The following is a 60,723-nucleotide window of genomic DNA, read 5'->3' as shown; positions in this document are numbered from 1 at the left end:
ACTCTTGAGTACCTGCCCGGCCATCTTTCTGATGATCCTGAACATCTTGTCTAAACCTCACTGATATGACCTCTGAACAGTAATAATGCAAGAGGAACTTGAAAAGATTAGTCTTGAAGTTATGGTTGAACATGGTCAAAGGGGCCAAACAGTAATTGTAAAGCAACTAGCTCATTAATAGAAGGTGAGTTGTGTTGATTAGTGTTAAGAGCAAATGAGGTTTGAAAATGACGAGCTTGAAAAGAAAAGTTAAAAACAGCCGCAAAAAGTTGTTTTCTCAGAAAACCACCAACAAAAAACTATGCCTGATAACTAGGCTGGAGAGGAATCTGTCCAATAAACAGAATGCTGGCTGTGGTATGTCTGAGCAGAGCCAGCCACACAACCTGATGACCCAGGCCTTTCTCTCCTCTGCGCAAGCTGAATTAAATGACTGAGTGGAGAAAGTGGGATACAAGACTGAATGAAGAAGCATTCACACATTGTTGATTCTTATGTAAAAGAAGCCGAACAGAAGAGTGAAGGTGGATGAGGCTTCTCCCACTGACCTTAAAGCACTGATTACTTTGAATTAAATTTCATAGTAATCTTTGCATTGGATTTTGTCAATAGTATCACTCTCTTTGAATCTGTGCTTCACAACCTTTTTGCACTTTACATTTAAAATGAAACATTTCCGACTGCTAACCACTATTTCCATAATTTTCATGTTTGTTGCTGTTAGAAGTGAAAAGGTGCTGTAATAAATACTTTTATATCAACCAGAGTTCAGTTCATGTAAAAGGTGTCACTTAGGCTAACAAACACACAGATAACTATCACCAGATTTTTCAGTTCCCACCAGCACTGTGGAGCTATTCTGCATCTTTGAATTGAAAATGCACTGTTTGCCACCTGCCGAGCATCATGCAGCAGACAGGCAATGTTAGCAACTTGCTAGGGAACATTTGGAAACTGAATGATATTTTCTTCATAACTAAAAGGAGTGTTAAACTCAACTTCAAATAAAGGCTAAAGTTTCTTGTCCTGTGCTCAATGTGTTAATAAACCACATTGTTTGTTAACAAGTTCACTATGAAAACTTGAACATGATCAAATGTTTCTGTTACAGCATCAGTAAGTGCAAGCTTAACTAGGCAACTGTTCTCCCTTCTCTTTTCATATAAATCTGCTGAATAGAATTAAGAAAGGAAACAAGGGACAGAAATAAGTTACATCATGAATACAGCATTTTTTTTTCATCTTAACTTTCCTAGGAATCGTCTTACAGTCCTCAGACTTATGTTGCAACCCCTTTGCAGGACCTGACCCACCAGCTGGGAACCATTGCTTTAAATACAGTCCAACTTTTGAAATAACGAACACTGAACAAAGTTAGTAGTAACAAGATCAAGCAGATCAAGATCAAGAGTTTTTTTTATGATTTACTGAAAGACGATTTTTGTTATTATATTTTGGTATTTCTTGATGTATGGTAGTTGTTACATCTGACAAACCAGCAGCCATTATCTACAAACCAACAGCCTTTCATCTTTGTCTGTATTTACAGTTCAGGTGCAGAGAAAGATCACAGCCTGTGGTATTTAGGGATGTTGTGAAGCTCCAGCATTTATCCAGGGAGTCTTTAAACATAATGATCATCCACTTCTCATGACTTTGTGCTGCAGGAAACGGAGCCAAACAGCTTTTTAACAAGCCTTGTAAGAATCCCTCAGAACAATAGCAATCAAAGGCAATTAAAAGCCTGATTACTTGAGCACTTTGTCAATTCCCAGATACTTAATGTGTCTCTAAATTACAGCATTTTTGTCTGGGGATTAAATGCAAAACAGGCCGCGTGTGTGGTTTTAACCACTATATTTGATTGAGAAAAACATTGCATTTCACACCTAATGAATCCCACTGTGTCTTAATGAGGAATCGGGAGTTCTCAGTGTGGGTGGTATCTCTCTCTCTCTCTCTCTCTCCTTCTCCGTCACTCTCTCTCTCTCTCTTTCCCACCTTCCCACCTTGATTGCTACTTATCTAGGTCATCTCAGTGTGTTTTAATCACCGCTGGGTTGAGAGAGACCCAGTTAGGTGATGAAGCCCACTTTTCTCTCATCAAGGTGGGAAATCTGCTTAATTTTCAGCACATCGGCAGTCCTGCTGTAATTATCAATGTTCGTGCTCAGCTGCATCTGGGATCGCAGCCAATTCAATATTCACAAGATGTTTTTAACCTAGATCATTTTTAGCCCTTAATATCTTCGGCACCTTTATTTTATACAGGATAGAGAGGTGCTTGACCTTTTAAGTGTGTGCCCTTCAGTGAATCCATAAGACAGGATTGATCTCCATCCCTGTTGATTTCCCATATTAGTGAAGTTGGACATTTGACACCAAGCTGGCACAAATAAGATTGTCTATACTCTGATTTCTGGCAATCCTAGTGGGTGTAGGACTTTGCTGTTGCTGGTGTACTAAAAATGGCCACACATTGAGAAAACCATGCAAGCATCCAAATGTAATTGTCTCTTTGTTTCCTGAGCTCATGCTGCTGTCTGTTTACAAAAAAAGGGACAAGCAGCAGATTTCTCTCAGCGGGATATGCCAGTATCATACATTCTAATTATTCATTTAATTACACAAAACTTCTTCTTAAACACAGATAAATTGTATTGAATCCACCTTAAACTTCACAATACGAAACACGTGCAATAAAGTAAAATGCCTTAGCTCCACAACAAAGCACCTGTGGAGGTCTGTAACTGTCACCTTATTCCTCAGGCTCTGATGTTTATGTTGTGTGTTTTTTTCCATTTAATAATACACATATAATGTTATACAATATATACAGTATACTGGTTACCTCTCCCACAAACATGTACAGTAAATGTAGTGTCTTAAATATCCTTTATATCAAATACCATATCATATTTTTTAATATAAAGTGGATCATATGACTCGAATGGGAAAGTGGCTTGTTAAGACAAAGCTACATATAATTACTACCTGACTCTCAAGTTCCCCTCAGGTCTTCCGACCCTAGGTCATAATATAGCTCATTGTTTGGTGCCCTGCTCTGATAAACCCACTGAAACCTACCACTTATTAAGAAACACCATTTTAAAACAATGTTACTTAGTGTTACGAGAATGACTGGGAGTTTGGCTCCTGGCGTGTCTAGGGCAAGTTCATTCTCTAACACAAAGTGCATATAGAAGAGAATAGGCCGGCTGGCAGTCGGTGGTGTCGGGCTAACCTCTGGTCCCCAACAGTGGCTAACTCAAACCGTGAGCGCCCCACGAGCAGCCAGCCCAGGCTGAGTTGATAGACGTTTCTTGTTTAAGTTTTATCGTTGGTGGTTGGCCCAAAAGAAATAACAAACTGGAGGTAGAAGGCTTCTAGTCTTTAATGTTATCAAGGCACAAAAAAAGGTGCTCTGGTGTCGGGTCTCAATCGTCATGGTGGTTGAGCGCCAAACTTCTCCCTGTACGCTGTTACCCAGCAAACTTAGTACACCTGAGGAACCAGGTTAATTGATAAGCCCCGTCCACTACCACAGGCAAAAGAAAGAAGGATCTAACAATGTGACTACTAAAGAGCATACTGCTCAACCTAACACTTAGCGCCTGCTGGATGTGTAAATGGACAACAGCTAACACGTCACGTAAATTGATAAGCTGATGCTATATCAGTGGCCAAAATCCACTCCTATAATTATTCAGTAACTCTATCTGCATTTGTAAATAGTGCACTGTCTTGGCAGTTAACAGCTCATATAAGTAATTTTCTGATTGGGAAATGTACAAAAAGTGAACTAAAGGACGGTCATTTGCAATGTTGCTGCCTAATTAAAATTTGGAAACTCACCGCATGAAGAATCCAAAATATCAGTTCAGAGATTTAACTCTTTTTTTAATTTAATTTCCAACTTAGAAAATAAGATAAATAATAGCTTTTTTTTTACAGGCCTAAATTCCTCTCACAGCTTAAAGAAAATTATATTCTTACCAAGTACCTCGGACACAGCAGTAGAGACATCAGACATCCATCTTAACCTTCACATTAGTATTCACCATCTATTAGGGATCATTTGCATGCGCAGTATTTCCTACAACTCATGAAGGCAGCGTCTCCATCTGTTTGTGTTTCCTCATCTTCCGTCCTGACACTGTGCTTCTGTCTCTATGTGGGAGGGTGTCGATGCAGCATTAGTATAAGGCCACTTTTCTCAATGTGCTCTCATTCTGTCACCGCCTTTAGCCTTGGGTGTGTGTGTGTGTGTGTGTGTGTGTGTGTGTGTGTGTCCTCGGAGTGGGTAGCAGGTGGTCAGCTAAACCACACCTGTTGTTAATGTGATAAGATCTTATATAGAATACCCCATTTATAGCACAAAGAACAATGCATGCATGATGAATGAAATGTAGTCTGACAACATGATAAAAAACAGGCCTCAGAGTACATCGTCAACAGCTGTGAGTCTTGTATACACACATGCTCATATCACACTTTGGTTTGTGTATGTTTGTGTAACGGACTTAATATTTGGGTTGTTTCCTCAAGTTTCCCTTCGTCTTGTTCCTCCCTTCCCAGTTTAAATTACACTCTAAGTATTAATTCTGCCACTTTGGGAAGTTTTTCTCTCTCTCTCTCTCTCTATCTCTGTGTGTGTCTGTTATGGTGCTAAAGCGTGTGTTTCCCCTAATTTGACTTACTTTTCTCAAGGGCTCATGAAAAACAACATTTATCCCACTGATGGACGAGTTGAATAAAGGGAAACATCTCACAGTTCAAGTTATCTCTCAGTTGAACTGTTATTCACACACACTCACACAAGACACATGCATCTTAAGCTGTCCTGAGGGATATTTGTGTGTGTGTGTGTGTGTGTGTGTGTGTGTGTATGTGTGTGTGTTTGCCCGCGAAGATCTCAGCTCATTAATCTTGTCTTTGTTATGTCAAAGCAGACCTAATTAGATTACATTACACACGCTTATTCAAGGCAGCCAAGTGGGAAGCCTATAATATGTTATACGGTATGAGCACACACACATAAGTGCAGGGATAAAACACTGCACATGAAGTCCTTCTCACATGTTTGTCAAATGCCTCTTTAATCACAGAGTTACAGTGATACACAGATTTACACCAATTTCCATGGGGTCAAAAGGCGAGGTGTCGCAGCAGAGTTTCAGTCACAAGAGACCGAAAGAGCAACAGTGAGTGGCTGTAAATGCATCACACTTCGTGTCAAACAGCTATCAGCTTGTCAGGCGGAATCTGGGTTATTACCAAGCGTGACTCCTGGTGTCATTCATCCCCTCTATCTCGCTGCTGTCTTTCCTGTTACTAAAATAAATATTTGGGTTTCTGATGCTCCAGAAGCAGTGCCCTGCACTACATTCAGAAGGTTATTGACACTGAGAACTGGATCCTCCTCTGATCACCCACTGGAGCAGTTGGCTTTAGAGGTTCAGGTTTGGTAGCCAAGTGGTTACAGCACATGCCGCATAATCATGTCCTTTGGTGCATGTCATACTTTTACTCCCTGTTCTCTGTTTGTCTCTATACTTATGAACTGTCCAATAAATGCAGAAAGAAATCATATATAATAAAAGAAGTCATTTTTGTGACTGAAATGTAGTGCAGGATATGAAAACCTTACGTATTGTACCTGAGAACCTTCAGACATACCTTTCAGAGAGTTAGGCTACTTTTTAACTTTTATGTTTTGTTATCTGAATGATACTACTAGGTAAATAATACTATGTTGAAGAATTCTACCCTTTGTTGAATTGATCAAGTTACTTCCTACCTGGAGTGGTTTTTTGGTGTTGTGTGTGTAAGAGGGACTGTAGTTTTAATATAAAAAGGGCAACATTTAATGTGTTTTACTGTTTTGTCACTGAATGACAATGTTGTTATTGAAATAGAATTGTAGGCCAGCCCAGAGTAACTGAAACACATCAAATAGTCTATAAACAACTCAGGGTTATAGTGTTGAAAAGGAAAAATAACCTGAACATCGCAACAACTTTAAGCTCCTGTAAGAAACTTTTAGTTTGTGTTGATTTTGGCGACCCCTGTGGACATAGCCATACCTCTTATCTCTTTGCTGATTTTATCCTGTACATGCTTAAGTGGTGGTTTATAACAAAAGATCTCATCCTGCTTTCTCTAACAGTCATATGTATCACTCACTTTAAATTTTTGCCCTGGAAAATGTAAACAAAGACAGCGTGCAGTTAACCACTTCGTCTGACACATACCCCTACCATTAAAAATATCTATATAAAAATAATCAATCTTGTTGCTGTTGGTCGGTGTAGAGTAAACCATTAGGTGATATTTTTCAATCAACAATCAACTTCAATAAGCCTAAACCACAAAGGAAGAACTCCCTACTTTGAAGCTCAGTTTTAAAGTTGAGTCTAACAGCTCTCATCATCTCCTCAAATAAAATGGGCGGTGGTCATGTTGTCATGTCAACATGTCTGCCATCCTGCTAGCAAATAAACAGAGAGCAGGAGTAAGGTGGGTGAGGAGAATTGGACAGCTAGCAAGATAAAGAACAAGACATTTTTCTTCGAAATTGGTTGAGACCAAACAGCTAAAAGGTGAGTATTACTCTTTAGTGGGAGCTTTAAACCTAGCTCAAGATGAATGCTAATTGTGCTGCTGGTTAGCTGTTTGTGTGAGTAGCAACTGTAGAAAGAAAAAAAGTACCCACTCAATGTTATTCTTATAAAAGACAGACTAACTCTTGCAGTATACTGTTTTGGCTGTTAAAGGTATAATCTCGAAGATTTTCATTATAATGAATTTCTGTTAAGCCACTATCTGAATGATAGCTGATTGCTGAATGAGGTAACACAATGGTGATTGAGCCTATGGCCCACTGATGAAAGCCTTTGCATGTACAGTATATTGTAATATTATGGACTAGGTGTCTGTGGCGATTTTCGCGGAAAAAATGACAAGCGGCGCCCAGTTAGTGACGTGTTTTCCATCACCCAGCAGTAGGCGGGGCTAAGCTGCTGCTTTTCTGGTCTCTGCGAGTGGTGCGAGTAAACGGTAATCTACTATGGCTGAGCAAACAAAGAAAAGATTTATGACTACAGATACAACTTCAAATAAAGTGAAAATCCAAATAAAAAGAAACAAATTCAACGCTCAGATGAAGGCAAACAGTCTAAAAAGGAAAGCCACCGTCAGGGAAGAAAATCAAGGGCCAACCGTAGACGTCTGGTTAAATTAAAAGTGTCCTCCTTCAATTACCATTTATCGTCATGAGGTGCCACAGAAGAGAATGCAATTGAAATCTTCGAGTTAAGACCTTTAACATCAAAAGTATAAAAATACAAAACGTCCAAAAAGAGATATAGAGAAAATATACTACACTGTTATGCTAACATTACTGTCAAAGACAAATTTCAAAGACTAATAAGGATGAAAGCAATGTCTACCATTACATTTTACTAATCTTACAAAGTAGGAAAGACACAATTGTAACAAATGATTGCTAATTAGGCATGCCTCCATGGTTATAAATAATGTGTATAGGACCCAGCTGTGCTGTTCCTGCTGTGGCTGTCAAAACGTCTGCCTTGAAAAAGCTCAACAGCATCCATCAATTGCACACTGGCAATACTGAAGTCTGTAGTTATGATTAATATTGACGTTTTCCCTATGTAACCCACATTTCATTCACACTCCTGCACTTAAGTCACTTTTGACAAAAGCATCTTAACAAATGTAATGTTGTGTAATTTATACATTATCAAAACCCACAAAGAATCAATATGTGAATCAGTATGTATGTTATAATTTGTGTACAAAGTGACTTAAACATCTATATTTTTCTTTAAAGAGGTCACATTTGACAAAAGTGTTGCTGAAAAATATCCTGGGAGCTTGATGGTTAATGTGCAGCGGGACATGATGATGTGAGTATCATTATCATTATTACTATAATTTTCTGCATTACGTTAGCCACTATTGATTCGCAGTGAATATCTCACTGAGTCACTTTCTTTACAGTCATTGATTTCCCTGCTTCCACACTTTGAGAGCAATTCTAAATAACCATGCAGCCATGAATAGACACAGGAGCTTTGTGCTTTGCACTCCTGAGTTACTGGAAGTTTGTGTCGCTTTTCGATCCAAGAACTCGAGGAATAAGAATTGATGAAACCCAGGTGAGATCATTACTATGTTTAGCCATTCTTTACATGTGATTTCAGACAGATTTGTTATGTCATTTGTACAAAACATCTTTGTAACCATTGCATTCTGGGATTTTCATAAACAGCGTGTATTTAGTGGCAGAGGTGGAATGAGACAGTTGGAATGAGATTGAATATGGTGAACCCCAGAAGTCCTCATAGGTTTTTACCTATAACTTTTGATTTTGTACAAAATCTCTCAACAACGATTAGATGGATTGTCATGACATTTGGTGCAGACATTCAAGGACCCAAGAGAATGAATCCTGATGACTTTGGTAAATGCCCGACTTTCCATTAAGCCCCAACAGCAATTTTCCCCCTTAAGATATCTAATTCAATTTAAAGAAAAATGCTCTACATACATTTTCTCTGCAGAATTAATTGTAATAACTTTGGTGAATCCCTGACCAATTTGTTTGTTTTTGGCCCAATCCCTGTAAATTCAGCTAAACTATGATTGCATCCCTTGTTAAATGTATGGTTTGTAGTCAAACTAGTATTACCAATTGTGGTCGAGTGATTTGTTGTATGCAAGAAAATAATATGTGTATAGAGCAAAAGAGGGAAAACAATTGCCCATCATTGGACAACAATTTAGATTGTTAATTTAGTCTGTCACCTCCTTCTCCAGGGGCTGCACGGTGGTGCATTGGTTAGCGCTGTTGCCTCACAGCTCGAAGGTTCCTAGTTCAAACAAAGTGGGCCTTTCTGTGTGAAGTTTGCATATCCCATGCATGCGTGGGTTCCCTCCGTGTACTCCGGCTTCCTCCCACAGTCCGAAGACATGCTTGTTTGGCTAATTGATGACTCTAAATTGACCATAGTGATATGTGAAAGATTATCTGTCTCGAATGCTGCGTACCAGACATAGAAATTTTCACTTCCGATGGTGAAGTCGGGGTAGATGAATCTGCTCCAATTTCAAAAGTAGGAACTCTGAATTTGAATGGTATTCCATAGCAATTTTTGTAGTCGGAGGTCAGAAAAATGCTACATTGCAGACTTCACAGTTTGGAAGTCGGAAATTTCTACTGGGAAGTTCTCAGTTGATGGAACGCAGCACATGTGTCAGCCCTGTGATTGACTGGCGATCAGTCAAGGGTGTACCTTGCCTCTCGCCCGGTGACAGCTGGCATAGACAGCCCCCCTGCGACCCTGAACAGGATAAGCGGCACAGATGATGGACGGATGGCCCCCCTTCTCCACTGTCCTGTCTCAAGTTGCTAGTCAGATTGTAAACCATTAGCAGTGGACAGAGGAAGAAATCTTGGCCCTGATGTCTGATATCAGCTATCAGCTGGCTGCACTCAAAATATTAGCCATCTGCACCAGGCTACATCGCCATCAGACAAAAAATGATGGGTTCTCAGGGTGCCTGCTAAATAACAGGATTTTAGCAACGTTATTCTGAGCATTCAGCATAATGATGTTAGAATTAACATCAGACCATCGCTGTGTCCACGTACAGCCTATCTGAGGTTGTCAGTGGCTGCACAGTCTGTTCATTTTGTTGTTACCAGTTTGTGCACCGTCTGGGTGCATCATTCACTGGGGATGGTATGTCTGGTACTTTGCTTATGACAGCTTGTAATTTTTGGTGTTCTGGGACCAGAAGCTGATTCTGTTGCCTTCACTGTCCTTTAGATCAGATCAACACTCAGATATTATCAGGAAATATAAAACCAATAACTTACTAAAAATGACATTTAGTTCTATGGAGAGTATTTGTCATTATCAAATAAGCTGTACTGGTGGTTTAGCATAAACAAACTCGTTCTCTCTCTGTGTCTGGTTAGCGCGCAGAAAGGACACTTTGTGGATTTGACACACTGACGTCGCCTGGCCATTTTCACACTTGACAGAGCATCCCATGTAGCATGGCATGGAGGGGAGAGAGGGAGCCTGCTGTGGAATCACTGGAGTCGAAATGAAGGAGAGGGAAATGAAAGCTCGGAGGAAGAGAGGAATATTGAGATTCTGGTCCGTCAGATCTTATTTTACTCCCACCACCAACTCACACAGACGCACACTGTCTCTCTCAAACTTTTACTCATTACCAGCTTTCTTCCCTCTCCCACCCTCCTGTTTGAAGCACCAATCTCTCTTCCTCCCACACTCTCTCTGTCTCCTGAGGTTATTCCTTCCTGACTTTGTTTCTTCCTCCTCTTCCTCCCTTTCCTTCCGTCCTCTCTGTGTTGTTTTTCTTGCCTGTCTTTTTATCTCGTCAGCGGCTGCTTGATGGCATTTTATTCTCTTTCCCTCCACACTCTGCCGCTTTCCTTTGGTTTTAGCACAGCTGTTACAACCCTTCTCACTCACTCGCTTTCACTCTGCTATTCACACACACACACGCAGACTTCTTCTTTCTCCCTTTACTTCTGCCAACTTCACACTGTCTTCTATTTCTCTCTTATGTAAATTTCTCTTCTTCTTTCTGTACCTTGCAAACGCACACACGCACACATGCACGCACACACACACAGAGACTTGAGTCATACCAGTTCTCTCCACATTAGCTAATCACACATCACCATTCTCACATTTCCACCCGCCCTGATAGCCACACACACAAACGCACACTTTTACCCACAAGCTCTCCCCACCACACAGATTGGTACACACCCTCTCTCCTCTCTCTCTGTTTTCTCCCTCCCAGTCATACACGTTCTCTCTCTCCCTCAGTTCTCAGCTGCACCTCAGCACAGTAACATGTTGCCTTGCTGCAGCTCCAGCACAGAGCGGTGAGCAGAGGCAGACTGCTCTCTGTCTCACTGACCAAACATAAAGAGCAAACAACACGAGAAGAGGAAGAAGAAGGGAGCTGAAGTGTCATCTCTCCTCTTTGGTGTCCTGCCACCTTCTCTGAGAGAAAGAGGAGGAGGTGAAGGAGAAGGTGGAAGATCGGTTTTTCGCCCTCCTGGCTCAGTTTGCTGAAGGAGGAAGGAGGAGGAAGGAGTGGCTGAGGATGCAAGGGAGACCGGAGGAGCAGAAAAGTTGGCTCTCTTTTGCTCTGCTCTCAAACCATCCCAAACAGCTGACCAAACTTCTAAACAAGGAGGAGGAGGAGGAGGAGGAGGTGGACCTTTGTGGGTGAGGAGTCCGGGGAGCAAAAGCATCCCTCACCCCGGTCACTTTTGTATGCACGTGTTTGGTCAGTTTGAACGCCAGAGGCAGCTCCCCATGTGGCAGGAAGCTCTGTGGACACGCGGACGCTACCTGCTGGAGAAGAACGATGGCGCCGAGGGCGCCGAGGGCCCCGAGAGCCTGGCAGATGGGTTCCCGGGGTTCCAGGGCGAGGTGTACGTGGAAGTCGAGAAGCCGCAGGACTGGCTGTATGAGTCCTACTACAGAATGAGCCAGCAGCATCCGCTCATCGTGTTCCTGCTGCTGATTGTCATGGGAACCTGCCTCGCACTGCTGGCTGTTTTCTTCGCCTCAGGACTGGTAAGTTTGTGTGTGTGTGTGTGTGTGTGTGCATAGAAAAGTGTTTAAACTAATTTTTAGAGGTGTGAGGTAAATTTATTTCACCAGAAAGAAAAGGTTGGTGTAGTTTAAAGGCAGCATTTTATGCTACCGATAAAACAATAAACAATCACCATCTCACAGTAACAAAAACATCTCAATATCTTTTATCATATTTGAATGTTTTGCTCTCCTGCCATCAGAAATAACTTGCGCTATTTTGAGCATAAACAGAAAAAGAACTTATTGGGACGGTTAAACATTATGGGACATTTGCTTATTTGCTTTCTTTTAGAGAGTTAGATCGTTAGAAGATGGATACAACTCAATAATTATGAGGCTGGAGCTGGCAGATGGTTAGTGTAGCATAAAGGCAGGAAACAAGTAGAGCATCTGGGAAAACCTCTAAAGCTCGCTAATAACCATTTTTCATCACACTGAAGTTTGAAGTTATACGCGGCACTACTTTCTCTATCTTTTTGCTCACCTAAGATAACCAGCCGCTAACTCCAGCTTCATATTTATTGAGGATCTTCTCATCTCTCAGCGAGAAAGTGAAGAGGTAGCCTTTCAAAAATGTTCAACTGGGGCGGCTGTGGGTCAGTGGTAGAGTCGGTCATCTCTCAATCAGAAGGTTGGTGGTTTAATCCCTGACTGCTACAGTCACATGTTGAAGTGTCCTTGGGCAAGACACTGAACCCCGAATTGCTCCCAAAGGCATAGCCATCGGATCTAAATGGGCATAGATCTGATTGGAGATTGGTTAGGCCATTGCCATCGGTGTGTGAATGTGAGTGTGAAAGGATGAATGTGACATGAAGTGTAAAAGCGCTTTGAGTGGTCGGAAGACTAGAAAAGCGCTCTATAAGTACAGCCCATTTACAGTCCATTTACTTTAACATTAGCTGAAAAAGCCATCACAAACAAACAAGTGCAACCAACTGAACTTCAAAAAAGAACAAATAACACTATTGCAACCATTGAGTAAAACTAGATACCTTGAAAATTGAACCCTCCAATAACAATCAATTTTCGCCACTTTCCTTTCATGCTTCACCCTAGAACAGTTTATAACCACAACAATCATAGAGCAAGACCAAAGTACATTTCGTTATATAGAGAACTTTATTGGTCAAAACTAAAATGCTTTTCCAAAATGTTAAACGTTTAGAATAAAAGCCACAGTGTGTTTTCAGTGCTGTGGAATGCTACCCATTTTGTCACAGCACTGTAATTGATTTGAGCGGCCACAGGCTCTATATTCGATTTTCAAGCATCAGATAGAAGCCTTGTTAGGATCACAGAGGAGAGTTCAAATAAAACAAGAGTTTCATTTTTTAGCATACGACTGAACGAGACGGGGAGACCCATGTGTATGTGTGCGAATACTGCCGACAACATAAGAGGCTGTGAAGCAGCACTTTAATTTGTAAAACCGGGTTTGCAGAGTGGATCAAGAGCGGGCCGAGAGTTTAGTTTGCAGCTGTGTGGGTGTTTGTGCTTTTGTCAAGTGAAAAGTGTTGTTTTGGCCACAAACACTCAACCACAAACACAAGCCATTGTTTCTCAAGTACTGCTTTTGTGTTTTTATGAAATAGCTGTACAAAAGAAAGCCCACTCATGGCTGTAGTTTTTGTTTCAAAATGATTGTTTTGCTGCTATATGTGCTGCGAACGATATGTCGATGTGTGATTTTCTGTGTGTGTGTGTGTGTGTGTGTGTGTGTGTGTGTGTCTCATGTGTTTTCATAGTAGCAAATTGGGGGCAAGGGGGAAAACTTCAATCAAGGTGGACGCCTTTAAAAAGTACATGTTGACTTGTTGAAACATTTGCTTTCTTTTATCATTTTGAGGCGTTTGATGGTAAACAAGACCAAAATACCCCCCACCCGTTCTATTACGAGGCTGTTACTGAAGCCCTGTTACATTCAATTGAACTCTATAACAGGCCTTTACCCGGGAGAACCTCCACCTAAATTGATCCCTTTCCTTCTATTTAAGGCAAATCAATAGCTCTCCTTGCCCCGGTTGGTCGATTTAGTTCTCCAGGTTCTTATTCTTGGGCTGCTGACTTCACAGGTTAAATTACAATGTCCTGTAATCATTTCCCGTCATCCACAATCTCAATAGAAATCATTCTTTTTTTCCCCACTCAATTTGTTCCTATTTTAAAAAAACCCAGAACTGCCTGTAGTAATGGAGTGGCTGCTCAGTGACGCACGTGTATTTACATCTGGTGGACGAAGAAGAATGTCAGGAATAAATAGTGTAGGTTTAGAGCTGAGGGCTGGGAGACGGAGGGAGGAGCGGATGTTGTTTTAAGTGTTCTGGCTTTATCAGTGAGCCGGCAGAAACCCAACCAAAGCAGCACTAATGCTCCCAAAATGACTGCACACTTTTATCTTTCTCCTCAGATCAGGGCTGGACTGAATGTGGTGTTTTTCAGACTCCTCCACCCATAATATACAATATGTGTGTGTGTTTGCCCGTGCTTGCGTTTATAATACTTTTGAGACAATGCATGTGTTGTTTGGGTGTGTTTGTCTGGGGAAGTCTCTCATTTCCTTCTAAGGCTTATCTGCAATGTTTAGAGAAAATAGTTCTTCTGGTTCTTTATTGTTGCCTTCAAGATGTATTGATTGAAATCTGTATGGGTATGCCTGAGCGTGTGTGTGTGTGTGTATTTGAGTGCCCAAACGTGTGTGACTCTGTGCAGCCCTAGTAATTACAGGGCAGTATGTAATTGTAATGACTTTTTAAACACCATTTGACAGTTTAATAGAGGAAGAATATAAATTATCAATATTACATCTGGTAATGGGACATTGGAAATCTATGAATTGGACAAAAAAGCGCTCATTATTTTCCTGATTTATATAATTGATTACAGAGTTTATTGACTTCAGTAGGCCAGCTGATCACTTTCAAATCATTTCCAGTCTTTGCATTTTGTTTTATGTTTTTATATTAATAGCATGTTCCACATCGTTGACAGTTTGATAGATGTGGGGCAGTGAGAGCAATGTGTTTTTGTAATGATGGATCACCAGTGTTTTACTTAGGGGCAGGAAGGTGAATGAATGGGGGAGAAGTAGATGCTGTGACATCACTGACTGAGGTGTGGTCAGAGCTGCAGAGACACCATAGAGCTCTACACAAACACACAGGACTTTGAGTTGAATCAGACTGTAATTCTAACTGTCACACTATTTCAATCTGTAGAAACGTCCAGAATTTCGTAGTTGATTTTGCAAAAAATGACGTTCTTTTTGGTTGACTGCGTTTTTTTTGTACCAACAAGCCAACCAAAGCTGACAACAAACCAAGACCATAACACTGCTTCTGCTCCCAAGTGACATCCTGTATCTTTTAACCTTTCAGTGTGTGCTATTTATCAAGAAAACACCACATTGTTTTAGTATGACAAAATAAAAGGTCACAATATTCTGACTTTTAATTCATAGACTTGTTAAAGCTCCAAAAAGGAACTTTTAAGTTTGCAAGATGAGGGGTAATTTAGCCTTCAAGATAACATTTATATTCACACATTTCATAGAATATCAATTTCAGCTCAAATGTAATAAATGTCCATATTAACATGATCTATTTTTGATTTATGATTTGGCTGGTGGGAGTTTTTGCTTGTATGGATGTGTTTCAAATTGGTTTAATCCACTTGGGACGCCAAACCACTGATCTGCAATCTGGCGTCTTTTTGTCTGATTATGAAATTACAGTTTCTACACCTTACAGCCCACTGATGAAGTCCTCCTCTAGGGACCTGTAATGAATGAAAATAGTGTTGTATAAATATTTGTTCCAAAAATATATTGAAATGAAAAGTGTAAATCCACCAGAGCAGACTTTATTCTCCTTTTATGGCTGATAAAACCTTCAGATGGATATCGATGAGCATTGGAAGTGGTATCAAACTTCCCCTTTCATTACAATAAGTAGTTTAAAAGTGATTAGGGCTTCAGATAAACTAAGTACTATAGTTCAAACAAGTTTTAATCATTTATTTCATAATCTTTGATCAGTAACCTTTGGCCTGTTTTAACAGGGTGTGAGTGTATGTCAATGTTCCTCTGCACTGCAAATGGAGCGCTTGAGGAAAGGTTTGTTGATTATTGATGACTTTCATAACCGAGCTGAGAGCAGATTGCAGACATTTGCCACGAGTGCTGCTTCATCAGGCTGGATAAATATTAAAAAAGGCTAAATTACAATACACACATACAATTTTATGATATCAGCCCAAACTTCTGCTCCACATCTCCCTACTCTCTGACATCATGTATTTGGTGCGTTTGTGCCTCTCACTACTGAATAATTAGATTACTGCATCTCTCCGTCTCTTTTTGCTGCTGCTATGCCTTCATGTTCCCCCTTTTTCCTCCCAGTATAATAGCGGGATAAGCCAGACTGGGCTAAAAAAGGAAATAATTGTTCTGGATGACAATGCAGTATATTATGGCAGGCAGGCACAACTCCCTCCCTCTATGCCATGCTGAGGGAAGTGGCTTTAAATGCTTTCAAAAAGGTTTTAACAGGATTAGATGGCCTACAATCAGAAATGTGCAAAGTGCAGATGCCTCCTTTTTTCTAACACAAATACATGAAAACAGTGAAGTGGTGAGGGTGTAGCTTCCTCCCTCCCTAACATGTGTGTGTGCATACAGTTTGTGCAACTTGTGTTTTGATGTGAAAACAAGGGTCTTTGTTACTGATGTCCACTCAGGTATCCCTTCACTGTTGCACTCTTGCTTACATCCTCATTGGGATTCAAGTCTGCGCCCCTGGCTGACTGTATAGCTGGTATGGCGTCAGCAGCCAGCTCCCATGGGATCCCTTTGCCAGACCCTGACTCATACTACCTCTGTTACATTGTGCAGCTACACTAATACACAGCAAAATGCTTTCTTCCTGCTTTTGCTCTGGACAAATACCTTCTGCTATTCTTAACAAGCAGCTTGAGTCAATAAACTGTCAAATCAGCCACAAATTCAAGGGTTGAGTCTGTGAAACTTTTTTATTCTGTTACAAAAAACCCCTGAGATTGCATGTTAATAGAATCAGTCTCAAGTAATTTTGAGCCCACTCCGATGTTCTTTTTACTGTAAAATTGATGACATCTAATCACACAGGGTTTTTGCTAATTAAACATTTACAGCTAGTGGACCTGTCGGGGCAATCATGACTTTGGAATAACTTAAAATGCTATACGTGGGTGTCGGGTAGGATCGAGTCTGTGAAAGTGCGCTCTGTGTGTGGAAGCTGTCAGTCTTCTCCATCCAGCAAATGATGGAGATTTAACTGCTGTTCCATAATTTACTTGGCGTGAAAAGGGCAAAAGGACATAGAGGGTACTTTATTCCTACACTGACCTCCTTTTGCGTGTGCATGTTTTAGAGTGTGTTACTATATTTTTGCATAGTAAATTATTATTGAGTCAAAATCAGAAGAGGTACTTTCGCCACAAAATGACTAATTGCTTCAGGCAGATGCAGAGGTTATGGACAGGTCAGAAGGATGAAAGTGCTCTGCAGGATGACATTAAGTGGAACTGAAAGGTGCTGCAGTCTCCTCCTGTTAACATGAATAATAATAAGACACACGAAGAGACATAAATCTTACAATATCACTGCACAACTTTTCATGTCTTTATATTGAGAACATTAAAAGTGAAAATATGAGCACAGTTATTGTGACACTGATGGAAATACACACTGACATATCAAAAAAAGTTTGAAGGAGTCATTTTGTCTGATGTGAATTCCTTTGTCTTAAAGCCAAGGAAAATTTCTGACTGTTAGAGAGAACATTTGCACTTGATCATGTGGTTAAAAGGAAAAAGTTTCAAAATTAACTCACTTGAAAAAAAGCTTGAGGCTGGCTTTTTTTTATTAGATTTCTTAGTATAGTTTTTGTTGTGTATATCCTCCTTATCTGCAAACATGAAACATGAACATAAAGTGAGAGTGAGGAAGAGGCAGTAGAGGATAAGAGAGGTCTGGTCGGAGTCAAACAGAGAGAGATCGTGTGTGTGTGTGTGTGTGTGTGTGTGTGTGTGTGTGTGTGTCTGTTGACAGTTTGTAAATGCTGACTTTGACAGTGTGAGCGCAAAGTGATGCTGTAGCACATTCTCTGGGCTCAGACTGTCTGTCTGCCGATCTGTGTGCCGTCTGTTCGTCTGTTTGAGCGTGTGTCATGTTGTACTTGTAATATCTTTATGTCAACTGAATGTCTTCAATGGGATGCAGAAATATAAAAAAAATGTGTTTTCATTTTAATTTGACCTTGATTGTTTGTTTCATAATTAAAGGAAAGAGTTAAACTGCAATGTAATATCTAAAGCACAATGTGAACTCTGCTCCGACAATGTTATGTGCCTTCACTGCTGATATTTTTAGTTTTGCATGACTGTATCTGTATATTTATTTTTGGCTGACTGACGGGGTCAACCCTACTCATGGGTCTGTATGTGACTGACTGAGTGAGTGAGTGACGGTTCTTCGTAGAGAGAGAGAGTTGCGACATCTCAATGGTGGATCATGGAACATATTGTACCTGACGCAACTCTCTGTCTATACGGCTCTGGATACTTTGTTCGGTAGTAGGCGGAGCTGCATGTCCGCTGCTCCTCTGCTGTCCTCACCTACGTCTGCAGCGCGCACCTGCTTTCAAACACGTTGTCATCAGCCTCATAAGGACAGTCCTTGTGACACATTGCCCACAAAATCGCACATTGACCTAATGCGGTCAGCCACATAGGTTTTGACCTAGTCTTGTTTTTGGACGGCTGTGGCTCAGAGACAGAGTGGGTCGCATTCTAATTGGAAGGTTAGCGGTTCAATCCCTGTCCCTGTTGCAGTCAACATGTCAAAGTGTCCATGAGCAAGACACAAACTCCAAATTGCTCCGAAAGGCATAACCATCGGCATTCTCTGCCAACAGTGTTTGAAAGGGTTTGAGTGGTGGCGGAAGACAAGAAAAGCGTTATATGAATGCATTTAGTTTACCATTTTTTTGTCAAACACTTTAGAAATAGAAAATATATAAAACATTTAATTTTATAAATACTATCACCAGTATTCAGAATAAACCACAGTAATAAATGTACCCAGAGGACAGTCAATCCTTATAACATTTGTTTGTGTGAGTGTCCTTCTGAATATGTACTGCAAACTCACTCAATCTGAAATCTTCTCTCTATTTCTGTCTCTGCAGAATACAGAGGACCACCTGACATTCTTGATCACAGTTCCCGCTGCTCTCTTCCTCTTCCTGTCCATCTTCATCCTCGTCTGCATCGAGTCAGTCTTCAAGCGGATGCTCGGCCTCTTCTCTCTTCTTATCTGGGCCTGTCTGGTCACCATGGGTTACCTGTTCATGTTCTCAGGAGGGATCCTCAGCCCCTGGGACCAGGTAGAAAAATCTGTGTTTGTTTAATGTGTGTATATATGGATGAGTGTTAGTCACTGTTGCTAGGCCCGCTAAGCTTTCTGTTCTTACATTTACATTTTCGTAACAGTGTGAGGTTTAGTACTCCACTTCATTTTTTGGAACACTTGGTCCTTAATTGTAGTCAGTAGACTTCAGAAGGATTCTTATATGTGTTCACCATCAATTTTGGATGAAAAGACAACTACTGCTAATAGATTAGTTCAACTGTAGCTAGCTAGCTAATTTTGGCTGAATGAAGGATAGAGAGCACTGTCTATGCCTGACTTTTTAATGATTTCTTCTGAAATTGTTGTAGGGTGCTTTCACACCTAAAGTCTGTTTAGGTACGTTGATCCGAATCAAAGAACAAATAGTTACAATGTTGCATTTTGCCTCGATTTTGGTTTGTGTTCACACTTCAGCTTTTACCAACGGACCAAAAGTTTTGATGCGCAAGGCAAACTGCTTCCTGATTGGTCCGAATTTCTTCATGGGAAAACTGCCTGAAGAAAACAAAGAGGGAGAGAACACTCTGATCGTGGACTTTAATGTTTTGTTTTGAGTTTTTTTTACTTTTATGCGACATTGTTACACAGTTTCATCAGTTTCATTCTCCTTTAGTTTTTCACTCAACAGTTTGAATACCTCTGTGTTCTTGTGCGTTTCAACAAGCATTTGAAAAAATAGTTTGGTCAGCCCATATTTCTATTTCATCATCGCTCCCCCACGTCTGTCCTACACCCATCTTGCTGCCTGGCTGTGTAGCTGTTTCTGCAAGTGTCAGCACCGTTAAAAACCCACAATACACAGTTTTTTGGTTCGCTTCCTATATTTGGTTTGTATCGCTTTCTCACCTACAGTGAACCAAATTCTGGACCACTTGGAAGCGAACCGAGAGTTCTAGACTGCTTTCACACCACCCCGAACCGACCGGACCATCCGGCTAAACGCACCAGGGTTCAGTTCAAACAGACCAAACAGCTCAGGTGTGAAAGCACCCTTAAAGGTGTCTTAAAATTCCAGAATCTGCACTGTCCCTGCCCACTATGCAAATTTTCAACCACCCCCTCTGTCACAAAAACAAAACACGTGTCTGCCGTCATTTAGTGGCAACTTGTTGAAACTTAACTAGCTTGAAATTTAGTAATTATTAGTAGTTACATTAACATTAGTAGTCAGTAGTGAGTTTGCAAAATTAAGAAGACAGTTACAGCTGGCAGGCACATTGTGGAAGTGGTTGCCATAGGTTTGCACATAATGATATGCATAGCGTCACTCCGTCCATTAACGGGATTGGATCCTTAGGTTTGTGACGTCTCAAACCTGCCAATCTGAAAACGTGTCGTTCAGCCTGTCCTTGGTACACTGCGGTTTAAAAGCAGACAGACCCAGCCATTGATATGACTGCTTATGTTATCCCTGATATGTCTTGTAGCACATGAAAAACAACACTAGGAGATGTTTACAAGGTTAAAAACTTGAGTTTCACTAGAGGGGATGTTTAAATGTATGCTTTATGCTACTGTTTGTATGTTTAATAGTAGGTTTCACTGAGCTTGACTGGGGTTGCAGGTGTTTAAAGTTCCCCAAATCCAAGAAACAGCTGGACAGAGCATTAGTCCAACATTTGACACAGTAGTGAATGTGTTGGCATGAACAGGGCTTTGGTAATCTCACCTGTGAAACCACACAGTAATGTAATATGAAAGGCCCTAAGCGCTGGAAGTTACTCTGGATCAGGTTACTACTGTGGTAAGATAATTAACTGGATAAGCTCACTTTAACAGTTTACATCACAGCAGACACACACAAGCAAAAGATGCAATGCATTGCACTATAATAGAGTTGGGAGATTTTGAAACATGTACAATAAGGCTTCTTGTGATGCATAAGTGTGTTAATGAGCCCCTTAAGACATTTTTCCAGTTTAAGTGTTCCTTTCTATATGCATGCATTAGTGTGCGTGCATGCGCGTGCGTGTGTCAATGTGCATGTGCTCAGGCGGGAGCGCAGCATTAATTCCAGATGTGACGAGTGTTAATGATGCCTGATGAGAGCTGGAGGTGAGCAGATCAGCAGACAGACACATTAGTTTTTGGTGCCAGATACCTTCTCTCTCTGTCTCAGGAATCCTATTTTCTCATGGGAGCACCCTGTCTCCCCCTATTCATCAAATCCCATATTTCTCTTTCCATCTTCTCCACCTGCCTCCTCCTCTCCTGTTAAGACCCCCCTCCGCACACCCCAGCATGGCCAAATTTCCTCTCTATCCCCTCTTTCCACTGCTTCACTCCTTCCCTCCCTCCTCTGGGGTGGATGTATTTTTATCATCAGCCACCTGTGAGAGCATAATCATTTTACATTATTAATCACTCTCATCTGCTCCCATGACTCTTTTATCTATCTATCTATCTATCTATCTATCTAAGAAGAAGGAAAGACAGAAAGGCAAGAAAGACAGAAAAATCCAGTGAAAAGAGAACAGCTGGAATTGCAGCCGGCTCGCAGCGGGTTGGATTGATTGTGATTACTGAGAGAACAGCATGTCTGATGGAGAACACAGAGCTAATAACAGTGAAGGCCTGAAAAAGTGAGTGAGTAGGTTAGACGGAGAAAGAGGTACATACGTGGCAAGAAGCCGGTGCTGTGCTCCATCATTCACTCTTAAACCCTCCATCCGACCCCTAACATCCTGTCCCGATCACCCTCTTTGTGTACTCACGCAAAAAATACCTTGTCCCGCTACAGTACAAGCTGTGCCACCATCCAGCTGCATTATCCTGTTAGTCTGGGCTTTATTCAATTCCTTTGAAGGCCATGGCTCTTACCAGAAGACAGATTGAATGTGGCCACTACACCTGGTACCCTAGCATCTAGAGGACTGGTGTGTGAGTGCGTTTGTGTTGGCACATACTTGCAAAATACGAGGGTGATTGTATCCCAAAATGCTGCCGAGCTGCTAACACTTACAAGTGCAAAAGGGAGCAAAGAGCCTAATATTTCTGATGTGGGTATTGGAGCATGCATAGCTGTGCGTCTGTGTGCACTGAGGCGTGTGTGTGTGTCTGTGTGTGTGTGTGTGTGTGTGTGTGTGTGTGTGTGTGTGTGTGTGTGTGTGTGTGTGTGTGTGTGTGTCCTGCTTTCATCCAAAAACACAGAGAAGGGTTTGTGCTGAAACGAGAGAAAGAAAATGGAAGAAGCGAGATGATGACTGCAGCTGCTATCTAAAGGTGTTTGAAGGTGTATTAGGATTCAGGCAAGGTTGCTGTGGAGATGGAGTGTCTCTGGCTGCCTGCGTGGCAGACAGGAGCAGGTGACGCACCTGAAATTGGACTGCCATTCTCAATTCACACAGACACCCAAACAGACTCCAACTGCCCTCTGTTTTTTCCAGAGGTAGGAGTTCAAGGTTAGGAGTTGAAAATTATGGCAAAACATATAGGACCTGCCCTGTTGTCAGCATCCTTCCTCAAGCTGGTGCCCCTAGCAACAGAAAGTCAAAACCTACACAAAACACCTTCCTCTGTTCTCTGTGCTCAGAACTTTATTTAGAAGGAATTCAATCAACCAAACAATCACATTTATCCACTGTTCATTTCAGTGTATCTGTCTGTCTAATCCTATCTATTGCATCACTAAGTGCCCTGTCACTGCAAATAATGTTTATAACGTTGATGTTGAAAACATTGTGAGTAGCTTGTGAAAAGCTCATCCCAACTAGCACTTGCTCAAAGGCAGCAAAGTATTTTAATTTGCATGTCATATTTTTTCATTTTTAAATGTCTGACAGGATGAATCATTAGGTATCAGGTGTGAGCCAGATGAACCTCCGTCAACTTGTGTTTTCAGCAAATCTGATTCACTCCAAGCTGTCACTGTCAGTAGATTCCTGTTTGCAGACTGACTCTTTGAACCTGAAAGGCAGAGGAAATAAACAGACAGGCAGGAAGGTCAGAGTTCATTGGGTGTCCCAGTTGAAACTGTGACCCGTTCACACTGGTCGCTAGCATAACAGGAAGGGGTGGACTGACAACAAGGGAAGTGGACAGGGACGAAGCAGAAGGTTAAGGCACAAGGTATCTAGGAACATCCCAGTAGGACACACACACACGTGTGCACACACACATACTGTCAGAGCGGCCATAGCTTTGGTGGAAATCCGAAAAGAAAAAAGGACTGATTACAGTACACAAGCAGGAAACTCCATCTTAATAATTTCTCAATAAAGTGTCACACAGCCTTCTTCTTCCCATCTGTACAACGATATTTGATCAGTCATTAAGTTATTCTTCAGTATTTTATCTGATGCTCTGATGTGTTTTGTTTTCAAGGCGGTTAATCACAGAGTGTTTTGTAATGCTGAATGAGCAGCCCACTCATCTCTAATCATTAATCACAGGATCAGCAGTTTATTGTTAGAAGATACAGAACATAAATCTCTGATGGGATTTAACTGCAGACATTTTTGTGATCTATATTTGGGCATTTGCTGTGGCAGTTTTGGCATTACTGCAGTACTGGTATGAAAATGAGCCCAGAATTGGTTGGCATCTGATGCTTAGTATATTTACTGTCCACTAAGGACATTTTGAAATTTGAAAATGAGTCATTTCTGAAGCATGAGGGGGTTGAGCGTATTTTGTCTGCACATTTCTATTAAATACTAGCTAATAATTTGAAATGGGTGACAACGAAATTAAGCCACACCCAGAACATCCAGAGCTTTGCAATAGATCTGGTTTATTTCAGATAAATTTGCCCCTTAACCTATCAACATCTTCCTGTTTTCTGTTTACAGGTGTCCTTCTTCCTGTTTATTGTGTTTGTCGTTTACACCATGCTGCCCTTCTCCATGAGAGGGGCCATTATCGCCAGCGCCATTACCTGCTTCTCACACACTGTCACCCTCAGCATCTGTCTGGCCTCCGTCGTCACAGAGCTGGAACCTCTAGTCTGGCAGGTAGGGCAGATGATTACTTATGTTGAATATCAAACGCTTGAACATACAGCTCAATACGGAACTGTTGAAACAAATTTACACAACTTCCTGCCTCTATGGCAGATGATGGCTGTAAATGATTGCTTCACTGTACTATTAGCAGCAGCGCAGGGAATGGTTTCTCACTTTGGTAATGCTGTTCAAAATGATGAGGTACAATATTTTGATAGGGTCTGGGCTGTAAAGCAGTGAACCTATCCTGTACCATCATGACACAGCGCAATCTGCAAAGCCTCCAGAGTCAAAAGAACTGCATTTTAATATACTCAGGGAACAGCTTAAAACTGTGGCTCTGAATGAACTCTGGATGGATTAGCACACTACACTCTCATCACAAAATAAAAACCTCATCCTGCTTCTGTAAAACACCACACAACAAACATCACAGTCCAAAAGGATAAGCATAAAATCAGTAACTCACAATAGACAACATTTATAAAAGTAACCGGAGCTGATGTCCATGTCTAATGCTTACAAACGCAAACAGTGACTCTTTCTAATCATCCACTAAAGCAAACACACTGATAATACTCAAATCCAAATAGTATCTCTCCTCTCGCTCTCTCATACACTCTTATACACAGTGGAAAAGCCTACCAACAATAAAACACGGTCGAAGACGGTCATTGCCCTTGGATACAGCAACAAGGACAACCTATTGATATGCAAGGCCACATTTTAAAGAGCCCGAGGTTGACTTAGTGGTGAAAAAGCACGGTCGAAGTGTGTGCTCTCGCCGGCTTTTACAAGGTAATAATGTAGGCTTAAGGGGAAGGTAGCAGATAGCAGGAAAGTTACATGTTCAGGCATATCTGGGACATGCGTCACCTCCTGACAACATTTTAATCCCTTGTTCTCTGTGTGTATGTGTGCGTGTGGTGTGGGTGGCAGATCTTAGCCAATGTGATCATCTTCACCTGTGGCAACCTGGCGGGGGCGTACCACAAACACCTGATGGACCTGGCTCTCAAACAGACCTACCAAGACACCTGCAACTGCATCAAGTCCCCCATTAAGCTTGAGTTTGAGAAGCACCAGCAGGTACACAAACACGAAGATAGATGTGAAATAAAAATGTGATTTAACTGTAATTGTTAACTTGGAGCTGTTGCACCTGCTTTCATACTACTGCTGAATAAATGTTTCAACACATGAATACAAAATTTAAATAATAATCTATGTGAGACCTTTGTTACAACTATACAGGACATTAATATGGCAGAGTGTCTTTGTATACCCAGTACAACTACAACTATTTTTTGGCCTGACTGTCGGAATGCAGGACCAGCCGTATAAACACAAATAGCCCGTCACTTACTTACTTTGGGATTCATTTCCCTCATTAACAGTCTTTAACTTCATCATCTGACGCTTTTAAAGCAATTTGGCTGAGACTCTGATCATATTCAGCGTTACAATGTAATTGGCATGTTGGTGACAGTGAAAGTCTAATCGGATTACTTTGAATTTGTTACTGTAAGAGTATTGTTTATCCCCGAAGTGTAAAATTCAGGTCAAAATATGTTTCATTTCCAATGAAACCAGCAATACTAATGACATTTCCTTCAGCCCAGGCTTTGTATTTGTATTCTTTTTTAACAATATATTTATTGGTTTTAAGTTGCAGATCACATCAAATTGTATAATGAATAGCAATTATATAGAAGACAGCAAGCACTTTTCACCTTGCCTCGCATTGCCTGGCCCCATCAACAGACATAACAAATTGAATAATTAAAATGAGAAAATAAATAAATAATAATAATAATAATAATGATATAACAAAATACCATACATCCACATGAAAAACATAAAATAAATAAATCGTGTTTCTTATGGTGTTTAAACAACAAAACTATTTACCTTTATCAACAATCTTCATGTTGAATAATTTTGAAAGCACAGGCTTCTCTGCCTTTGCATCTATGTGTGTGTGTGTGTGTGTGTGTGTGCGCGCACGCACGTGTGTGTTTGTGTGTAAGGATACATGCACATGCCAGTACATGACTAATCAAATGCCAAATTTCATTCAATAGCTGAGTACAGATCACTTCTGTTCATTAATCAAACATGATTATTAAAGCCACATCTCTTCAGGCTATAACACCCCCTCTGCACGCTCACAGTAGAGTGTCCATATTGCTTCAGTGCTGAATAAGTAAATATGTGCGGGTGGTGTGGGTTTCTATTTTTAGTCCCCCCCTCTTCTCTCCAAACCCCTCTCTCCACTTAATTTGCTGCTGTGTTTTAGGAAATGAGCTTGTGGTGTGTGAACAATGTAATGACCCTCTCTGCTGTGAGATGCATTTATGAGTCACACCCCTCAGGCAGCTGCTATTCACTTTCTCTTATATGCACACACACATACACACACACACACACCACCAAAATCACCCTTAAACTACCCTCCATCTGACGTGTATGGTGCTAAATCAAAGCCAAAAACCCACAAATTCCACAGTTACACAACAGCAGCTATGGGTGATTGATCCTGGATCTCTGCATCTCTCCATGTGTTTTGTAAACAGATATGCAGAGATGTGAAAATATACATCTATATGTAGTATTAAAAACCAGAGTGTCTTGTCATATCTGTTCTATTCTGTTCTGTTGGTGTCGATATCATTTACTGCTCCACCTTCAGCTATTTGTCGCTGATAATGTGGATTGAGATACACTGTATTAACCACTTTTTTATAGAAAATTAATGGAATTTATGTTTTGTTTAATGTTGGAACAGCAAAATGTTGTTGAGTAAATTCTCAGAAGTGAGTGAGAAGCTACCGTAGAAAAGTCGTCTAATATGTTGTTTTCTATTCTAATTACCGGTAGTTTGGTTCTGTAGTATTGTTTCTGTTATTATATACGATATAACAAAACAATTGTTAATATGCTGACATATGTAAACTTTATTCAGTATTGTTAAAAACAGTTAAGAGAAGAATTCTCTGCTTATATTCCACCCATATGTGTGAGCAGCATATCGACATTAATCATGATCACTTATTGTTCTTTCTTTGTCTCAAAGAGCTCCAGTTATGTTCGGAGTAAGAAATAAAAATCAGACAAAAACCTAGCTGTGTGCATCCCGCAGGTTGCCTTGTCTTTTTTTCCATATCAAATCCTGATTGCTTGACTCTGCCTCTTTTGCCCTCATCCCTCCCCTCCCCGTCTCCAGGAGCGTTTGCTGTTGTCCTTACTGCCTGCTCACATAGCCCGAGTGATGAAAGCCGAGATCATCCAGAGGCTGCAGGGGCCCAACTTCGGTCGAACTGAGAGCACCAATAACTTCCACAACCTCTACGTGCAACGACACACCAATGTCAGGTTGGGTTCCTTCTCCTTTATCTGTGCCTCCACATCGCAAAGGTTATTATTTTCTGCTCTCATCTCAGCTCTCGATTGCTCCTGTACCCTCCCATCCTCCCACTCATCGTGTCTCACCCCTTGTCTACTTTTGTCCTCCCCTCTCTACCTGCTCTCACATTTGGATTGCTCCTATTCTGTGCTATTCTGACCCTCTGTGATCTTCCTTTATTTCTTCTTCTCCTCTCCTCTATTTTCCCCACCATCCCATCTTGGTACTCCTTTTCATCGTCATGGCCAAATTCAATTCAGAGTTAATCCACCTACATTGTAGTCTGAGGTCACTTTGCCAAATTAAGAGGAGCCTATGTCCCCTGTTCTCAATGACACCCTCTTCTGTATTCGTTAGGTTCAAAGAAACAAATTCAGGCTAAACACAAGAGCCTCTCTGTAGGATGTCCTCCACAGACCTGTTTTCACTCATTCTGAAGAAACAATTTCAGTGTGTGATGTCTGAGAGGGCCTCAGGGATGAGTGTGTGTGTGTGTGTGTGTGTGTGTGTGTGTGTTTTCTAAAGTTGATCTGCGTATTATCCTTCCAATAATAACAAATTCTCACATGATCCCTCTCACAGCAAAGAGGGTAATCTCTCCAGAACAAAGACCTAACACCCAAGGACAGGTTTCATTGTGATTTTCTGAAATCCACCTGCACTAGACAGTTAGTCCAGCCACGGCCTCCACCACCATGTCTGCAGCTGTAACATTTGGTTGGTGGAGTTGAGTGACAGTTTAGATTGTGGCAAATATCATTCTTATTCTTTGAGAAATACTCAGATACCTACAGAAGTGTTTCAGACTTGTCACATTTCATAATGTATGAAGTCTGAAGTGTGAAGTATGAATGTATGAAGTTCAGACTGCCTGTTTAACATTTAGCAAGTAAACTGCCAAACCCTTTTTACACACCAGCCCATAGTTTTTTTGCAAATGTTCTGCGTAATTTTTTGTGCATTTAATTGCTGTTTAAATATATCTAATGTAAAAAATATACATATCTTCCCTGGCTAATGCAAAAAATAAATTACTCTTGGTCTTCATAAAAGCTCTGTTTCAGATCACATAACAAAGATAAATATCACAATCTCCAGCTAAAACACATTCATTTAAATTTTCATTTTCATGTAGTTCATTTCATCTCATTACTTATTTTTTTTTTTTTTGTCCCTCTCTCTCTCTTTTCCTCTTCTCCTTCCTCTCTGAAAATGATATCACCACTCCCAGACTTCTCTTACATGATCCATACATTTCTGTAACTGTAATTGTTTGTTATTGTATGTCTGTACATTGTCTGTCTATTTTTTTTCTCTTTGTCTTTCATGTCACATTTTGCTTTGTTGTCATATTATCCCATAATAAAAGAAAAAAAATAGAAAAATATTGAATGTAAATGTGAAATATTTCTAGGACAGGAAGTTCACATTACAAAACTAATGAGAAACAACAGATTAGATGCCTGGTCCAGATAAAAAAGCTGCACTGCTATTTCTTTTTATTGCATTAGAAACCATTTCTTCATTCAGACCTATTAGATTTTCAGATAATAAATCCACAGGCTTTCTGTAGTAAAATGTTTCCTCTGTGCTCAAGAACTGAATCCATTTAACTAATAAAATGGCCTTTGGCCTCTCCTTAAAAAGAGCTATGAAAAAATAATATGCAATAACTTGTGTTATTTGATGGTTGTGTTATTCAGTTTTGAAATATTAATTGGTATATTTATTGTGATATTTATTTTCTGCAGCATTCTGTATGCTGACATTGTGGGCTTTACCAGGCTGGCCAGTGACTGCGCTCCAGGTGAACTTGTGCATATGCTGAATGAACTCTTTGGCAAGTTCGACCAGATTGCAAAGGTAACTCAAGAGCATATCGTCATTCATATGTTTGACGTGCCATACACCACGTCATGGAAACAATCAGCAGAATGGGTGAAAAACATTAATGTTGTGGTCTTGTATCGGACTAAGATACTTTACAGTGTTTATGATTCTCCCTGCATTTTGAATAAAGAATTCATTTGGATTTTTTGAAGGAAATTAAGTATGTTTTAGACATACTGTATGTGATTTGGTTCACAAAGATAGCTTTCAGCTGATGTCGCTGAAACTTCATAACAATTTATATAATTTAAAAAGTGTGCACAAAATACATAATTTCATCATTTCAAAATAATCAAAGAGAGAGTACAGATTCTGTCTTTTGCTGTCAATCACATGAAGCGAGGCCTTGAAATTAATGTCTTCTCTGTCCTGCGGCCAGTGTCGGCCTCGGTACCGTACCGTCCCAGAGCTCTGTGCGCACTAACGGCTGCAGGTGCAGCAGTGTAGGCTGGTCGGAGTGTATCTCCCGGTCTCATGGGTGCTCTGCTATTCGGGTCGAAACGGGTTGAGTCAGGCTCTTCTCTGCTTTGTGTCCAGCAGTTCTGTCCTCCCGCCTGACATAGCTGCCGTTATATAAACCCGAAGCAATGATGATCTGTTATACATCCCACATGTGGAATAAGAGCTAATGGGTTATGTGTGTGGGTGTATGATTTTGGGCTTGATGGATGTAACTGTGTGTGTGTGAGAGAGTTGTGTGAAAGCAAAGAGCACAAGAAATATATAAATGAAAAAGTCAACCTTTGCGAAAAACAGGAATCATTTTGGACAGATTATGGATTTTGATGACAGATGTACCCCACTTCCTGTCCCACTTAATCCCCTTTTCCTCTCTCTCTTTAAGGAAAACGAGTGTATGAGGATCAAGATTCTAGGAGATTGTTATTACTGCGTTTCCGGTCTGCCCGAGTCCCTGCCTCACCACGCCAGGAACTGCGTGAAGATGGGCTTGGATATGTGTGAGGCCATCAAGTAAAATACCAGATCTCTTTGTCTCTCACTCTCTCTCACAAACACACACACACACACACACACACACGGAAACACAAACAAACACGCCTGTCAAACAGATTGAGCAGAAGGAATGCCAGGCTTGATTACAGCTCTGTTTGAACTCCGGAGTAAACACAATGTGAATTCAATATGATAAGCCTCCCAACTGAACAAATAAATATTCCGAATAAATATTTCCTCCTAGCTTCCCCCTTTCCACTCACTGTCTCTGACTTTCACTCATGCATAAACACACACATTAGTTTTATAGATCAATATGTTTGCTTGACAGAATTAACCTTTAGTAACAATCGGATCAAGGATACCTTTCAGTTTCATCCACCTCTGACATGATGCACCAGAGTCTGTAAGTGCAATTTCGGAGGATTTTCTAACCTGACTAGAAGTCAAATCAAGAGAAAAAGAGATAGATAGATAGATAGATAGATAGATAGATAGATAGAGCTGAAATCAAAGATACAATGTGTTAACTGTTTGAAGCAACATGAATGCAATACGTTTCAGCCGAAATATGGCCGCTGCCATGTTGGTTTACAGGAGCCTAAAGTGCCAAAATTTGGATGAACGGGTGGCGTGCAGAAAAGCGAGTGGTTGAAAAATGCCAAGTTATGAAAGCTAAACAGTCTGTGGCTGATCCATTAGCTTGTGAATGAGCTAATTTACCTTCCTAGAGGGAGATTCTATTTGTGGTGGTGACTGACTGCAGGTGAACTGCACTGAACAGTAAGCACAGTATACCTGCTACTTAGTGCTAAAAATAAATATCAACACAATAACACTAGCATTTAACTCACCGATAATCAGAAAGTTCCATAAATCCCACAGAGAGACTGATTATTTGTCCAAACTTTGAGTATAAAAATCCCGTAAAGGCTCCAACTACACAAACAGACGAAGTTCACTCATGTGGCTCCTATGATTTAAGGTTTAATATAATTAAAACGGGTATGTTATTAAAAAAAAAACGTTTTTTGTACCAGGCTGTAAACATGTTTATTTCTGCTGTAAAAATGGGCATTTTCCTATCTGTCATTATGATATTTCTTGTTTCCCGGAGCCTCAAGTGGCCACTCGAGGAACTGCAGTTTTTTGCACTTCTGCATTGACTTCATTTTTGAAAACAGGAGGTTGCCGCTTGGTTAATCCTGAAACAATAAATTGGACTCATTGTTTAGAGGTGTTCATAGGTGTGTTTGAAGGGCAGATCTTGGCTTGCTGTTTCCTCTTGCCTCCTGTCTTGATGCTAATCCAGGCTAACTACATCCCAACTCCAGCTCTGTACCTGACTATGAGACTAATATTAACCTTATATTGTCACTTTTCCAATTTTTTTTCAAAATGCTGAACTATTCCTTTGAAGATTAATCTATTTGCTTTGTGCGCTCCACAGGAAGGTCCGGGATGCCACTGGAGTCGATATCAACATGCGCGTTGGTGTCCATTCTGGGAATGTCCTGTGTGGCGTGATCGGCCTCAGGAAGTGGCAGTATGATGTGTGGTCACATGACGTAACTCTAGCCAATCATATGGAGGCAGGAGGTGTGCCAGGGTAAGATTTAAGTCATTGGAGAGGTTACTCTAAAACCAGGACGAGCATAGGATGTAGGCTGCTGTTACTTGCTGGAAACATTAATAAATACAGATAAGAGTATAAATATAAATAGTTTATCTCAGTGGCTGTTTTCATGAAATTTTATGCAAATAATAATGTTCCCGATATAAGCAATGCTTCAAAGAATGCTTGATTTTGATTCCTCCAACTGTAATTTGTGTGTGTTTGTCAAACTAGAGGCTTGATCCTGCAAAGTTGCAAGCTGTAGTTGGTAAATTAGAGAGGAAGCTGTGTTTCGGGATTTGACTAACACTTCCTGCTCTAGCTAACACAGTCATTAGTGTTGAGTTGCACTCTAGCAAGTCGGTGAATTACCATCGGCTCCACTGCAGTTCCATGTGGCCTAAAGCCGAAGTGAGCAAGTTATCTCGGGTTTTAGTGGAGGGTTGTCTCAAAGCGGCTTTTTCATTTTAAAAGGGTAACACTCATTTCTTGTTTGTTCTTTCGTTTAATTTATCAGCGTGAAATGTCACCAATCAGATTTTCCAACCTTAAAAAATATTCATATCAGTATCAGTGTCCTGAAATGAATGTTTGTTGAATCCAGTAAACCACCATTATAACAACAAATGTGATGATTCACCTGAGGGAAGAACTTATTGATTTGTTGCAGCAAGAAAAAGCACACTCAGATGAAAATATATATTTATATATATTTATATAAAGGTGTACTGCATGAGTAACTTTGTTTTTGCCCCATTACTAACTTGTTTTGATCAGAAAGTATAGACCGACATGTTATGCCCATTGCTCTAATTCTACACCATTATAAACATTTTAGACAATTATAGCCGTCTCATTCGACCAATCAGCTCTACATTTGTTATGTGGCCATTAGGTCTGCCTGCCTATGACGAACATGGGAAAATTGGTTCTGGTGGCAGCACGTTGTCTCACTGGGCTGCTAATGGTTTGTCTCCTCTTGCCTGCTGAAAGGTATCTGAAAATATGCCCACTGAAAAAAATATATTCCCATCCCAGACCTGCTCTGTTTGCAAGGGTAACAAACAAAGCTGAAAAATGAGAGTGGCAGGGCAGTGTAGTTATAAACCTGGAAGGTAAATAATTACTTCGATGCTGTCCATGGCACAATGTTTCAAGCTTTAATCCTCTCATCATCCATCCTCTTATTCCTTCCTGTCTCGTCCCAGGAGGGTCCACATCTCGTCAGTGACATTGGAGCATTTGAAGAGTTCATACAAAGTGGAGCCTGGAAACGGGCAGAGCCGAGATTCCTATTTGAAAGAACATGGCGTGGTTACCTACCTAGTCATCAACCCCAAGGTCAGATACCATTCACTTTAAATGGTTTTAAACATTCATATACAGTCAACATGTCACACTGAAGAGGTTACTCTGTAACAAGGAAGAGCAGAGGATGTAGGTTGTTGTTGCAAACATTCATAAATACAGATATGAGAGTAAGTATGAATAGTCCTTCTCAGTGGTTGTTTTCATGGATTTTATGCAAATATTCATGGTCCCAGAAGTTCAATTCCACTAACTTGGTGGTACCACCATGAGTTTGACATTTAATGTTTTCAGAGTATTGATTCAGAAATGACTGAAAGGTTAGCATACGTTCATAAAGCCACAACTTTTGAGATCATTGAACTTTTTTTATCTTGCAGCATCAAGTCAATTATGAATTTGTTTCAAAAGTTTGCTGTGTGACCTGCAAACTAATGACATTGTCACAGTTGAACTTTGTGTTTGGCACTTATGAGCAAATGTCAGCAGGGTAGGGGATACAGGATACACATACGCATACAGAGAATTAATGAAAAAAAACAGGAACATTAACACAACAATAGATTCCTAACTTAGCTTATTGTATTTTTCTGTAGTGATTAATGTTACTACAGTCTTCCTGTTAAATGTCCCCTTCCATACGACAGAAAAGAGTGTTGCTTTTAAAGATAAATCAGTTTGAAACATGATCGATTAGCTTAAAAATGTGTTGTCACGAAACTGAAATAAAGGTTATTCGATTTGCTCTTGAAGAATTGATTAGACATATACTTTTTTTTTTTGCAATAAGGCATTATTTATGGTCAAGTTGGAATATATACACACTCCAGTTGTTGGTCTGCAGCAGCAGTAGCTGTGTTTTCGGTCAGGATGACATAATGAGCCTTAATGTGGAACTATAAGCGTCTATTTTCAGCACACTGCTTCAGAAATGTTTCGATTTGCAGGTCAGGTTAACACAAAAGATCCCACGCCACCTTTTCATCCTGCCAAGAACACAGTTTTGACAATATAAAGTTTAGGAAAATAAGTTTGTGTGTAGTTAACCAATGAAAGCATGTTGTCAAATCAACAACATTTCTAAAGGTGTAAAGTCAGCTCTCCACTGAGTTGAAAATATGTTCCGCTTGAGGCAGTGTGTGTGTTGCCTGCAACATCTTCCAGCTCGTCCTGTCAAAGCAGGACATAAAGGGTTGGTTAAGGACTTTTAAAAGAGCTTCCTCTTTTGTAAACTTTCCGCTGAGAACATCTCTATGTAGACTTTACTTGCTGGCATTCAGTCCGTACTCCTTGTTTTTGGCTAGAAACTGAAAAAACATGCTTAACAGTCCTCTGCCTTTCTAATCCCTCCGTTACTTGGCCAAGATGCAACCACCCCCGTAAATATCTGCGGTAAGGCCTTCTTTTTTCCCCCTTCAGGCAACTGTGCTCACTATCTATTTGCTTCATAGACCTCAGGATTCTCAGTGGCATTTCTTGGCTGAAGAAACAAGGCCTTTATGCTTTCCAGTGAACGTTTGGAAAATCTAATCAGTGACGAAAAAAGTCCTCGAAAAGAGTCCTCTAATTCTGCTTCTTTGGCTCCTCTTCTCAATTTCATTTTCTGATTTCCTCTCCAAAGAGCTTAAAAGAGAGTAACTTCACATAACTCTAATAACTAAAAGTTGTGTTCATAACTGAGCATGTTTTGTTTGATACTGTTCTGTTATCATCAGTCTAATCTATTTACATGTAGATATATGATGTACATAGAAATATAGAATCTGTAGGCACTGACGTGGATTTTAGGGATGACAAGTCTTCTGGTTTCCATTTGTAGTACGCTTGTAGTCTCAGTAATATTGACCAAGCATGTATCAAGAGCTATCTGCCAACAATTTAGCTTCTTCTTAATCTCTATAAACAGACATCTGCAGCAAGTTCAACTAACATTGTGTTCTAGATCACAAATTCAGCTTGAGATAAATTCCCTTGGCGCGTGTCACGAAAGCTGTTCTGTGTTCAGATTTCCAGACGTCCTCGAATGCATCAGAAATGATTGATCCAACCTCCGTTCAACAAATAACCACTTTAAAAGTTGTTTTCTTCTCCTCTTGAGGACAGACCTGACAAAGCTTCATTTTTACTTTTTACAAATCTGCATCATGATGTTAAAATGGTTGTTAAAAGGTAAGACCCGTTAATTACAAAAACACAAGAAAAAAGGTTTCTTTTTCTGTAACAATGCAGCACGCCGAAAAGGAAGTCTTGACTGGAAGTCGTTTATTGCTAACCGCTGGCTACACGCCTGGCATGTTCACTGTTGTCCCCAGAGGCTATATCGTCTTCAGACTACAGCCGATGGGATCTGATATCAGTCAGAAAGAACTAAAAGTTAATTTCATGAACCTGTTCTGACATCTTTTGCCGAACAATTATGAACACATTTGACATAATTTTTCAGGTAATGTTTCAAAAATCTATCCTGAGGAGTATATCTTACTCCTCTAGTTGTACATTTAAATTGAGGGGTCACTTTGACAACCATACAAGCTGCATTTTATCAGCTGGCTTTTTAATAGCACTCTCAGGTCTCTGTAGTGTGCGTTCCATGAGAGTTACGCACTCACCCTGTTGGCATATTTTCAACCTACCTTTTTTAGATTTTGCTAATAACACATGAATGAATGAAGAGTGTAAACACATGAGTAGACAGACCTAATTTACACCTGGTGTTTAAACTGCATCACCTTGTTTTGTTACATAACATAACATAATAACCTTTTAGGAAATCACGTCATCAATACACAATGCTACTCTGTATCCTCGAGGTGTTTGTATTGCAGATAGATTTTTACTATCCATCAGATATTGGAAAAAGGCTGTGTGTGATCTGTGCCATTTTCAAGTAGGACTGAATGGATCAAGGCCAAATATGGAGCATGGGTCGCAGGAGGTGTCATCTCCACTGTCATTGTCATTGATTGTCACTGTCAGAGCTGCTCAGTACACCCGCAGGAAATGAACACTGACATTACAGACAGTGCTCTATTTCAGTTCTCATAGGCGTATATGCTCTGTTTGGTGAGTCACAACACCTGTCTCTATCAGCAATTAATACACAATTCCAGGGGAACAGAACAAGAAACATTATCCGACCATCACTAGATTTAAACGTACATGTTTACACTTTTCTGCTGTATGGCCTAATGCGGGGCAATGTTTCTGTCAGCAATAAAGTGGTCAACACTCAGCATACATACCAAAAGTGTTTTGAGGAGCTTAAAACGTCACAGGTCACAGACGTCAAGAGCTGCTAATTGACCACTGTTCCCCAAGTACCAAGTCCTTTCACACCTACTGACTATGAGCCCGGACTACTATTTATCTTGATCAAAAATACAACAAATAATAATAACAAAGCCTGCAACACTTTCTCAGTTAACCCAGACTTTTTGCTTCAGGCTCTGTGCACGGTCACAGAAAAAGGGGCGTTTTACACATCATTTGACACTTTCATCGGCTGTCAGACTTTTTAAATGAGAAGATGATTATGATGATTAAGTTATTACAGTAAAAACCAACACTGCTGCTGCAATAAGGCAAGAGAGGAATGCTACAGAAATGTATTGTAAATTAATGTAGGCTTATTGATTTGACCTCACGAAACAATGTCAGTTCGTCCCGCTTATTTCTAATGCAACAACTACACAAAGTACAGCTCTAAGACTGTAACAATGATACATATGATTTCAGTAGCCTAGTATTGCCAAGAACTACAGTTAGGTCAGATACTTTCACTTCCTAAAAAAGCATGAAAATAACTTTTTGTCCAAATAGAATTCAAATTCATTTATTTATTTGATTGTGATAAATACCTTATACTAATACTAATCAATTTTATCATCTGCAATTTAGCTGCAAAACCAGCCGTGTAAAACAGATTTGGCAGGAAAACATAAAAACGTAGTCCATTGTGCTTAGATGCTATGTCTTCATCGTTCTTTTACTGTATGGACAATCTGCTGGCATTTTACCTGAGCAAACAGGTAAAACGAGAAGGGGGAAACTGGAGGGGGTTGTCACATTATATTCATAACTAACTGAATGCATATAAGCTCCGTGATGCGATGCAGTACGTGCTACTGTAACTGCATGGCTTCGTTCTGTCTTTATTTGCACATGGCTAAGTTCCAAAAGTTTCCTTGTACACATAACTTCAGCTGAGGATCTATATTACCCATGGAGAACATAGTCAGGATTTATTAATGAACATATACTTTTAATATCTCTTCTAACTGTGCTACCATGTTACATAACTGTTACCTGTGACCACTGTGGCCACTTCAGCAAAAGTTTTATAATTTCACACTGTTGGGTGTCATTAACTCACAACAGAATGCCAATGACCACCTGTGTCCTTCTCTATCCCTGCTGGTTTCCGCAGACTGAGAGGCACAGCCCTCTGTTGGGCGTGCGCTCTCGTCCCTCTCTGGATGGCGGGAAGATGAGGGCGTCTGTAAGAATGACGCGATACCTGGAGTCTTGGGGCGCTGCCAAGCCCTTCGCCAACCTCCACCATAGGGATAGCATGACCACAGACAATGGCAAAATCAACACAACTGTGAGTACAATGAGGTGCTCTCTGTCTTACCCGCACAGGTGCAGATATCAGTCATTGATAGATGAATGGTCTGGTTCTGTTTCAGGACGTTCCAATGGGGCAGTACCACTTCCAGAGAAGAGAAAGGTGAGCAAGCGAAATCAACGCATTAATAATCCTGACACATGTAATCACATTAAAGGTCTTCCCTCCCTTTGATCCTAGGTCCAAATCTCAACGGAGGAGGTTTGAGGAGGAGCTCAATGAGCGAATGATTCGCACCATCGATGGCATCAACTCGCAGAAGTATGCATGTCTGCTGCACACCTTATGTCGGCAGCACTCTCTACAATCACTTCACACAGTCACTTAAGATAGAATGTCCTCCCAGTACTAAGTAATAGAAACATCAAGTCAGCATACACACTCACACACAGTTCTCTGATTATGTTGCTGGAGTTTTATTAACTGAACCATTATGACTTGCAAAAACCTCTTTATAAATCAAATATAAAATAATCGTAAAATAGTTCAAAGTTCGTTTTAAGGGCAAAAGTTCCTGATGCAAATATACATTTTTAGAACATTAGGAAGGAATTCACTAAAACATTGTGGGGCTTTTGTGCCCGCTAAACCTGTGCAAATGACTTAAAAAGACTCCACCTCATTGGTTGATTGCACCCCAGAGTGCACCACAGACCAAACAGTGTCTCAGTGTCTTTGAGTTGTTACGCAGACATTCATTGCAAATTTGGCCCCTTTCTATGCAAATGAACCTCGCCAGCATAATTCACAAATGCCAGCGCTAACAGCACCGCGCAGTTACAGTGAAAATATTACCATATGCAGAGAGCTGGTGGTAACTGTGGCGCAGTATTATAAGGGCTGTCACACTCAGTTTCCACTGATCAGGACAACAATTCTCCCTTTTGTGTGATCAAAAAATGTATTTGTCTGTAAATACATTCTGTTAATAATATATTTTCATTACCATAGTCAGGAGACCAATCAGTCAGGGGCTGTGCGTGGCTAAACCCCGGCTCACGGGCACACTTTGTCCACTAGTGTGGAGCCTTTACGCAGGACGGGGATTATTATATGGACAAGCTGCTGTTGTGTGCTCTTAAAAAAAAAAAAGAAGCTGCGTAAACTAGTAAACACGTGTCCATTCTGGACTTTACAAGTTTAAAGAACTACCCCCACCTCTTCCTGCTCATCATCGATTTGTGCATGGAGTTGAGATCCGTCAGTCTGCGCTCAATTTAACGCCTGTGAGCGCAGCACCGCGCAGCAGAGAGTGGAGGTGCAGACAGGTTCTCTTCACTATCATACACAAAACAAGAGCAAACTGCACTTATCTGCAAAGCTTTATGGACGTGTTTGTGCTTAAATATCATCGGTGCAATTTGCTTTGTGAATCGGACCTTGAGACGGAGCAAATGATGCGCAATTTATGGTGCTATCAGCCGCCGCAATTCATTCTTAGTGAATTCCCCCCTTAGATTGTAGATTGCTGTTATTTCTTACTTGTTTGGGTTCCTTGGCATTTTATCTTGCATTTGACATAAAAAGTAGCAATGCTTCTGAGATCTTAGTATTTTCAGTGGAAGTTTAGATACCACACAACACAACCAAGAACGTGGTCACTCTGTATGGTCTGAGTCTGAGTCTGTTTCACACTTGTCTCCAGGCAGTGGCTGAAGTCTGAAGACATCCAGAGGATCTCACTGTTCTTTCACAACAAAGCTCTGGAGAAAGAGGTAGGCGAATGCATACAAAACACCAACCAGCATTGCTCACCAGGGAAACAGATCAATAGAACTGTGTAGTTCAGTGAAACAGAAGTCATTAATTAGGCAAAATAGCCTTATAGGACATAGATTATCCACTTCATATTCCTTACTGCAGCCTTATACTTAGAATCCTATATTCTTCTCATCTTCTCTAGATTTGAGCTTAACATGTTTTACTGTTGCTATGTTACACATCCTCGTAATGTTCTATCCAATTTTCCAATTATTTTGCCCTTTCTTCTCTCTACAGTACAGATCCACAACATTACCAGCCTTCAAGTACTACGTCACCTGCGCTTGCCTCATATTCTGCTGTATATTCATAGTGCAGGTCCTCGTCTTGCCCAAGTAAGTCTGCAGCCCATCACAGAATGTACACTGCACAATCCCCCCTAGCATCAGCACACTCCAGCTGTGGCAGTCAGTTGATGTGAAAAAGCCATTAGACGCCAGCTGTCTCGTCAGCAGGACCACACTGAAATTGAAGAGGGAGGGGGGCAAGAGGCAGAATGCTAAAAAGCAGATCGAGATGAAAGGGTACCATGTCTGCTTGTGATTATAGATCAGGTGAATTAAAGTGCATCATCTCTTTTGTGGCGGGGAGAGAAATTCATGGTCATGCTCATTTACTTCCTCTGAGAGCCAAAGGCGTAATTCAGCGTCTGAGAGGCCATTGATTGTCTATTTCACCTCTGTCTCTCACTCCCTTAATCTTCACTCAGTTTGTTGCTCTGCACATTTAGACATGACATCATCTGTTTGATGGCAGGGATTCTTAAAACAGCCACACTGTGTTCCTCCTTTAAAAAAAAGTAATACATGGACATGGACATGATTACGAAGCACATACAGTATGCAACTGTGCCATCCACAGTAATGCTTACTCAATGTAAATGGATTGCAGGTCTGAGGTAGAATACATTAGAACCTTCATTACATTTATTGGCCTGGATGGCACTGCAGAGAGACAAGAGGCGCCAAGAGGGATTAAAGTAATGTGTGTGTGTGTGTGTGTGTGTGTGTGTGTGTGTGTGTGTGTGTGTGTGTGTGTGTGTGTGTGTGTGTGTGTGTGTGCATGTGTGTGTGTGTGTGTGTGTGTTGCAGAACTGCTGTGCTGGGGATCTCCTTTGGCTTGGCATTCCTGCTGTTGGTGTTGATCCTGCTCCTTTGCTTCGCAGGTCACATTCTGGTGGGTCTGCATGGATTTACCAGTAAATACACACATAGATGTACACGTGCATACCAATGACTGTATATATAGATGGACGATGCGTCTCCATCTGCTCTCATTGTACGAAATTGATGCCAAAACAGCCCCTGTGACAGGCGCTGCCATCTTGCGATGGTGACGTCATTTGGAGCCAGAGACTACAAAGTAGAGATCGGCGGGTGAAGCGGCCGTAGTCACTTCCTCTAACCAAAACACACACTTAACTTACCAAAAAAACAGCAAGGATCCCGCACGGCAGCATATTTAACAGCAGAACAGCTTCTCTGTGTTGGTCAGAGGTTAATGTTCACAGGTATGGAAACTTCAATGTCTGTAGTGATTGTTTTTATCTTCGTCAAAAACCTATAGAAATTCATACAGAATCCTTTTATTTACAGCTTAAATGAGCCTAAACTTTTATGTTCTAGTACATTATTTCAAGTTTTCTCTGCAAATCTCCCCATACGGTCTCTTATGACTGTGTAAGCCACTGTTTCAATAGTAAGCAGCTGACAAGATACCGTCAGGCCATTCAATAGTGAGTACAATCACAAGATCAAATATCGACCTTTCATACATTACTTTGCCTCAAGGTTTTGCTTTTAACTGTAAAACTACCATGAAAATGAAGAAAAGGTTAAAGTTTTGCTTTGCTCGTCTCATCTCTCAGGTTCTTTCTTCTGTTTTTATCTGTATTTTGTGACATTTTGTCACATTTTTCAGCTTGTATGAACTGGTCCATCTTTTACCATCCTTCACACAATAGTTCTTCGATCGATTCACTGCTGTTGTTTGTTATCCTACTCAAGTGGAGGGATGGCTGTTATTTACAAGCTGCTACAGCAACCTGTGACAAGTGTGTCATGGAAGATCAATACGTGTTTTCTCATGGAAGAGCCAATTTTCCTGCTTCTTGCTTGTTGGAGTATACACTCAGGAACTAGTGCATGTTCTTATAAATGGAGAGTTTTCAATAACCTTTGGTCTGCCTTGACCCACATATCAGCTTCACAAGCTGCTTTATGATGGGTTAGTACTAAGCATCAGTTAAACACTGAATGTGTTTTCAATAAAAGCTGCTGTGGTCACCACTGAAAGACTAATGAGAGGACATGTCTTACACACGCAAGTTTCTGCTAAATTTCTATGTTCAGGGTGTTTTGTGTAAGTAATAACTAATGCGGCTGTGGTTTAGTGGTAGAGTCGGCCATCTCTCAATCGAAAGGTTGGGGGTTCAATCCCTGACTGCTACAGTCACATGTCGAAGTGTCAAATTGCTCCTGGTGGCATAGCCATCATGTATGAATGGGCATAGGTCTGATTGGAGATTGGCACTTTAGGCCTTTGCCATCAGTGTGTGAATGGGTGAATGTGACATGTAGTGTAACTACATAGACTAGGTGAAAGACTAAGGCTAGACTAAGACTAGGGGAAAACCTAGTATGTGGCTGACTGCATCGGGTCAACGTGCGCTTTTGTGGCACTGGAAGCGAGGCGTGTGTGTGACGGCTGCGGGACTTGTTCATTTTCACTTGAAATGCATGGAGATGGATGAGTCTTCACAATGCTGGCGTGACACGTGCGTATCTCGCCCGACTCCCGAAAATGTAGGGAGGGTTGCTTATTTTTAGCGCAAGCCACGTGCGGTTCTCGGTCAAAATGCACGGTGAAAATGAATTGTGATGAGTCCTACTGATCTCTGACAGCAATGTTAACATCTCTTCCTGTAGTAAAAGACACAGGCATGGAAAGTAAATAAGGTCAACACTTGCGGTATGCTTTTTCAAAGTAAAAGCCCGATCTGGAATTCTGACTCCCCTTGTTTGTACACAATGCTTTTATTTTGAAGTGTTTCCCGGGCCGTTGTTGTTGTTATTTTACTTTATTTGACTCTGAAAGTACCGTCACTCACTCACGCAGTCAAATACAGACCCATGTGTAGGGCTGACCCCGGCAGTCAGCCAAAAAGCAGCTTTGCAGTTTAAAAAGCAGCTTTGAGTGGTCACAAGACTAGAAAAGCACCATGTAAGTACAGTCCATTTAATGAAGCATATTATACTGAAAGAATGAGCCCTGTTCATCTTTAAAAGAGTGTTTTAAAAGGTTATCAAATAAATGTATCCTCAAAGCATAATCACAACCACCAGACAGGAAATCTGCTTTTTATCTCCATGTGAATCAAGTTTACATTTTTATTTATCTACATAGTACTAGTGATCTGATCAACAAGAATGAGAGGTTTAGGTCTATCCACTGCTCCTCCTTTATTTTTGTTCAAATCATTCTTTCTGCTTCTTGGCATCCTCAGCAGGGAAGAAAGGGATCCATCTGCTCTCTAACCTGGTTCCCCACTTCCTCACGCATCATCGTCACCAATAATCCTTGGCTGCGATTGGTTCTCACCATGACTACCACTGCTCTCATACTGGTGATGGCCGTCTTCAATATGGTAAGAAGGATAAAAATGTTGTGGCTATGGTTGGTCCGCTCATGTATTAGGTGACCTTGGGGCAGTCTAGCTTACTGCAATAGTACTGTGGGAATGAACGGGCATTTGATCATATGATTTCATTTAGGATTTAATTTTAAAATTGTTAAACATTTCAGGAAGTTAGCTTTTAATAAACTTCCAAAATTCCTGAGAAAGTGCTGCTGATGTTTTTAAAAACAGTTCTTTCTACTTATTTCATAAATATTACACCAATATGAAAGGGTCTTTGTTAAATATATCTTTGATTTCTTGCTTCTTCTTCTTCTTCTTCTTCTTCTCCTTGAAACCAAAAGTAACACTTTAAGTGATGTATTTATCTGTATATTACAGAGCTAATGCATAAAGCATAAGTTGCTGTTAGCCATCTTTAGTTGTTTCATTTACATCATTTATGCAACAATTGTTTGTTTTTTTCTACTGTCAACCTGATTTAACTGCTGACAATGTGAGTAATTCATATTTTACAGTAACATCTCTGAGAAAGTCAATGAGAAGGGATTCACGCATATGGACTCAAAAACATGTATGAAAAAAAACAGACCACTTAACTCTGTTAATCAGTTTAGCACAAATCAAATCAATTTCAAAGAGAAATAAACTGCATCAGAAGGCAAGTCATCCGCACAACTCATGTGGGGTAGTTTATTTTGGTCAAAACAAGAATTCAATACTATTAGCCCTGCATTGATGACCCGTTCTTTTTTAGTGAACAAACAGATGAGAGGATTGACACAATTTTTATATTTTAAACCTTCTCTACTTTTCTATACTCGTAACACATGAATGCATCTCACTTATCTTTGACCTCTAATTAAAGCACCTGTGAGGAGTTTTTATCTGTTTATGAAACAGACTGAACAGTCTGATGACTCTATATGAGCTACAAAAGCAAACCAGACCATCAGCAACAAGATTGATTATTTCTACAGTATATAGTTATTTTTAATGCCTGAAACCACCGGCGGGGGTTGGTGTCAGACGGGGTGATTAACTGCAAGCTGCCTTTGTTTACATTTTCCAGGGCAAAAATTTAAAGTGAGTGATACATATGACTGTTAAAGAAAGCAAGATGAGACTTTTTGTTAAAAACCACCACTTAAGCATGTACAGGACAAAATCAGCAAAGAGATAAGAGGTACGGCTTTGTCCACAGGGAGAGCCAAAATCGACACAAACCAAAAGTTCCTCACAGTAGCTTTAAAGGAACTGCCCTTATATTAAAAAGGTCTGCGCTATACTCTGATGCCTTGTGATGCAGAACAGAGAAGGTGTGCACATACTAATTAGCTTATGAACACCTCGTTTAAAAAAAATAAATTAAAAAAAGGAACCTTGCTTTTAACAGTAACATGGACTAAACAGAGACATTTATATCACTTTTTTTTTTTTTTTTTAATCAGTGGTAGTTGGTCTAACTTAATGCCCACCATCTTTTCTGCTTTGTCTGTCAGTTCTTTGTAGAAGATCCTGGAGGATCTATGGAGGAGGTCATGACAACTACACCGCCTGTGAATATGACTAATGAAACCCTGTTGGACTACATGGAAGAAAACATTGAGGAGAACAAATTTTACCTGCCAGTAAGTACAATAGGAAAAGATCAACAACATGTGCTGGGAAGAAAAAAGATAAATGTGTCAAATTACTGACCAACAGTATACAGAATCTGCTATAAGGAGTTAAGAGCTATAAAAATGTGTGGTCATACTAATTCAACTTTCTTAACACAGTCAAATGTAACAGCCACGGAAGCGTCCTAAACTTTAGATGTTTTTAGACATGTTGAGATCATATGATGGTGTGAAATATGAATTGACTTCCGCTGCCAGGCATTTGCTGCAGCAGCCTCTCTCACTGTTCACTGTTGCAAAGATGTGTCTCTTTACTATAATGGAAACAATTGTTAGATAGACAGCCATTTTTTTCAGTTTCACAAGTAAACGTTTATACAGTTTCAAATCTATAGAGAGGAAAATGTAGATTCACACCAAACAAGAAAGAAGACGTTGACTGTCGTCACAAGTGGCGCTAGGTTGTCTGACATGTGGGGTATTAGCTTAAAGCTTTCAATTATTGTCCTGTTTATCTTTTATGTGCAAAGTAGAGGCCCTCTTACACTGTATAGAAATAAAAAAAAATGTCATTTGTTTCTTTCTCTGTTATTGCATAAACAAAATGTGATTGTTATATAAGACTATTGACAGATTCTCCTGCCAGTATGCAAACTCTACTTCTGCCCTTGCTTCCTAACAATACAGTATATTGGCTGACTCACCACCCAGAGCAGCAAATTACTGAAAGCATTTTGCGTTGAACTAATGCAGCTCAATTTCTCCTTCTTATTTTTTTCCTTGATACTTATGTTGACTTATACAAAAGTAGTGTAGTAGGGTTATCTTTCACTAAGGTCACACGGTACATCACCTGTGTCGAATCTTTTTCAGCCATGTTTCTTACTCACTTTCTGTCTCTAGTACTTCATCTACTGCTGCATCCTGGGCCTGGTGTCGTGCTCAGTGTTCCTGAGGATCAACTATGAGCTGAAGATGGTGGTGATGCTGGTTGCCGTTGTGATCTACAACATCATCATTCTCCAAACACATGCCTCCCTGCTGGATGGATTTAGCAAAGCACTGTACAAAACCAGTTCTCTTGATAGGTACCTGCAAACTGTGCTGTACTGTGCGCACACACACACAAACACACAGTATCTGCTATACGCTATACTATATAAGCAATAATGAAACAATGATTAGGCCCACCTAGGGTCAAAGCTATCTGTTTAAAAGTCTCCAACCCCCGCTCTGACCCTGCCGCTGGCTCATTTTAGTTGAGCAGAGAATATTGAAATGACTAATGAGACTGAACCCTGGTTTCTTGAGGGAAAGAGCACTGCTGAGGTAGCAATATCCCACATGACTGTCGATCAAGTGTAACCCCTGGGGAGGAAGGTGATGAGTGGCAGAATGAGATACAGCATTAAGTCTCATGGAGCTGAATTCATTTTTCACATCTGACTGACAGCTGGAGCCTCACTGCTGAAAACAAATCCATTATGCAAAAAGTTTTCAGAGCAAGACTGAAGGAGAAACACCTGGAACGGAATACTTTTATCCATCTATCACATGTGTTGGCTTTATTAGCGTGAGGAGAATAATTTCAGTGCCAAAGCACTGAGAAATATAAAAGAGGATAGTTGTGAAGTAATGAAATTATTTTATATGGGTTCATCTCTGAATGTAAAACATAGTTGATACATGCCACCCACTAGAACAGGGAAAAATTAATTAACAAATTAGCTCAGTAGAATAGTAAAATCTTGCAGTTATTTAAGATAAATTATTTTAATATCCCTGGGTCACAGATATACGAATATGGTTGGAAATGCACTTTCCTATAAAACAGCGAGGCACTATAGTTTTTAATAATTGCCTCTCAGACAAGAGGAAAAAATGCACTAGTTGCGGACTGTTTTCATATTTGATGCATTAGTGAATATCTATGGCGTCAAAATGCCATTTGTCACACTGACTCTAAATAAACAACAGTACCAGTGTTTATGGTAATTCAACAACATGTCACCCAGTGTAACAGACAGTGTGGCTCTTTCATTCTTTTACAATTATACAAAACAAGGAATGAGCCACACTGATGAGGAACATGTGAGATGAAACGCCACAAATAGAACATAGCGCCCCAAATTTTTGATGGGACTTGTTGTTCATATCAATAGATAATATATATAGATATACAGTATCAATAGACTTTGAGACCAGATGATCAACATTTGATTCTTGTATTTTCTCTCATCCTATGTCAGACCAGGAGTGCTGAAGGATCTTAAGACGATGGGTTCTGTGTCTCTTTTCATCTTCTTCGTCACCCTGCTTGTCTTAGCAAGACAGGTCAGTAAACTTTACAGTCAGTCATTTTCGGAACGAGATTTGGAAACAAGTTAACCTACGTTGAAAGATTTGCTCAATTCATGTAGGTGTTGGTGCAGCCAGCCTGGCCAACTGCCTCCATCTCCTCTGTGTCCACCCCACCACTTCATCTGTGAGCTAAACTCGTCTGACACAGATTTGGTGTTTGTGCTTTATCTTTTCGGGGTATCATCAATCAGCTCTGACCCCAAAACAGCTGTTTTGGGCAGATAGAATCCCAACAGAGCACCTCAACTCCAAGCTAGGGCTCCCCCCGAGAGTCACATTTGATCTCAAAAGATCCATGTGTTGTCTCATTCTGGGTCACTGTCACCATCAGGAGGGGGGGCATTTGTTTTGGAAACAGAAGTTTGCTGTGGTAAACTCTTTGTTATATCTTAATCCGGGCTGCGCTCTTATTAAGGTCTGTCAGGGGTAATTGGGTTCGTCCTCCGGTTGCTATTTGTGTAAAATGAGTCCACTAAAATGCTCAATCAATTATCTACAAAATAATTCTGCTAAAAGGTCAGAAAGTGTGGCATTACCCGACCTCTTCATGCAAAATTACATAAATCTGTGCTAAATATGAGGGGAGCATCCATTTCACTTGCTTTTAGTCTGCTATTAACAAATTTGCCTTGCAAAAAAAATCATCATCAACCCTAATGAGCCTATTCTAGTAATCTAGTAAGAAGGCGGAGAAAGCAGGTTAGGAGAACGAGGCATCTGAAATTCATCCCTCAAGAACAGATGCGCGATGGAGCAAAGCTCATTTACAGGCTTGTTAGCTGGTTTCTCAACGGCTTCTGGAACGAGCTCCGTTTTTTCTGGCCTACTTTCTAGACTACTGAAGGTACTGGATGTGTACTGGAATTCCTCTCTTCTCAAGAGACGCTCAAAGTGAAGATGCTCAAAGTGAAGACACATACTGTATGTATACATACATAAAGTGGTTCAGACTAAGTATCCTTAGAGGGCTAAAAGCTAGTTTACATTTCTACAACAGCTTCAGGCAATCAACATCATCGGACCAGACCTCAGCACTGGGCATTATGAGCCTACACTGACGGAGTCCTCTAAATTGGCACCATGCTTCAGTCTCAAGGGAATAAGTATTCAGTGCACACATACATCATCCGACTGCTCACCACACGAATGAAATATATCCCACATGAGACTAAAACACTCCTACATATTGTACTGGACATCCATACTGACATTGCCAGGGCCAGCCCACAGGTAGCCTGGAGCTTTTAATTGTATATGAGGTGTGTTACAGGGACCCCATCTGATACACAAACGCACACTCCTGGGGTGATTTGACCGTGATAACTAGCAAAATCCCTCAAGCTTTCATAACTGAAACATTGGCTATCTTTTATGCAAAACAGTCCTGCCTGAGTATTATTTCCTTGAGCCATTAGAGCGGAGCTTCTCGCAGTTTCATTGTCGTCTTATTGGGACATTAATTTTCTATGAATACCAAGCAAGCTGTTCAGGTTCAGTTGGTTGTATTTTCTCAGAAATCCTATATAGTTTTCCATTCAGAGGAAATGATTAGAGCTGAATGCAGGCTGCCTATCTTTAAGAGACACTCTCATATCATGGACACATGTCTGTAGCTGAAGGAGTACTGTTTGCTTCTGAGTCCAATCAACCTCTTCAGTTGCTTTTCTTGATTTTGGAAAAGGTTTCTTCTGTGGCCTGAAGCTTTGGAGCTGAGCGCTGGGTGTGAATGACACAGGTGTCTCTTTACTCTGTGTCCTCCTGTAACAGAATGAATATTACTGTAGGTTGGACTTCCTGTGGAGGGACAAGTTCAAGAGGGAGTGTGAGGAAATCGAAACCATGGAAAACCTCAACAGGGTTCTGCTGGAGAACGTTTTACCTGCACATGTCGCCGAACACTTCCTGGGCCGAAATTGGAAAAATGAGGTGAAGTCCCAAGAAAATTGGGCAGTCTATTTATGTTGACTTTTGTTTTTTCTTTTCAGGTTTTATGAATGTACGTGCAGTCTATATAATCAAAAGGACCTGACACAAGGAAATATGCTTTTTTTCACGGGAAATTCATAGCTGTATTCTTCGAAGGAGTATTAGTGCCAAACTAAGAAAATAATTTTAAAAAAAATACGAGGAGATTTTTTTTATACAGAAACAAAGACAAAATACTATTTCAAGAATAAAGTCAAAATGTCGAGAATAAAGTCGAAAAACAATGTTGAGAATAAAGTCAACTCCTCAGGTCCATCAGATATCTGATAGGCCTATCTGTATATTATTTCATGGTACGAGACTCTTTGAAGTGTACCTAAAGTGGAGCTACATTTAACCCATTTAGATTCTGTAGAGTAGTTTAATCTGACAGTGATTGATCAGGTCCATCAGATGAGTTGACTTTATTATCCACATTTTGATTTTCTCAACATTGTTTTTCGACTTTAATCTCGCAGCTTAGCTGAGTATATTGGGCAAACAGCTAGCTTGACACCCTTTTGTTGTCACCCTGAGGTTGCCAGGTAACCAGCAGAGACCCTGAAAATTTGCTCTTCCTACTTAAGGAACGGTCCACATAACCCCTAGTAACAAAGCAATTTGTCGCTGTTCCACTTTGGTTTATGAATTGATTCAATGTTTTGCATGTTATTTAGAGTGCTTTATGTGTTGATAGTTGGATTTTGTTACCTTTGGACTGAACCAGGCTAGCTTTTACAAATCTTTGTGTTAAGCTAGGCTAAAAATCTGCTGGCCATAACTTTATATATATCTTACAGACATAACAGTGGTATTGACCCTCTCAATTAACTATCTGCAGAAAGCAATGACTGTATTTACATTTCCCAAACTGTCTAACTGTTCCTTTATTTAAATGTGATTGAATCTGCATACTCTGTGTGTGCTGTTAATTCACATCCTTTGCATATTCTTTTGTTTTCTCAGCCGTTACATGTTGTATGCATCGTTTTCTTTCTCATTTACTTTTTTTTTTAAAAACACATTTCCTTTTTTTTTCTTTGTTTCCAATCTGCATGTTCTGCTGCTGCCACCACTGCATACATGTTGTAATTAATGTCGTCTACTTGTCTACAATCCTATATTCTCCTTCATTTGTTCCAGTGGTATACATTTTTGATCACACTCTGAAGCCTCATTTATTCTATTCTTACTTCTGTTTCTCCTATGATGGATGTTCTTACTATGTTGCTGCTGACCCAGTGTCCCTACAGAGATGATTAAAGTTTCACTTTATTTATTTAAGTCACAGTCATTGCTCAGTGTTAAACTTTCAGCTCATAGATCTTCTTTCTGTGGTTTGGAGTCATTGAAACCACAAGCCATTCATCTTCAGTCACTGGTGCTCGATCAATACAACACATCCAGCTGTTATCTTCTTCTCACCTGTTATCAGGACCTTTACCATCAGTCATACGAGTCGGTATGTGTGATGTTCGCCTCCATCCCAGACTTCAAAGAGTTTTATACTGAGTCTGATGTCAATAAGGAAGGACTGGAGTGCCTCCGTCTTCTGAATGAGATCATTGCCGACTTTGATGAGGTAAACTGCTCTCACATTGATAACCATAGCTGTCTGACAATGTAAAGAACATTTCTAGGATGTATTTGGAAGAAAGCTGGTTTTTCTTCTTCTCCTGTATGTTGTGTTATGATGTGCATTTCTCCTTTGTTCCTAGCTGCTGTCCAAACCTAAGTTCAGCGGCGTGGAGAAGATAAAGACCATTGGGAGCACCTATATGGCTGCAACAGGACTCAATGTGACGCCAGGACCAGAGTGCGCTCAGGCACGCTTTTACACAAATGCGCTTATTATCAAATCAAAGCACACACAGACATGACCTGTAGTTAGGCATAGATGGACAGATATGGAGTTTTTAATGTTTCCTCCACATTTGAGGTCAAAGCTCTGACCGTCCAGGTCTTATTAGAGCTCATATCTGATCATAGAAGACAAAGAACAAAAGCCGTTTTTCACATGCTCACCCCATTTCAGGGTGCCAGAACAGTTTTGGCACCCTGCGCTATTTTTCGTTCAACTTGTCATTTTTTATTAGTGGTCACAAAACAGGATAGGCTCAAGCATTAAAGTGTTTTCACTGTCCAAATACATTGGCACGCTTTGTGTGGGTTGCACTTTAAAATGTGGCACACATAACATTAGAGCATTGGTGATTCATTACTACACTCATTTGAATACATCAGGGTAATCACTGGAAGCAAATGAGATCATCTCCCAGAAATAGGGCAGCACATGTTTTAAAGGAATCTCCTAGAGTGGTAGGAAATCTGCTTAATTGACCGTTCACTGAACCCCAAACTCCAAACCCTTACCATTTCAGCACGACAGATAATGCAATTTACAATAGTGAGAGAGGCTGAATTATCTTTCTATATACTTTCATTATTGTAGAAATTGGTGTGTTGTTTCACACAGGAGCAGCCTTCTCATGGTAGCTGTCATTTTGCTGCTGAAAAGAAAACTGCCATGGCAGATTAGCTATAGCTAGCTTGTTCATTAATGCTAACTTATTGCTGAAAACTACCTACTTGGAAAAGCAATTTAGGTGTTAGATTGCAACATTTGGGTTAGATTATTTTTCACTTTTATAAGGGGAAAGGTTTTAATGAGTTCAAGACAATCTGTCACGTAATAGGTTGGCTTGAGATGCTTAACTGTGAATTTGCCCAAATCACAGTTATTGTGATTGCGTATTGATAAGGCGTTTTACTGACATCATGTCTAACCCCACAAAATGAATAGTTACTGTTGTTAATGACGTTCTCCTTGGCCTGGAAAAAGCATTGCTCACTCCTGTAGTTAGGTAAGCTATTTATGTTGACGTGCAGATGTTTTGCACATGTCTTTTTGGTTTTTTTAAATGTTATAAAATGTTTTAATTCTTAAGACACAAGAAATAATTCTAATGCTGGAATAGAATTTGCAAACCATGGTTGTAAGTATTTACAGCGACACAAACGTATTAATGTAATAGTGTTGATTTTACAATGACATATAGAAGTGTAAACATGGTTCAGAGAGCACTTTTAACTTATTTTCTCCCCTCTGCATTTCCCTCAGGAACATGACCGACAGTACATGCACATCGGCACAATGGTGGAATTTGCCTTTGCTCTAGTGGGGAAGCTAGATGTTATCAACAAACACTCCTTCAACGATTTCAGACTCAGAATAGGTGAGATCATGTCTTCATAAAGTAAAAGTTATATCTGTTATGTAATTGCCAAATGGTGATTGAGCCTATAGCCCAATAATATTGCCCCTGTATAGGGGTATTCTTTGATATTACGAACTGGGTGTCACAAACCAGTAACGGGTAGTTTGTGGTTAAACAGACAAAGAAAAGACTGATAACGACATAATCTCTATAAACAGATACCTATATAGGAATACAATTCTATTGGCGAGGGAGAAGATTTTTGGGCTTTGAAGCTTTCTGGGGGCATCGGTTGTACACAGAAACAGTCCGTATGGAAGCAAAAAAAGCGAAATGCATGCAATCCTACAATCTGCTATTGTCTGACTAGGATATAGCATTTTATCAATCTGAACAAAGAGATATCTGCATATACCTGCATCCAGTCATGGATGTCCTGTCCTTCTTGAACTGTATTCATACGGCCCAAATTTCTAGTGTAAACAATGACAAAGAAAACTTTGCTTTTGATCTGAACACACATAAAGGATTCTGCGCTCAAGCTCGAATAACTAAAGAGCAGCAAAATTGGTCTTTGCCTTTGGTCTGAACCCACCTTTAGAGTGAGAACCTAAATCATACCTGCTATTACCGCATATTGCCATATGTGCTACCAAAGAAGCTGACATTTTCATGATTTCTACTTTCATGATACGTGATTATTGTAAATAATCAGCCATGTTGTTTGAGATTTTGTATTTTTTGCCAGGGATAAACCATGGGCCAGTGATAGCAGGAGTTATTGGAGCCCAGAAACCTCAGTATGACATCTGGGGAAACAGTGTGAATGTGGCCAGTAGGATGGAGACCACTGGGGTGCTGGGAAAAATACAGGTGGGATGTCTTACAAAATGCTGATGCATGTCTTACAATATGCTAGAAAAAAACTAATTCCACTCATCTTTCTTACAGGTAACAGAGGAGACAAGTCATATCTTATCAACACTAGGGTACATGTGTTCATGTCGGGGCATCATCAATGTGAAGGGCAAAGGAGAGCTGAAGACGTTCTTTGTTCACACAGAGATGACCCGATCTCTGTCACAGGGGACTGTGATGCCTTGAGCAAGCGGCACTAACAGAAAATAAGACTTGAGCACACAATCACACACACAAAGTGGCTGTAGAAGTGATTTGTCATGCTCTGTAACTAACACCCATTACCAGAGGCCAGCAGTACAATGGATAGAACCAGTTTTGTCTTTAGCATCACAATGTAGAGCAGAGGTGTCAAAGTGCACTGACACAGTCCTTCAGCGCTGCATTTCGGATGCTTTTCACATCTCAAGTGTAACAAAGGACTTTGCTCTGAGGAGTCTCTTCACTGTCTAAAGGAGTGCCTGACTAAACAGAGGTTTACTACATTAGTGCAAGGACCTCAGTCAACCATCTGTACAGTAGTAGAGCTGTGAAGCTAATTAGCCATGCCAGTGTTGCAGTGCTTCAGAGCCTTATACTTGAGCAAACTGAGCTGCCTGCTGAGCTGAGCTTTTTTTGTATCTGCCTGGTTGGCGCTGTGCTCCGGTTTGTTCCATTTATTTCAAAATGGATGCTACAATAGTTTATTGTCATATAGAGCAGTTGATGCCAGCAAGTTGCCAGTGTGGTGGGTAGTTTGCCAAAACCTGTGAATTGTATTTATAGCTTTAGGAGTGCGTTTGTGTCCCACTGAAGAGGAGGTGGACTCAGGCACAGGCTCCATGAGGAGAGTAGAGGTTTCTTTTTTATAATTTATGTGGAACGAAACCAACAGCTATGAGTGTAAATGTTCACTGCCATCCTTTTGTTATTCATTAAACATTTGTATATAAATTACTGTCGTCCGTCTGTGTGTGATTGTTTTAGAACATTAAACACAAGTGCACCATAAAGAATTATCACTGTATGAACCATTGCATGCTCAGCTCACAAGAGTCTAAAGCTTGAAAGATTGTTGGTGTGAATGATGGACAACACAGGTTTACATTTGGCAGATCTATTTATTGTCATCAAACATGCCACAATAAATTTCTAATTAATATTAGTGGTCTCTCTAATCTTTAAAGTAGCAAAATAAAAAGTATATACTCTGTCTTTAATTGTATATTTTTCCAATAAATACTCTTGGGGAAAGTATACTTATTTTAAAACTGACAGTGTTATAATGTTGTGACTAACATTTTACCGGTATACTCTGTGGCTCACAAATACCAATTGTTCCAAGATGAAGCTAATTTAGGTGTGAAGTCATTGTTTTATAAAGAAATTTCATTGAGCTATTTGTCTTTTATATGATACCTTTTGTATTAGCTCCTAATCCGCTAAAATCAACACTGCATTTCTAACACAAAACATTCAAATACTGCATCATTTCTCAGAATAACGTCCCTATATTTCTGCCAGAGCACAAAGGCAGAAATGAGAGCTGTCTGGGCACAAAAAATCCCATTATGTAGGAGTTTGGTCTAAGTTGTGTGGGTTCAGGATTTATACACAAAAAGAATTCATAAACTTGCAAATCAAAAAGATTAGAGAAGCATTAAAAAAACCTGTTTACATAAGGTAAAGGTAGCAATCTGTAAGAGGAAACAGAAGAGATCCAATGCAAAAAATGTTCTGACTTTCGTTGAAGTCATTCTTTGTAACTCCTTCAGTTTATGTAAGTCAATCACGAGTCCCTCTCATTAGTAGCATGCTCAATACACAAATCCTGTCAGTTAGAGAGTTCACATTGTGCCAGGACATTCAGTGTCTTAATAAAACTATTCTACTGAAGTAAGATATTGACTGTCTGCACCATCTAAACCTTCAAACAGCTTTATACTTATGAAGTGATTTCATCCTCAAACTAGAAAATGTAAATGAAGCTTCCTCAGAAATTTCACCACCTTCATATTTTCTGATTAAATCTTTTTCCAGACTTAATGTCACTAATATAATGTTTTTTCTCTTGCTTATAATCAGTTTATGATACAGTAATACATCCTAATTAAAAGTCAAGTGATTTAATTATTGTCAAAATGAAATGAACACACTACAACACTGTTTTATTAGTGACAGTTTCACAGTGGGTGAACACTTTGATCTCATGCTGGGATACAGGTTCTCACATAGGGGCCACTGATCCGTATCCCTCTGCCACATTCCACATGATGCCATTTTTCATGAAGAATTCCGCTTTAGTGCTTGCCACCCGTTTGTACTGCCAAGTTGTTTGAAAGAGCACTGGGACAGGTTGATGGCCATACTCTGCAGAAGAGCGCAAAGAAACAGCTCTGGTCTTCTCCTGGGAAGAAAACAAACATGGTAAATGGACTGTACTTATATAGCGCTTTTCTAGTCTTTGCGACCACTCAAAGCTGCTTTTACACTACATATCACATTCACCCATTCACACACTGATGGCAGAGGCTGCTACGTAAAGTGCCCAACCGTCAATCAGATAACACATTCATACCTGTTGGCTATGCCACCGGGAGCAATTTGGGGTTCAGTGTCTTGCCCCATGTTGCCCCAAGGACAACATATAGCCTGAGGGAGCTGGGGATCGAACCTCTGACCTTCCGATTGAAAGACGACCAACACTTCCACTGAGCCACAGCCACCCCAAAATGAGCCTAATTGCCGTATTTGTTTTTTGTGTGCAAATAAGTGTTACTTTTTTAGAACATAAAGCAGAACACAATGTGGGGTAATTCAGAAATGGTGACATCTCAAAGGTAGCCCAGCAGAGGGCGCTCTGACTCCTTGGTTTTCAATACTTTCGGCACTGTGTGCATCACATGTAGCTGAACATCACAGCTGGGCAGACGTTGGTCTCGTTGGTTTCGTGTTAGTCTAAAGAGTCCCATATTACCGCTGGTTATGAATCTCGACCGGAAAAAATTTATTAAATGTACTCCCTGAGGTCAGTGGTAATAAGTAATATAACAATAAAGTGCTAAGGTCACAGATGGAGTTAGAAATAGCTTAGTAAATTGCCAACATTTGTCATATCAGCTCATTAACAGTCACTGGTGCCATCTAAACTTTCATCTCAAACCTCGTGTAGATGTATGAATTATGAAAATAGAATACAAAATTGGGTTTTCATCTGACTCCTCCATACCATAACCATAACCTGTGTTAATTGGATGCTTGTACACTTGAAACTGTATTTTCAGTCATGCTCAGAAAGTTAGGTATTTAATTTGACATGAAATTGTCACATGTGCATCATACTTGGTAATGGGTTATATTAAGTGTACAAACAGGTAGTGGCTAATATGTGCTGTCTTCCTGATTATTGAGACATTTTTAGCCCCAAAACGTTCCAAGTAAATGCATTTCAACGCTGACAGGGAGGGGTGGTCCACAGCTTCATAAATACACTGAACTTGCTATTGTTTTCATGCATTACTATGGTATGTTTTTGATATCATAGCAAAACACGATTTATTAAAGCCAAAATTATTGCAGTTAAAACAAAAGCACTTGAACTAAGATGAAAGGTGATTTTTACTTCAGTTTCATTTTGCCTCTTCATTGACACTACTTAGAACGAGGTGCTATTTCGGCGGGAGTGAGAAATTAAACTCTTTGCTACTCGATAATGTTGTATTAGGGAAAACGTGTTGCTCAATAAAATTTAGGGCAGCAATGTGTCAGTGTGAGCTGTTTCTACACATTTTTGAACAGCTTCTGGATCAGGGAGGTCAGACTAACTATGTGCAGAGCAGAAAGCACCTGCTTCTGGCTGTGGCTGATTCACTGATGGCTGTATATTTGCATAAGCTTTAGTTGAAACATGAAAAAATATCTTACTGGATTATCCTCTGAATATTTTATAGAATAAATAATTTTTAATTCATATTCAAATGTGAATTCCGGAACAGAAACGTCCTAATACAGCAGGAGCTGTCACCAGCGCTGAAGGCCAACCTCTCAACTCTCTGTAATTACACACTCAGCAGTGTGAGTGGTTGCTTTGTTCACCAGCCTCTCTGCTTTCGGTGACCCAGAAACTCTCTGTGAGCTAGTTTTCTTGACATGAATAATTACTCTATGGAGATGAAATAGAATCAAAAAGAGCCATAAAACTCAGAGATATATGTCAGCCACCGCTTGGTGAAAATGTTAGCAGGCTTATAAATATGGAACAGTTTGAAATGTATGCCCTTTAAGAATGGATTATTAAACTTGACTGAATTTCCAAAAGCTATACTGCCAATATCATCCTAAAATTGAATGGTCTGTCTGCAGAAATAAGCAGGACTTTCCCCTGGTGTTAAGGAAACAGTTTAGTCGAGTGTCAGTGCTTATATTGCTGTTCTGTGGTCTGTATGTCAAATGCGTAGGTGGTAAATGCTGTAAGGCATCGATGCCTTGACTGGATAAGAAGTAATGATTTATCATGCATTGGTTAAACAACTTATTACATTCGTCTCGCATTACGCCTTCTTGCAGACCAGCTGTGCAAGGTAACATAAAAACAGATCAGCAATTATAAACATGTTAACTCCAAAATGTCTGATATTAAAGTCATCCTTTACAGCATGGGGTCACTGATTCACTCGTTAGACATCTCAAAGTATGAGTATTACATTTTTGTGTCCACACATTTCAATAATGTTATAGAGAGCATTTTCATTCCATTAAACAAGATGCCAAAGAATTGTCACTAAATTGTCGGCATTACCTCTTTGTTTATGTCTAGTCCTCTTCCTTTACAGTGTTTTCTGTCATCTCGGTGCAGTTTCATATCATAGCCCTCAGCCTGGTGAAACACCTGATCATAAGTGGAGATTTCTGGGACCTACCAGTGGACAGAAAGTGTGCAAGGTTTGTTATTCAAAGCCAGTCCTCAAACAAAAGGGGATCATTAAGTGCCCCTTCGGGCCAGATGCAGGTGGTGGCAGTAGAACCAACAGCAACAATCCCAACAAATTGGCTAAAGTTCCACCCCAATCAAACGGCACTTTGGTGGATCAGTAACTTTTAATTTTTTTATTTAATCCATTTAAAGAGACGCTAACGCAGTAGTAGTTTAAAATCATCATTGAATATTGGTTCACTTTGTGGCTTTTTGATCAAGACATTTCAAGTCAACAACTGCTGATCACTAACTTACACGAGCCAAAAAAAGGTTGTAAAATAGTAGGTTTAAACTCTAATATCTGTACATTATTGGGACATCTGTATAAGCTTATTTACGTTGCATTTCAAAAGTTTTCTCTGACCTCCTGTCATAAATAAGGCGATTTGCTTTAGCATTAACGACATCCCCTTGGTTTCTCTTCCTAAATCACTATTAGATTAAATATTATTAGCCTTTGGAGAGACTGTTATCTGTACATGTTTTTGTTTTAAGGTTGTCGCAGTACCATGTTGAATCTAATATTTCTGGCTAATTGGCCAGCTAGCTTCAATAGCATTGAGGTTAACTTAGCATGGCTGACACCCGAATTCCAATTCCGACTCTTTACCTTTGAGTCGCTGTTGAAGTATGACATTTCCTTTGGTCCGGTTCGTCGTGGTGGGATGTTACTAAATGCAGACAGGGAAGAGAGCGGTTTGGTTTGTGCCTGGAGTGATACATCCATCTTTTTGGCCCAAAATCAATCAGCAAAACCTCAGAAAAAGGGGATCCAAAGCTGGAGGTCGCAAAGCGCTGGCGTCTCTGGTTGCTAGGATACTGACTTGCTCCGATCGATGCCTTCACAGACCCTTTGTTTGCCTGTACTTTAGAGATTCTCTGGTGCTTCACGTGACGTTTCAAAAAGTCAGGCTACATGTTAGCTGATTTAAATGCGTTTGTATATAAATAATGTGAGTGCCCTTCCTCAGAACAAAGTTATTATCTGTAATGTAGGCCTAGTGTGAAACACGAATTACTGGTGCAACACATTTTGTCAAATCTTTGTGAAACATTGAGATGTACATTGTAATCAAACTATAACCTTTGGAAACATTACTCTACTCTTGTCTGCTTTTATTTTTCTGAATACATTTCTAGGATGTCTGCTCATTTTTTAAATGATCAAGGATCAACCCATTAAGATGAAGCCTATTTACCTGGACTATCATTTATTTATGCACAAGGAGGAACTCAACATTTACAGATTGCTGAAATTTAAAGCAAGACCCTAACAAATTGTCTGTCAGCTGATATGATTTCAAATGATGGCTACGAGATTGTTGAGAGTCAGCTGTGATAGCACATCCTTGCAAAGTCGCACCAGGTTCTTCCTTCATGCTAACAAGTCTTGTCCCTTCAAGGTCCTGCAGAGGTCTCTCACTGCATCTGCTGTACAACTCTGGAAGCAGAATCAATTTATAACACTGTGTAGACTTTGCCTCAAGCACTGTGTGGAATATGTGGTTCGGTTACGGGGGCTTTATATAAAGTATAAATAACCTCCCAGTCCCTCAGCAGTGCGTAGGCTACAGATAGACTACAGATAGTGCACCTAAAGTTAAACTTGGCCAACTAAATCCAATGAGGAAAGAGGGAAAATTGTGACAACACAACATTTGTATAATCAATCCTTCATTCACATTCCATCGGCTCCTTGCCTGACATGACACCAGAAAGTCAATTTGCTAATTTGGTGCTGATTGTAGATTCATGTGTCACGGACATGAGAGTGGTATCAATGTTCTGATCACACTTTTGTCAAGAAAACCAAAAAGTGTACTTCCCACAATTTCAAAATATTGCTTTAATCTTCTTGAATTTAATTATATTTTGAAAACCTTTAATTGGGAATATGTAGGCCTATACTTTGATAGGATAAGCTGATTTATATAAATGCTAATAAAGCTGTCTTGGTTTTATTTTGTGGAATCCCCACATACCTGCTTATGCTACTATTGCACTACTTGCACAATGTATACTGTATATATGCTAGCTGCATTTTATAAGTGCTGTGTAGATCGGCCTTTGCTGCTCTGTTTTTAAACTACCTCTGCCACTGACTTTGCACTGTATGTAACCTTGTTTTTATCCCTCTTTATATAGCATCACAGTCCTAGAGAAACTAAATTTCATCTCATTGTTTACTTGTATATGGTTGAAATGACAATGAAGAAAACTTGACTTGACTTGACAGATTACTCCAATACATATGTTACTCTGCAATTCACTTCCTTTTGCACATGTGATTAGATTCTAAACCTCATTCCCTGTCCTTGGGAAATCTAATCTCATCTAAAAAATAAAATAGATGCTGTTGCATATGTTTGCTCTCCTCTATCATTCCTGCTCACACATACACAAATGCACTTTAATC

The 60,723-nt window shown here is 40.1% G+C and overlaps 2 protein-coding genes across 3 annotated transcripts; one reads left to right on the top strand and one right to left on the bottom strand.

Annotated features, from left to right (window-relative positions):
• The first annotated feature begins 11,285 nt into the window (after positions 1-11,285).
• Positions 11,286-54,574, top strand: adcy2b (adenylate cyclase 2b (brain)). Of its 2 annotated transcripts, none has more exons than XM_069681262.1 (25): positions 11,286-11,657; positions 18,905-19,102; positions 23,919-24,080; positions 25,011-25,160; positions 27,298-27,446; positions 29,229-29,340; positions 30,212-30,339; positions 31,772-31,930; positions 33,145-33,277; positions 37,671-37,847; positions 37,933-37,973; positions 38,052-38,132; positions 39,517-39,586; positions 39,870-39,967; positions 40,724-40,808; positions 43,141-43,278; positions 44,772-44,900; positions 45,795-45,979; positions 47,141-47,225; positions 49,020-49,178; positions 50,653-50,799; positions 50,936-51,043; positions 52,339-52,453; positions 53,184-53,308; positions 53,387-54,574. In XM_069681262.1, exons 1-25 carry the CDS (start codon positions 11,352-11,354, stop codon positions 53,537-53,539), a joined length of 3,393 nt encoding a protein of 1,130 aa, XP_069537363.1. In that variant the 5' UTR covers positions 11,286-11,351; the 3' UTR covers positions 53,540-54,574. The 2 variants fall into 2 exon arrangements, with proteins under 2 accessions (XP_069537363.1, XP_069537362.1); XM_069681261.1 differs by having other exon boundaries at positions 43,138-43,278.
• A 975-nt stretch (positions 54,575-55,549) lies between these two features.
• cfap90 (cilia and flagella associated protein 90) lies at positions 55,550-59,035 on the bottom strand. Its single transcript, XM_069681263.1, has 3 exons — positions 58,918-59,035; positions 58,131-58,247; positions 55,550-55,739 (listed from the first exon to the last, which is right to left on the bottom strand). The coding sequence occupies exons 1-3, from the start codon at positions 59,032-59,034 to the stop codon at positions 55,560-55,562; spliced, it is 414 nt and encodes a 137-aa protein (XP_069537364.1). The 5' UTR covers position 59,035; the 3' UTR covers positions 55,550-55,559.
• Between the last annotated feature and the right edge of the window lie 1,688 nt (positions 59,036-60,723).

Source organism: Semicossyphus pulcher, unplaced genomic scaffold (genome assembly GCF_022749685.1).
Source record: "Semicossyphus pulcher isolate SPU_LCO1_2020_fin unplaced genomic scaffold, fSemPul1.0.p SCAF_5, whole genome shotgun sequence".
Classification (NCBI taxonomy): domain Eukaryota; kingdom Metazoa; phylum Chordata; class Actinopteri; order Labriformes; family Labridae; genus Semicossyphus; species Semicossyphus pulcher.
The sequence above is the reverse complement of the archived record's forward strand: the minus strand, read 5'-3'. Positions and strand labels throughout refer to the sequence as shown.

Bases quoted from the DNA above. Each gene is read 5' to 3' on its own strand.
- cfap90 (XM_069681263.1), bottom strand. From the start codon at position 59,034: ATGGATGTATCACTCCAGGCACAAACCAAACCGCTCTCTTCCCTGTCT. The intron at 58,248-58,917 runs GTAAAGAGTCGG...GTCCACTGGTAG, and splicing joins ACTTCAACAGCGACTCAAAG to GTCCCAGAAATCTCCACTTA. The intron at 55,740-58,130 runs GTAATGCCGACA...TTTTCTTCCCAG, and splicing joins GACTAGACATAAACAAAGAG to GAGAAGACCAGAGCTGTTTC.
- adcy2b (XM_069681261.1), top strand. From the start codon at position 11,352: ATGCACGTGTTTGGTCAGTTTGAACGCCAGAGGCAGCTCCCCATGTGG. The intron at 37,848-37,932 runs GTGAGTACAATG...GTTCTGTTTCAG, and splicing joins ATGGCAAAATCAACACAACT to GACGTTCCAATGGGGCAGTA. The intron at 47,226-49,019 runs GTCAGTAAACTT...CTCCTGTAACAG, and splicing joins TGCTTGTCTTAGCAAGACAG to AATGAATATTACTGTAGGTT.